The 54,217-nt window shown below is 40.5% G+C and overlaps 6 gene segments (V, D, J or C); all 6 read right to left on the reverse strand.

Moving 5' to 3' along the window:
• LOC128054730 (T cell receptor alpha variable 26-1-like) overlaps nucleotides 1-564 on the reverse strand; it is a 1,196-nt gene extending 632 nt beyond the window's left edge. Inside the window, 1 exon segment of the V gene segment in view lies at nucleotides 525-564. Coding sequence covers nucleotides 525-564 — 40 coding nt within the window.
• A 17,163-nt stretch (nucleotides 565-17,727) lies between these two features.
• On the reverse strand, nucleotides 17,728-18,276 carry LOC128054731 (T cell receptor delta variable 1-like). The segment is given in 2 exon segments: nucleotides 17,728-18,011; nucleotides 18,228-18,276. Coding segments are annotated over 2 exon segments (333 nt in total).
• Nucleotides 18,277-32,397: 14,121 nt separating this feature from the next.
• LOC128054732 (T cell receptor alpha variable 22-like) lies at nucleotides 32,398-33,049 on the reverse strand. The segment is given in 2 exon segments: nucleotides 32,398-32,786; nucleotides 32,998-33,049. Coding segments are annotated over 2 exon segments (441 nt in total).
• A 1,333-nt stretch (nucleotides 33,050-34,382) lies between these two features.
• On the reverse strand, nucleotides 34,383-38,305 carry LOC128054733 (T cell receptor delta variable 1-like). The segment is given in 4 exon segments: nucleotides 34,383-34,481; nucleotides 37,253-37,336; nucleotides 37,724-38,040; nucleotides 38,257-38,305. Coding segments are annotated over 4 exon segments (549 nt in total).
• A 5,410-nt stretch (nucleotides 38,306-43,715) lies between these two features.
• LOC128054734 (T cell receptor alpha variable 22-like) lies at nucleotides 43,716-44,315 on the reverse strand. The segment is given in 2 exon segments: nucleotides 43,716-44,071; nucleotides 44,264-44,315. Coding segments are annotated over 2 exon segments (408 nt in total).
• A 2,366-nt stretch (nucleotides 44,316-46,681) lies between these two features.
• Nucleotides 46,682-47,575, reverse strand: LOC128054736 (T cell receptor alpha variable 26-1-like). The segment is given in 2 exon segments: nucleotides 46,682-47,094; nucleotides 47,536-47,575. Coding segments are annotated over 2 exon segments (453 nt in total).
• Nucleotides 47,576-54,217: the final 6,642 nt, after the last annotated feature.

Here is a 54,217-nt window from a genome sequence, read left to right on the forward strand (position 1 = left end):
CTTGCTGAGAAGAGCTGACTCATTGGAAAATACCCTAATTCTGGGAAAGATTGAAGGCAAAAGGAGAAGGGGGCATCAGAGGATGAGATGGTTACACAGCATCACCGTCTCAATGGACATGAATTTGAGCATACTCCAGGAGATAGTAAAGAACAGAGGAGCCTGGCATACTGACATCCATTTGGTCATAAAAAGTTGGATACAACTTAGTAACTGGACAACAACAAAATTATAGAGACCAAAGATACGTGGCAAGAATCAGATTCCATAGGCTTTGTTCCATGGGTCCTTGCCTTAATAAGCCCAGAGAATTCGTACAACCTGCTTACTGCTAAGGACTCTTCTGGTATCGTGGCTGTGATTTAAACTGCAATGTAGAAGATGGGCCTCTTAGCAAAAGCGCAGATCAGTTCTCGGTTCCATCACGATAATGCTGAGTACAGCGCAGGGAGAGGAGCAGAGGGCAAGTGACTCTCTGTGGCCCTTTGGCCTCAAGTCACCCCTTGCAGACACGGAACACTTACCCAAGGTCAGAAACACCGTTACTCCAGTCACCAGCCTCATACTTCAAGGACAAGCTAGACCATGGGCCCAAAGCTCAGGCTTGTGTCTGATCCTTGGCTTGAGGGGGTTCCAGAGAACGGAGGCCACAGCTGTCAGTAAAAACTTGCAACCAGCGCAGATACTGCTGTGTTGTTGCCAGGACCTTCTCAGCCAATGATCAAGCAGTTCCTTATCTATGTCTTCCTCCCAGGTTTTAGTCATGTCCCCCAAAGATGGTGAAACATCCCCAGCTCACAGTGAAATCATCTATGAAGTTTAATGTCTCACTCAAAAAAGGAACACTGATCACAATGATGTGTCTATGCACAACCATTGCACTTTCATTTGTTTCTTAAGAAACAGCTGATGCTCCATGAAGCTTGAGGAATGCATGGTTTAGTCCCAGAAAAATGTACTGAGCTCTGTGTTGTAAAATGATGAAAAGTTCCATCCACATTCCAGAAAATTAAGGAGAGATTTAAAAGTAGGCAGTGATGTGCTCTGGGAGACAAGAAAAATTAATAACATTGAGACTAATAGCTACACATCCTAGAACTTGCAGCAGCTCTTGTAAGGGTTCTTGGAATCATGCATCTATTGCCAACTAGGTAGACATTTTCCAGCATTTGATCTTAATAAACTAACTGATTGACATAGATGGTGTTCACCTCCTCCTTGAACAGTGGTCCTTAATCCTCGTGTTCCCTATGCCAATGCTTGTGGATGTTGTGCAGCAAGGATGCTAAGGCAGAGGAATCGACAGAAATGAAGGCAACCAAAGTGGAGGTGGGGTGGACGTGGGTGTGAGTGGTAGAAAAAGTTGGAGGAGGGAAAAAAGGGTATCAGGAATAGAAAAGGGAAGGGATAATCAGAGCAGGGAAATGGGAGAGCGTGTTAGGAAGGTACTTGGAAAGGGCTTAGGCTATTGGGCTAACCTGAATCCCTGACCACACACATTCAACAAGGGATAATAAGGCATAAGTTGTCTAAAGAAGATGAAACTATGTCATTTTCCCTTTTGGGGGGCACATCAATAGAAAGTAAATTTCCATTCCCTTCGCCCAGAAAGAAACACTGTTTTCGGATGAATCAGCCCCCTCTTGTGACTGAAGAGAAGAACTGCAGGTCTAAATCCGGACCAAAAGTCAGCAAGGAACTTTCTGAAAAATCCCTCAAGTCTGCAGGTAAATGGGCTTCCCAGGTGGCACAAGTGGTAAAGAACTCACCTGCCAATGCAGGAAACTTAAGAGACCCAGATTCAATCCCTGGATCAGGAAGATCCCCTGGAGAAGAACCCATGGCAACCCAATATTCTGCCTGGAATATTCACTGGAAAGAGGAGCCTGGTGGGCTACAGTCCATGACTCGCAGAGTCAGACGCGACTGAAGCATCTTAGCACACAGCACACACATCTTCCTTGTAATACCTCTGTACTCATCTGTGTTTTCTTGATCCTAAACACTCCATAGCAGTGTTTTAATTATCTTTGATTGTTTTACTGCAGTCATATGATTCTCATTGGTTGATCTCTTTAAGTTTTCATTTGTCTCTAACCTTTCTATGTTTAAATTATACTTCAAAGGCCATGTAATTCAATGTTTATAAAAGAGCTTGGCACACAGTAGACACTTAAGAATTACTGTATCCCGAATGAGCCGATAAATCATTATTCATGATTTAATGAAAAAATTATGTTGAACAATTGTTTATTCTGAAAACAGTCTTCCAATTTTATGGAATGCATGCCAAACAACAGGATCCAATAGTATAAACAGAGGGTTATTATTGTGAACAAAATGAACAATAAATTGTGAACAAAATGGACAATAAACAATGAATCCAAGTCTAGAGTTGAGGAAAATTCTACTGAAGACATGGGAGTAAATGTTATGGTAATCATGCTTTGTTCATTTAACAAACATTCACAAATACTCAATGGAAGTCTTATTGTTGTTCAGTCACTCAGTCGTGTCTGACTCTATGTGACCCCATGGACTGCAGCACACCAGACTTCCCTGTCCTTCACTATCTCAAGAATTGCTCAAACCCATGTCCACTGTGTGGATGATGCCATCTAGTCATCTCGTCCTCTGTCACCCCCTTCTCCTCCTGCCCTCAATCTTTCCCAGCATCAGGGTCTTTTCAATGAGTCAGCTCTTCACATCAGGGGGTCAAAGTTTTGGAGCTTCAGCTTCAGCATCAGTCTTCTTGATAAATATTCAGGGTTGATTTCCTTTAGAATTGACTGGTTTGATATCCTTGTTATCAAAGAAACTCTCAAAGGTCTTCTGCAGCACCACAATTAGAAAGCCTCAATTCTTCGGCACTCAGCCTTCTTCAGCGTCTAACTCTCAAGTCCATACATGACTACTGACTCTACATAGCTTTGACTCTATGGACCTTTGTTGGCAAAGTGATGTCTCTGCTTTTTAATATGCTGTCTAGGTTTGTCATAGCTTTCCTTCCACGAAGCAAGTGTCTTTTAATATCATGGCTGCAGTCATCTTCTGCAGTGATTTTGGAGCCCAGGAAAATAAAATCTGTGACTGCTTACACTTTTTCCCCATCTATTTGCCATGAAGTGATGGGATCAGATCTTAGTTTTTTGAATGTTGAGTTTTAAGTCAATTTGTCACTGTCCTCCTTCACCCTCATCAAGAGGTTCTTTACTTACTTTTCTCTTTCTGCTATTAGAGTGGTATCATCTGCATATCTGAAGTTGGTGGTATTTCTCCTGGCAGTCTTGATTCCAGCTTGTGATTCATCCAACCCAGCATTTCCCATGATGTGTGATGTACTCCTCACACAATGTAAATAAGCAGAGTGACAGTATACGGCCTTGACATACTCCTTTCCCAATTTTGAACCAGTTTGTTGTTCCATGTCCAGTTTTAACTGTTGCTTCCTGACCTGCATGCAGGTTTCACATGAGGCAGGTAGGGTGTACTAGTATCCTATCTATTTAAGAATTTTCCGGTTTGTTGTGATCCACACATTCAAAGATTTTAGTGTAGTCAGTGAAGCAGAGGTAGATGCTTTTCTGGAATTCCCTTACTTTTTCTATGATCCAGTGAATGTTGGCAATTTGATTTCTGGTTCCTCTGCCTTTTCTAAATCCAGCTTATACATTTGGAATTTCTTGGTTCACATACTGCTTAAGCCTACTTGAAAGATTTTGCACATTACCTTGCTAATCTATGAAAAGAACACAACTGTATGATAGTTTGAACATTCTTTGGTATTGCCTTTCTTTGGTATTGAAATGAAAACTGACCTTTTCTGTCCCTGTGACCATTGCTGAGTTTTCAAAATCTGCTGGCAGAATGAGTACAGCACTTTAACAGTATCATCATTTCGGATTTTAAAAGGTCAGCTGGAATTCCATCATCTGCACTAGCTTTGTTTGTAATAATGCTTCCTAAGGCCACCAGACTTCACACTCCAGGATGCCTGGCTCTAGGTGAGTGACCATCGTGGTTATCTGGGTCATTGAGACCTTTTTTGTACAGTTTTTCTGTGTATTCTTGCCACCTCTTCTTCATCTCTTCTGCTTCTGTTAGATTCTTGCCATTTCTGTCCTTTATTGTGCCCATCTTTGCATGAAATGTTCCCTTGGTATCTCTAATTTTCTTGAAGAGGTCTATAGTCTTTCCCATTCTATTGTTCCTTGCTATTTCTTTGTATTGTTCACTTAAGAAAGATTTCTTGTCTCTCCTTGCTATTCTCTGGAATTCTGCATTCATTTGGATATATCTTTCCCCTTCTTCTTTGTCTCTTACTTCTTTTCTCAGCTATTTGTAATCCCTTCTTAGAGAAACATTTTGCCTTCTTTCATTTCTTTTTCTTTGGAATGGTTTTGGTCACTGCCTTCTGTACAACGTTATGAACCTCCAACCACAGTTCTTCAGGAACTCCTTCTATGAGATCTAATCCCTGAATCTATTTGTCACCTCCACTCTATAATCATGAAGTTCTTGATTTAAGTCATACCTAAATGGTCTAGTGGTTTTCCCTACTTTCTTCAGCTTAAGGCTGAATTTTGCAATAAGGAGCTTAGTCACAGTCAGCTCCAGATTTTCATTTGTGACTATATAGATTTCCTCATCTTCAGCTGCAAAGGATATAATCAGTCTGATTTCTGTATTGACCTTCTGGTGATATCCCTGTGTAGGGTGGGCTCTCGTGTTGTTGGAAGAGGGTGTTTGCTATGACCAGTGTGTTTTCTTGGTAAAACTCTGTTAGCCTTTGTTCTGCTTCATTTTGTACTCCAAGGCCAAATTTGCCTGTTACTCCAGGTATCTCTTGACTTCCTATGTTTGCATTCCAATCCCCTATGATGAAGAAGACATCTTTTCTTGGGTGTAGTTCTAGAAAGTGTGTAGATCTTGATAGAACCATTCTTCATAGATTTCTTTAGGTTCCAGTTTAAACTCATATTTTCATTGGCACTGAGACATACATTCCTCCTATTCTGGGTCAAGTCTTCCTCATATCCAAATCTTCTCCAAGGAGCCCTGTAAGTGGTACAATCTGGATGACAATAAAGGTTTGAGACTCTTTTCACAGCTATGAAAGTTGTGTCTCATTTCTCAAAGATAAAAATAATTGGAACAATAAAAACTATCCCATAGGGTTTTGATATTTAAATTAGATAATGAAGAGGAAATGCATCCTACAGTGCCTGACATATCGTAAGCTCAATAAATAGCAACTCTTTTATTCTACTAAAACCTTCCTTTCCTTCAATGGCCAGGCATGTGACCTGCTATTTCCCCCCACATCACTTCAGTAATGGAAGCTTCTAGGACATTTACTTAATCACTTACTTTCCTAGTTCAGTTCAGTCACTCAGTCGTGTCCGACTCTTTGCGATACCATGAATTGCAGCATGCCAGGCCTCCCTGTCCATCACCAACTCCCGGAGTTCAGTCAGACTCACGTCCATCGAGTCCGTGATGCCATCCAGCCATCTCATCCTCTGTCGTCCCCTTCTCCTCCTGCCCTCAATCCCTCCCAGCATCAGAGTCTTTTCCAATGAGTCAACTCTTCGCATGAGGTGGCCAAAGTACTGGAGTTTCAGCTTTAGCATCATTCCTTCCAAAGAAATTCCAGGGCTGATCTCCTTCAGAATGGACTGGTTGGATCTCCTTGCAGTCCAAGGGACTCTCAAGAGTCTTCTCCAACACCACAGTTGAAAAGCATCAATTCTTCGGTGCTCAGCCTTCTTCACAGTCCAACTCTCACATCCATACATGACCACAGGAAAAACCATAGCCTTGACTAGACAGACCTTCGTCAGCAAAGTAATGTCTCTGCTTTTGAATATACTATCTAGGTTGGTCATAACTTTTCTTCCAAGGAGTAAGCGTCTTTTAATTTCATGGCTGCAATCACCATCTGCAGTGATTTGGGAGCCCAAAACGATAAAGTCTGACACTGTTTCTACTGTATCCCCATCTGTTTCCCATGAACTGATGGGACCAGATGCCATGATGTTCATTTTCTGAATGTTGAGCTTTAAGCCAACTTTTTTGCTCTCCTCTTTCACTTTCATCAAGAGGCTTTTTACTTCCTCTTCACTTTCTGCCTTAAGGGTGGTGTCATCTGCATATCTGAGGTTATTGATATTTCTCCCGGCAATCTTGATTCCAGCTTGTGTTTTTTTCCTCATCCTTTTGGTGTGATAGCCAGCTAGTTACACTGATACACTTAGGGTGCTGAAAGGACACAGATGGATCAGGTGAGGCTTGATTTGGGTTTACCTAAAAATAGTAAAATCAAGGACATATTGCATGTTTACTAGCTACTATTGGATATAATATTTCTAAATTGGATCTCCAAGATTTTGCCATTATTATTAACTATTTTCACTTCATATTGGTTTATGAGCTTTTAATATATTCTGCATTTGATTCTCGTTTCAGTAATGTAGATAGCATATATAGCCTTCCAGTCACATTGACTTTCCACTCCGTTAGCAGTGATTTTTAACAAAAAAGACAATCTAAAAATATACTTTCATGCTCATAAGAAGCTTCCTTGACAGTTTTGTTTTCTTTAAAACCTTTGAGAATGTTTTCCTTTTGTGACTGCCATTGCTTGTGATGAGAACTCAAGCATCATTCTTAATGGTGTTTCCCAGAACACAGCATATTGATTTCTCCTATTAGGAAGATTTTCTCCCACTAAATTAGACCCTTGGATTTGTCTTCAATGCCTTGCAAACTTCTGCCAAAACCACAGTGGTGAACTTTCAGAATACTTTATTCACTTTTATGACTTTTCACATAGCATTGCTCCTGAATAAGGAGCTTGCTTTATAGGAAGTCAAGTACAACAGTGAGTGGGGGTTCTTGCTATGATGAAGACGTTATGGAATGGGTAATAGAAGAGGTAGTTATAAATATCCAATTACAATCATGTGGTCATTTGCAGTAACAAAAGCTATAATAGCTATAAAATTACCTTCATTTTACATGAATATATTTATGTTTACATTAACCATTTTTTAGCTTCTCTCTCTCCTCTTTGCCTGCCTGTGGTAAAAGGAAACATGCCACTATAATTTAATCTTACATCTCAGTGTATCTAAGTAGTTAATTTACAAAATTCAATGAGAGAGTGTGATTCAGCTAGATGAGGAAAGAACATCACCTGTAAACGGATAAATGAACTCGGTAGTTTCTTTGAAGGGGAGAGCCTGTTTTGCTTGAATGAAGAATTATTGCATCATATTAACAGGAAGCACGTTCAGACTTAAATTGAAGAAAGTGGAGAAGACCACTAGACCATTCAGGTATAACCTCAATCAAATCCCTTATGACTATACAGTGGAAGTGAGAAATAGATTTAAGGGACTAGATCTGATAGACAGAGTGCCTGATGAACTATAGACAAAGGATCATGACATTGTACAGGAGACAGGGATCAAGATCAGCCCCAAGAAAAAGAAATGCAAAAAACCAAAATGGCTGTCTGAGGAGGCCTTACAAATAGCTGTGAAAAGAAGAGAAATAAAAAACAAAGGAATAAAGGAAAGATATACCCATTTGAATGCAGAGTTCCAAAGAATAGCAAGGAGAGATAAGAAAGCCTTCTTCAGTGATCAATGCAAAGAAATAGAGGAAAACAATAAAATGGGAAAGACTAGAGATCTCTTCAAGAAAATTAGAGATACCAAGGGAACATTTCATGCAAAGATGGGCTCGATAAAGGACAGAAATCATATGGACCTAACAGAAGCACAAGATATTAAGAAGAGATGGCAAAAATACACAGAAGAACTGAACAAAAAAAATCTTCACGACCCAGATAATCATGATGGTGTGATCACTCACCTAGAGCCAGACATCTTGGAATATGAAGTCAAGTGGGCCTTAGAAAGCATCACGACGAACAAAGCTAGTGGAGATGATGGAATTCCAGTTGAGCCATTTCAAATCCTAAAAGATGATGCTGTGAATGTGCTGCATTCAATATGTCAGCAAATTTGGAAAACTCAGCAGTGGCCACAGGATGGGAAAATGTCAGTTTTCATTTCAATCCCAAAGAAAGGCAATGCCAAAGATTGCTCAAACTACCGCACAGTTGCACCCATCTTACAAGCTAGTAAAGTAATGCTTAAAATTCTCCAAGCCAGGCTTCAGCAATACGTGAACCATGAACTTCCAGATGTTGAAGCTGGACTTAGAAAAGGCAGAGGAACCAGAGATCAAATTGCCAACATCTGCTGGATCATCAAAAAAGCAAGAGAGTTCCAGAAAAACATCTATATCTGTTTTATTGACTATGCCAAAGCCTTTCACTGTGTGGCTCACAATAAACTGTGGAAAATTCTGAAAGAGATGGGAATACTAGACCACCTGACCTGCCTCTTGAGAAACCTTTATGCAGGTCGGGAAGCAACAGTTAGAACTGGACATGGTACAACAGACTGGTTGCAAATAGGAAAAGGAGTATGTCAAGGCTGTATATTGTCACCCTGCTTATTTAACTTATATGCAGAGTACATCATGAGAAACTCTAGGCTGGAAGAAGCACAAGCTGGAATCAAGATTACTGGGAGAAATATCAATAACCTCAGATATGCAGAAGACACCACCTTTTTGGCAGAAAGTGAATTAGAACTAAAGAGCCTCTGATGAAAGTGAAAGAGAGTGAAAAAGTTGGCTTAAAGCTCAACATTCAGAAAACGAAGATCACGGCATCTGGTCCCATCACTTCATGGCAAATAGATGGGGAAACAGTGGAAACAGTGGCTGACTTTATTTTGGGGGAGGCTCCAAAATCACTGCAAATGGTGATCACCCCATGGACTGCAGCACACCAGGCCTCCCTGTCCATCACCAACTCCCAGAGCTTGCTCACACTCAAGTCCATCGAGTCAGTGATACCATCCAACCATCTCATCCTCTGTCATCCCCTTCTCCTCCTGTCTTCAGTCTTTCTCAGTACCAGGGTGTTTTCCAATGAGTCAGTTCTTCACATCAGGTGGCCAAAGTATTGGAGTTTCAGCTTCAGCATCAGTCCTTCCAATGAATATTCAAGACTGATTTCCTTCAGGATTGACTGGTTTGATCTCCTTTCAGTCCAAGGGACTCTCCCCAGGTCTCCTGCATTGCAGGTGGATTCTTTACCAGCTGAGCCACAAGAGAAGCAGAATAATCCTTATAACTAACCCCTTACTCTACATCACTGGTGGTTCTCCTTCTCTGATTATGCCCTGAAATGATCTAAGAGGAAAGGGCTGTATAATAAGTCGCTTCAGTTATGTCCTACTCTTTGCGACCCTATGGACTGTAGCCCACTAAACTCCTCTGTCCAAGGGATTCTCCAGGAAAGAATACTGGAGTGGGTTGCCATGCCCTCCTCCAGTGGAACTTCCCAAACCAGGGATCAAATCTGTGCCTCTTATGTCTCCTGCATTGGCAGGCGAGTTTTTTACCCCTAGTGCCTGAGAAGACTTAAAAGGAAAGAACGGGGGCGGTCCAAAGATGGCAGAGGAATAGAATGGGGCGACCACTTTCTCCCTCACAAATGCATCAAAAGAACATTTCAACGCTGAGTAAATTCCACCAAACTACTTCTGAATGCTGGCAGAGGACATCAGGCACCCAGAAAAGCAGATCATTGTCTTCAAAAACAGGTAGGAAAGAAAATAATAAAAGATGAAAAAGGAGACAAAGGAGGTAGGGAGGGAGCTCCGTCCTGGGAGGGGAATCAAGAAAAGAGGTTTCCAAACACCAGGAAACACTCGCTGCTGAGTCTGTGGCGAGCCTTGGAAGCACAGAGGGCAACATAACAGGAAGGAAAAATAAATAATTAAAACCAACAGAGTATGAGCCCAACAGTAACTCCCCCAGTGGAGAAGCAGCACAGATGCCTGCATCCGCCACTAGCAAGTGGGGGCTGGGCAGGGAGGCGCAGGCTGCAGTGCTTTGTAAGATTCGGGCAGAACGCCCTGCGCATAACCAGAGCGAACTAACTTGGGCTAGCAAACCAGACCATGGGATAGCTATCACGCGAAAAGCTCGAACATAAGACACCGCCAGGACCACACAAAACAAAGGACGGAACAGAAATAGCCGGCTGCAGACCATCCCCTTCTGGGGACAGGCAGCCAGAGCCGTAAGGGTTGGAAGGGGGCAATCGCAGCCCAAGAGAGACATTACCTACCAAAATGCAAGCAGGCTTCTTTGCTAAGACTTCTAGGGGTTCTGGACAGTCATCAGCCACCAGAGAAGGGACGCCAGCGATACACCCAGATATCTGAGCAGCAGAGACGGGAAAGGCGATCAGTCGCAGCGACTGCGCTCACCAAACACCTGAGCTACTCAGACCTGGGAAGGGCACAAAACACAGGCCCAACCGAATCTGCGCCTCTGAAGGCTGCCTGAGCGCCAAGTCTGAGCAGCTTAGACTAGGGAGGTGCATGCAGCCTAGGGCCGGCCTCAGACGGTTCCCAGTGGAGCAACGTAGAGCCTGAGTGGTGTGCACCCCCAGCAGGGGCCAGCCCAGAGGAGCTGAGACACTGCAAGTACACACCAGTGTTACTTGTTTGCAGCATCCCTCCATCCCCACAGCGTGACTGAACAAGTGAGCCTAAAAAAAAAAAAAAAAAAGTGTCCACCACCGCCCCCCAGTGACAGGGCGAAAACAGACACTGAAGAGACCAGCAAACAGAAGTTAACCAGAGGGAACAGCCTTGGAAGTGACCCCACACTGCCCACAACACCAGAGAAAGGGCCAGATATATCTTTACTATTTTTACGATCATTCATTTTTTTGTTATTGTTGTTGATATTGTTGTGTGATTGTTTTTTCTTTTCTTTTTTGTCTTCTTTTTTTTAACCTTTTAAAATTTTTAAGTCCTCTATTTCTCCTTTAATTTTTATTTTTATAACCTACTACTACTTTTCAAAAAAAAAAAAAGACCCTATTTTTAAAGCAAATGCCATATATACTCTTTTTGTGGTTGTTGTTTAATAATTCTTGTGGCTTTTTTTTTCTTTCTTCTCCTTCTTCTTCTTCTTTTCTTTAATATTGTATTTTTGAAAATCCAAAACTACTCTAACTTTTTAATCTTTGCTTTTTGGTATTTGTTGTCAATTTTGTACATTTAAAAACCCAATCTTCAGTACCCAGTTTTACCTAAGAGCGAGATTACTGGCTTGACCACTCTCTTCTCCTTTGGACTCTCCTTTTTCTCCACCAGGTGGCCTCTCTTCTTCCCCCTTCTCTTCTCTACCCAACTCTGTGAATCTCTGTGTGTTCCAGACAGTGGAGAACACTTAGGGAACTGGTTACTGGCTGGATCTGTCTCTCTCCTTTTCATTTCCCTCTTTTATCCTCCTGGTCACCTGTGTCTACACCCTCCCTCTCCTCTTCCCTGTATAACTCCGTGAATACCTCTGAGTGGTCCAGACTGTGGAGTGCACATAAGGAAGTGACTACTGACTAGCTTGCTCTCTCCTCTTTTGATCCCACCTCATCTCATTCCAGTCACCTCTAACTACCCCCTCCCTCTTCTCTTCTCCATGAAACTCAATGAACCTCTCTGGGTGTCCCTCAATGTGGAGAAACTTTTCATCTTTAAACTAGATGTTTTATCATCGGTGCTGTATAGATGGAGAAGTCTTGAGGCTACTGTAAAAATAAAACTGAAAACCAGAAGCAGGAGGCTTAAGTCCAAATCCTGAGAACATCAGAGAATTCCTGAATACAGGGAACATTAATCAATAGGAGCTCATCAAACGTCTCCATACCTACACTGAAACCAAGCACCAACCAAGGGCCAACAAGTTCCAGAGCAAGACATACCACACAAATTCTCCAGCAACACAGGAACACACCCCTGAGCTTCAATACACATGCAGCTCAAAGTTACTCCCAAACCATTGACATCTCATAACCCTTTACTTGTCACTTCATTGCACTCCAGAGAGAAGAAATCCACTTCCACTCACCAGAACTCCAACACAAGCCTCCCTAACCAATAAACCTTGACAAGCCACTGATACAACCCCACCCACAGTGAAGAAACTCCATAATAAAAAGAACTCCACAAATTCCGAGAATATAGAAAGCCCACACCAAACACAGCAATATAACCAAGATGAAGAGACAGAGGAATACCCAGCAGGTAAAGGAACAGGAGAAATGTCCCCCAAAACAAACAAAGGAGGAAGAGATAGGGAATCTACCTGAGAAAGAATTCCGAATATTGATAGTGGAAATGATCCAAAATCTTGAAATCAAAATGGAATCACAGATAAATAGCCTGGAGACAAGGATTGAGAAGATGCAAGAAAGGTTTAACAAGGACCTAGAAGAAATAAAAAAAGAGTCAATATATAATGAATAATGCAATAAATGAGATCAGAAACACTCTGGAGGCAACAAATAGTAGAATAAAGGAGGCAGAAGATAGGATTAGTGAAATAGAAGATAGAATGGTAGAAATAAATGAATCAGAGATGAAAAAAGAAAAACGAATTAAAAGAAATGAGAACAATCTCAGAGACCTCCAGGACAATATGAAACACTCCAGCATTCGAATTATAGGAGTCCAAGAAGAAGAAGACAAAAAGAAAGACCATGAAAAAATACTTGAGGAGATAATAGTTGAAAACTTCCCTAAAATGGGGAAGGAAATAATCACCCAAGTCCAAGAAACACAGAGAGTTCCAAATAAGATAAACCCAAGGCAAAACACCCCAAGACACATATTAATCAAGTTAACAAAGATCAAACACAAAGAACAAATATTAAAAGCACCCAGGGAAAAACAACAGATAACACACAAGGGGATTCCCATAAGGATAACTGCAGATCTTTCAATAGAAACTCTTCAGGCCAGGAGGGAATGGCAAGACATACTTAAAGTGATGAAAGAAAATAACCTACAGCCCAGATTACTGTACCCAGCAAGGATCTCATTCAAATATGAAGGAGAAATCAAAAGCTTTACAGACAAGCAAAAGCTGAGAGAATTTAGCACCACCAAACCAGCTCTCCAACAAATGCTAAAAGATATTCTCTAGACAGGAAACACAAAAAGGGCATATAAACCCGAACCCAAAACAGTAAAGTAAATAGCAACGGGATCATACTTCTCAATAACTACCTTAAAAGTAAATGGGTTGAATGCCCCAACCAAAAGGCAAAGACTGGCTGAATGGATACAAAAACAAGATCCCTATATATGCAGCCTACAAGAGACCCACCTCAAAACAACAGACACATACAGACTGAAAGTGAAGGGCTGGAAAAAGATATTCCACGCAAATAGAGACCAAAAGAAAGCAGGAGTAGCAATACTCATATCCGATAAAATAGACTTTAAAACAAAGGCTGTGAAAAGAGACAAAGAAGGCCACTACATAATGATCAAAGGATCAATCCAAGAAGAAGATATAACAATTATAAATATATATGCACCCAACATAGGAGCACAGCCATTGGTAAGACAAATGCTAACAAGTATGAAAGGGGAAATTAACAAAAACACAATAATAGTGGGAGACTTTAATACCCCACTCACACCTATGGACAGATCAACTAAACAGAAAATTAACAAAGAAACACAAGCTTTAAATGATACAATAGACCAGTTAGACCTAATTGATATCTATAGGACATTTCACCCCAAAACAATGAATTTCACCTTTTTCTCAAGTGCACATGGAACCTTCTCCAGGGTAGATCACATCCTGGGCCATAAATCTAACTTTGATAAATTCAAAAAAATTCAAAATCATTCCAAACATCTTTTCTGACCATAATGCATTAAGATTAGATGTCAATTACAGGAGAAAAACTATTAAAAATGCCAACATATGGAGGCTGAACAACATGCTTCTGAATAACCAACAAATCACAGAAGAAATCAAAATATGCATAGAAACTAATGAAAATGAAAACACAACAACCCAAAACCTGTGGGACACTATAAAAGCAGTGCCAAGAGGAAAGTTCATAGCAATACAGGCATACCTCAAGAAACAAGAAAAAAGTCAAATAAATAACCTAACTCTACACCTAAAGCAACTAGAAAAGGAAGAAATGGAGAACCCCAGAGTTAGTAGAAGGAAAGAAATCTTAAAAATTAGGGCAGAAATAAGTGCAAAAGAAACAAAAGAGACCATAGCACAAATCAACAAAGCCAAAAGCTGGTTCTTTGAAAGGATAAATAAAATTGACAAACCTTTAGCCAGACTCATCAAGAAACAAAGAGAGAAAAATCAAATCAATAAAATTAGAAATGAAAATGGAGAGATCACAACAGACAACACAGAAATACAAAGGATCATAAGAGACTACTATCAGCAATTATATGCCAAAAATAAGGACAACGTGGAAGAAATGGACAAATTCTTAGAAAAGTACAACTTTCCAAAACTGAACAAGAAATAGAAAATCTTAATAGACCCATCACAAGCACGGAAATTGAAACTGTAATCAGAAATCTTCCAGCAAACAAAAGCCCAGGTCCAGACGGCTTCACAGCTGAATTCTACCAAAAATTTCGAGAAGAGCTAACACCTATCCTACTCAAACTCTTCCAGAAAATTGCAGAGGAAGGTCAACTTCCAAACTCATTCTATGAGGCCACCATCACCCTAATACCAAAACTTGACAAAGAGGCCACAAAAAAAGAAAACTACAGGCCAATATCACTGATGAACATAGATGCAAAAATCCTCAACAAAATTCTAGCAATCAGAATCCAACAACACATTAAAAAGATCATACACCATGACCAAGTGGGCTTTATCCCAGGGATGCAAGGATTCTTCAATATCCGCAAATCAATCAATGTAATTCACCACATTCACAAATTGAAAAATAAAAGCCATATAATTATCTCAATAGATGCAGAGAAAGCCTTTGACAAAATCAACATCCATTTATGATAAAAAACTCTCCAGAAAGCAGGAATAGAAGGAACATACCTCAACATAATAAAAGCTATATATGACAAACCCACAGCAAACATTGTCCTCAATGGTGAAAAATTGAAAGCATTTCCCCAAAAGTCAGGAACAAGACAAGTGTGCCCACTTTCACCACTACTATTCAACATAGTTCTGGAAGTTTGGGCCACAGCAATCAGAGCAGAAAAAGAAATAAAAGGAATCCAAATTGGAAAAGAAGAAGTAAAACTCTCACTGTTTGCAGATGACATGATCCTCTACATAGAAAACCCTAAAGACTCCACCAGAAAATTACTAGAGCTAATCAATGAATATAGTAAAGTTGCAGGATATAAAATCAACACTCAGAAATCCCTTGCATTTCTATACACTAACAATGAGAAAGTAGGAAAAAAAAAATTAAGGAAACAATTCCATTCACCATTGCAACAAAAAGAATAAAATACTTAGGAATATATCTACCTAAAGAAACTAAAGACCTATATATAGAAAACTATAAAACACTGATGAAAGAAATCAAAGAGGACACTAATAGATGGAGAAATATACCATGTTCATGGATCGGAAGAATCAATATAGTGAAAATGAGTACACAACCCAAAGCAATCTACAGATTCAATGCAATCCCTATCAAGCTACCAGCGGTATTTTTCACAGAACTAGAACAAATAATTTCACAATTTGTATGGAAATACAAAAGACCTTGAATAGCCAAACAATCTTGAAGAAGAATGGAACTGGAGGAATCAACTTGCCTGACTTCAGGCTCTACTACAAAGCCACAGTCATCGAGACAGTATGGTACTGGAACAAAGACAGAAATATAGATCAATGGAACAGAATAGAAAGCCCAGAAATAAATCCACACACATATGGACACCTTATCTTCGACAAAGGAGGCAAGAATATACAATGGAGTAAAGACAATCTCTTTAACAAGTGGTGCTGGGAAAACTGGTCAACCACTTGTAAAAGAATGAAACTAGATCACTTTCTAACACCGCACACAAAAATAAACTCAAAATGGATTAAAGATCTAAATGTAAGACCAGAAACTATGAAACTCCTAGAGGAGAACATAGGGAAAACACTCTCAGACATAAACCACAGCAGGATCCTCTATGATCCACCTCCCAGAATACTGGAAATAAAAGCAAAAATAAACAAATGGGATCTAATTAAAATTAAAAGCTTCTGCACAACAAAGGAAACTATAAGTAAGGTGAAAAGACAGCCTTTGAATGGGAGAAAATAATAGCAAATGAAGCAACTGACAAACAACTAATCTCAAAAATATACAAGCAACTCCTGCAGCTCAATTCCAGAAAAATAAATGACCCAATCAAAAAATGGGCCAAAGAACTAAACAGACATTTCTCCAAAGAAGACAACAGATGGCTAACAAACACATGAAAAGATGCTCAACATCACTCATTATCAGAGAAATGCAAATCAAAACCACAATGATGTACCATTTCACACCAGTCAGAATGGCTGCGATCCAAAAGTCTGCAAGCAATAAATGCTGGAGAGGGTGTGGAGAAAAGGGAACCCTCTTACACTGTTGGTGGAATGCAAACTAGTACAGCCACTATGGAGAACAGTGTGGAGATCCCTTAAAAAACTGGAACTAGAACTGCCTTATGACCCAGCAATCTCACTGCTGGGCATACGCACCAAGGAAACCAGAATTGAAAGAGACACATGTACCCCAATGTTCATCGCAGCACTGTTTATAATAGCCAGGACATGGAAACAACCTAGATGTCCATCAGCAGATGAATGGATAAGAAAGCTGTGATACATATACACAATGGAGTATTACTCAGCCATTAAAAAGAATACATTTGAATCAGTTCTAATGAGATGGATGAAACTGGAGTCGATTATACAGAGTGCAGTAAGCCAGAAAAGAAAAAAAAAAAAACACCAATACAGTATACTAACACATATATATCAATACAGTATACTAACACATATATATGGAATTTAGAAAGATGGTAATGATAACCCTGTATGTGAGACAGCAAAAGAGACACAGATGTATAGAACGGACTTTTGGACTCTGAGGGAGAGGGTGGGATGATTTGGGAAATTGGCACTGAAACATGTATACTATCATGTAAGAAACAAATCGCCAGTCTATGTTCGATGCAGAATACAGGATGCTTGGGGCTGGTGCACGGGGATGATCCAGAGAGATGATATGGGGTGGGAGGGGGGGAAGGGGGTTCAGGATTGGGAACTCATGTACACCCGTGGCAGATTCATGTCAATGTATGGCCAAACCAACACAGTATTGTAAAGTAAAATAAAGTAAAAATTAAAAAAATAAATAAGGCAAAAAAAAAAAAGGAAAGAACTAAGGAAATGATTTTCACAACAATTTCAGATACTATATCAAGATTTGTGATGTGAGGATTTTTAGGTGAAAGTGTCATTTTATATTATTACGGGGCAAGTTTTCAAATTTAGACAACTTTACACATGTTCTGTATGGTTGATTTAAAGTCAAAAATTCAAGAGGAGAATGTACCAGTAGAAAGTTACTCTGAACACCTGCTTCCATATGACACGAAAGGAACTTTTATTTAGAATTAAATCTTCTAATCCAGACCACAGATCAAGCAACCACAGGACTACCATTTATTGTCTGGGATCTGCAGGTGTGTATTTCAGCTAGGGTCCTACAGCAGAGAGGCTTTCTCTTATTAAGCTTGGGGGTTTTTGTTCAGCTTTTCCTATTACTTAAAGCACTGTGAGTTCCCAGAGAGCACAGAAGTACTTTGCAGAATCTTCCAGTTGTAAGGTTGAAATGGTGAGGCTGGAGGATTTACGTGATCTGTCAGAATTTATAGAGTGGCGGCCATCCCTTTTAAGAAAACTCATCTCTCCACTGGGAAGGTGCTTGTACCAAAAAATGCTGTACCTGCTCTGACTTGTTTCATACCGACAGTTTAGGGTAACTGATTCCCCAATTCGACTGGGTATGTCTGGCGGGTCTTGAATAACTTTCTGGGCTACACCGGATCCTGTGGGGAAAATCAGAAAACAGAGATGAAACAGTGAATAAAATAATGTAGGAATTAGGCTCATTTAGGACCACCAACCCCAAAACAAACTGAAATCATGAGGCGCTTGCTTTTCTCCAGTCCTCCTTCCCTCCCCAAGTCCCCGTGAAGCACCATGTGCCTGTGTGCAGGCCTTTCACCCTGAACATGCGCACCCATGCTTGGGATCATCCCTACCAGAGAAGATGAAGGCCAGGAACACCCAGAGCAGACTGGAGAGCAGCATGAGGCATGGATTCCCCTGCACAAATGTGCTCAGTTTTGGCTCAAGCTGAGAGTGTCTTTGAGTGCCTGGCAGCACATATACATATAACCTCAGGTCCTGTGTGACTCCTTCAAACAGGAAGTGGGGTTTGTCATTTCCATATGTCATGTGGTCTGTGCACAGGTGGGAAAAAAAGTCTGGCTCACCACAAACTTTTACTTTGTCAATTTTTCTTTCACTGGTAATTAAGTTAGGCTGATTCTGAAAGGGGGCTTCACAAAAGCAATTAGTAATAAAGGTTTGAGCTGAGGAGAATTGAGGAACAAACTAGGTGACATTCACTGATAATTATTCAAGACAATAATTTTGCCATCCCATTTAAAACAGCACTTGTTTTTTGTTTTTAAACATTTTATTAGAGTGTAGTTGATTTACAGTGTTGTGTTAGCTTCTGCTGTACAGCAAAATGAAATCTCCATCAACAGAGGAGTGGATAAAGATGTGGAACATATGTACAATGAAATTGTTGCCATTGTTGTTTAGTTGCTAAGTCATGTCCCACTGTTGTTCAACCCCATGGACTGTAGCCCTCCAGACTGCTCTGTCCATGGAACTTTCCAGCAAGAATACTGGAGTGGGGTACCATTTCCTTCTCCAGAGGTTCTTCCTGACCCAGGGGTCAAACCCGTGTCTCCTGCTTGGCAAATGCATTCTTTACCACTGGGCCACCAGGGAAACTCATGATGAAACCATTCAGCTATAAAAAAAGAATAAAATAATACCATTTGCTGCAACATGAACAGATCTAAAATAAAATTTAGTAGAAGCTATGAACCCTTCTTGTAATCTATTTACTAGTCTTTTATTTAGCTTATGGTTATATTGCTCCATCCAGAATCTAAGTACTTTATTTAAAAACTCACAGATCTTTGGTCTTCTATGTGAAATGTTGTCTTATCCAAAATTTTTAATGTATTCTTTTTTCCTGGGTTTTAGGGATCTACTTAGTTTTTTCAATATGTAAAATTACTTTGACATCAAATGATAAAAAAAAAAATCAGTCCTTCTGACTTCAAGAGTCTATTCTATTGATTGTGTTTATATGAATTTATGACAGGAATAAAATAATTATACTTTTGAAACCTGATATTGAGTATTATTTATTAGATTTTGAGACGGATCAGAATATTCAGTCTCATTGCCTCCACAAGTAGAATTGTACTTATTAGATCATGTGTCTTGGAATTGTCCTCATGTCACATTTTCCATCCCACTGGCCCAAATTGTTCAGTCTCACTAGTTAGTTGCTTATTATTTTTTCTTCTTGCAAAATACACTTCAGATAAGCATGCTGGATCTTCCTGTGCCATAGTATTACAATGCACTCCAACAAAACTTAGTATCTATATTTTGTCCCTTTGAGAATGCTGTAAAAGTAAACTCATACATTATGTATGCAACTGTAATAATATAGTGTGTAAGCATGTACCATGTAGTCTTCCGAGATACTTTTTTCACTCACCATTGAGATCCAGCTAGGCTATTGCATGTATCAATAGCATATTTCTTTTAATCACTACAGACTCTCCCCAGCTTATGATGGACCAACTTAGGATTCTTGACTTTATGGTTATGAGAAAGGCATATATACATTCACTAGAAACCATACTTTGTATTGTCAATTTTTACCTTTCCCCATGCTGGTAACATGCTGTATGACAGTCTCTAATGATGCTGAACAGCAACAGCAAGCTGAGCTCTCAGTCAGCCCTGGGATCATGCGGGTAAACAACTGATACACTACAACCATTCTGCACTCATACAATCATTCTGTTTTTCACTTTCAGTACAACACCTTAAGGTTAGGCTAGGCTAAACTCTGATTCACAATGTCTGTTATATTCATGTTCTACTTATGATATTTTTAACTTAAATTGGTTTATTGAGACTTAACCCTATTTCAAGTGGAGATAGATCTATAAGTAATATTTTATTGCATGGGTGTACACAGCATATTTATCTATTCACACAATGAAGAACATTTGGCTGGTTTCCAGCTTTGGGCCACCACAAACACAGCTGCCATGAATATTCATGTACAGATTTTTGTGTGAACACGGTTTTCATTTCTCAAGTATAAATGCTCGTAAAGGAGTATGACTGCTGAGCTGTAAGGTGAGTGAATATTTTAGTTTATGTGGAACTGCTAAACCGTCTTCCAAAATGACTGTACCATTTTTCCAACAGCAGTGTATGAGCGATCCAGTTTCTCTACATCATTGCCAGGACTTGTTATCATCAATATTTTTCATTTTAGCCATTAAGCAAGATGTGGACTGGTATCTCATTGTGGCTTTAATTTACATTTCCCTGATGGTTAATGATGTTGAACATCTGTTTACATGCTTATTTACATGCTTATTTCCCTAATACAAAGTTCTTGCATGATGTGTCTGGGTGAACCTTTTGTTCGTTTTTTGGTTAGATTGCTTGTTTTCTTCCTGCTGAGTTTAGAGAGCACATTGTATTCTGAATACCATCCTTTGATGAAAATACATTGTGAAAATATTTCCTGCCATTCTATGCTTTGTCTTTTTCATTCTCTTAATAGTATCTTTCACAGAGCAAGCATTTTTAATTTTGGTGAAATAGTTTATTTTTTATGGATTGTGATTTAAGTGCCATGACAAAAATCATTTTGTCTAACACTTGGTCCTGAAAATTTTCTTTTTTTCAAAAAGATTCATAGTTTTATATTTCACACATGGGGGTATGGTCCATTTTGAGATTCTCCTTAAATTTTTGTATAAGGTGTGAGATTTAGGCCAAGTTTCAGTTACTTGGCTGTGAATATATCCAGTTGTCCCCAAATCATTTGCTTGTATCATTCCTCCATTGAATTGTCACTGCACTTTTGCCAAAGAGTCAGATTTCCCAACTTTCTCTACATCCCCACTTGTGATAACCCAGTAGCATATACTTGTTAATGAATTTTATTATCCTTTTTGTATTTTTATTATACTTTTAATTTTATATTGGAGTATAACCAGTTAATTTCACTTTCATGCACTGGAGAAGGAAATGGCAACCCACTCCAGTGTTCTTGCCTGGAGAATCCCAGGGACGGGGAGCCTGGTGGGCTGCCATCTATGGGGTTGCACAGAGTCGGACACGACTGATGCGACTTAGCAGCAGCAGCCAATTAATGCTGTAATAGTTTCAGGTGGACACCAGAGGGGGTCTATCTGATTAACACTGTAGCATCTGTATTATAGCTTACTTTTCATTCCTTGTAGTTATAATTTGTGCTTTCTCTTTTTCACCATGATAATTTTACCTAGGAATGTATATTTTATTAATCATTTTAGCAGAATTAACTTGGTATCTCACAGTTATTTCTATCATTTTCTATTTTACCAATTTGACATTTTTTATTATGTTCTTATTTCAGTTTGCATTAGTTGTAATTTTTCTTCTTTTTTTGTTGAAAGCTTACATATTTGTTTTCTCAGCCTTTTTCTTTAGCAGTATAAGCATTTAAAAGGATAAATCTCTCCTATGTAAAATACTAAATAGTTGTATGTATGTGTTCTCACTGTATTTTCTTTCAAAATATTTTCTTATAGCCCACTAATTATTTATTTAGTGGGGTTTTTAAGTTTAATGCCTAAATTCCAAATATTTGGGAGTTTCTAGAGAGATATTTTTACTATTGATTTTCTAAGTCAATTCTAATTTGATCAAAGAATAAATTCTACATAATTTCAGATTTCTTACATGTATTAAGAATTTTTATGCATTAACCAATGTGTGTGTGTATTTATCTACATGGCAGTGTGTGTTTGGAGCCTCGGCTGCAGATCTGGGTACAGGTGCAGGTGTCTGAGGAGCACCACGCACTTGCCGCACAGAAGTAGGTGGCTGAGTCTCCAGGCTGGGAAGCTGTGATGTGCAATGAGAGCTGTTTGGCACTCGTACTGAGGAAAACTCTGAGTCTTCCATCTTTCTTTTTATTCATAACTGAAACTACGGCTATCAAGAATACAAGGCCTTTACCAGGGTATTGACTGTACCATGAGAAGTAGTCAAATGTACTCCTCTCCTACAGTTCAGAATGGAAATCTCTCCTTCCTGGACTATCAAAGATTGAGGGCTCTGTTTCACCTGCTGTTGGTCACTTTTTTCCTTTTCTTGTCCACCCACCCTTGTTTACAGAGATAAAAAGTCATTAGGTCCACAAATTAATATTTCCTTCTTAAAGTTCTTATATGCATGAATTTGTCCATTCCCCAATTTTCTCATTTCCCTTACTTAATGAGATATCTTAGTTTTTGTCCAACACAACCCACAGTCTAATTGAAACCACAGAAGTAAAAATGATGCTCCCAGAATCTTGTCCATTGTTCTTGGCACCAAAGGTCAGTGACAACTCCCATTCCTCTTCTGGTCTTCTCAACCAGCTAGAACTCTGACTTTAAGTTCACATCTGCTTTAACACTTTCAACAGACCCCATCCTCTTACAAGTGCTTTCATTTAAACCTATCTCTCTCAAAGAAAGTATTCCCCATATAGAGGCTAGAATTGCTGTAAATTAATTTCATTGGGAATCAGAAATACTCTGCTTACACATGGGTAAAGAGCAGGTTAGAATTTCTCTCCCGCTCTCCACCTCTTCCTTTTCTTAACACCTCCTGGAAAAACTCATATATCAGGACAGCATGATATGTTAATGGAGATTACATTATTTTACAAGGGGAAAGAGAGAGGTGCCCATGAAGTTACAAATTAGTGTGCAGGGGGATATTTCTTTTTTTATTATAAATACTAATTAAAGTCTATTGAAGATACATAAAAGCATAATATAGATCATTACAAGATAAAGTCATGGATCCAAACAGAAAATATATAGCCCTTTTGCCATGACGGAACTTTAATTTTGCCAGTCTTTCAGATGTGTCCACATTTTACATGACCCTAAAAAATGATAGAAAACCAATCAAGTTCAATTTATACTTTTCCTAAAATATAAATTAGGCAAATGGAATATTTCCAAGGTGATCATGGATCCTAAGCTGACATTTGGGTTGCTCAGAATACTTTTGATAAAGGTTGAAGTATAAAAAGTGAGTTTTAAATTATGAATCTGTACAGATTTAAGACATCCGCATACTCTGTCTCTTCCTTCACACACATCGGTATCACAGATGTCCCTCAACTTCTGATGTCATGGATCACATGACCATTTCTGCTGATATTTTATCAGAGAGAAAATAAAACAGTCCACCACCTCTGGATGGTGAAGATGATTCTGGAAAATAGAATGAATAAGAGAAGCAATATCAAGGGTCAAAGAGTAAGAGGTTTGAAGGAAAGGTTGGGGAAGAAATACCCAGGGTCAGGAGAGAAACATGGGTTTGTGACTAAAACATGTCCTTCATCACTTAGGGAGCAGGGCAGTGTGAAGATTAAAGTGGATAGTGCTGGGGAAGACGTGTAGAAGTGGCTAGAAAGAGACGAGGGTTGGATGGATAGGCAAAGAAAATTCAAAGACAAATGTGAACATTGGAGAATTTGACTTCAGTAATAGCAAAAGCAGTGAAACCTGCCAGACTGTTCCAAGGAGTAAATGTCACAGTGGCTATATTAGACATTGTTGGCACCTTGCTCAACTTTTCTCAGGAGCTTCATCTGTGCTCAGTCCCCAAGTTCTTTGTGTTTTGCTGCCAGCAGCTTAGATAATAAGTGATTTCTGTGACTATCCAATTCTTTTGTCTAAGTGGTACAGTATAGTCTGATATGTACAAAATCAGGCAGACAGAACATCAGGAACCTCTGAAATCTTCCTCTTGTTTGGCCTTTTCCCTTTCTCTAGTCAGTGGGCTTCCCAGGTGGTGCTAGTGGTAACGAAGCCGCCTGCCAAGGCAGGAGACCCAAGAGACTCAAGTTCGATCCCTGGGTCAGGAAGATACCCTGGAGGAGGAAACGGCAACCCAGTCCAGTATTCTTGCCTGGAAAATCCCACGGGCAACCCAGTCCAGTATTCTTGCCTGGAAAATCCCACGGGCAGAGGAACCTGGCGGATCTTTCTCTAGAGGTCTGAGTCAGAGGAAGAGGACCTAATGCAGAGAGTATTTAAATAGTTTGTCCATTATTTTCATTAGTGAAAATTTATACTACTTCTCATAATTATGCTATCTTTGATATGCTAATATTAGATATTATAAAAACCAACACTAATGATGCTTTCTATTGAAGAGTCAAAACTTAGAAGATATGACTATTAATCTTTATACTATGGATGATAGCTCTAAGTACAACTAGTGTTTCAGAAAAGATAAGATATTCCTGTTTTCAATATTGATATTCTCAGAAAACATGATTGTGTTAATATGGAGATCCATGGCAGAATTATGTTTGTGGCAGGTTTAGGCTAAAGACAAGAAGACAGCTTTCTTTGTCAGTGGTGAAAGCCAATGAATCTCAAAGAAAAGCTCAACTTTTGATTATATTCTGCCTAATCCTATTCTAAGCGCAGGCGGCGGCGGCGGAGAGCTACCCCACGTCCGAAGTCAGGGACAGTGGCCCAGAGTGCCAGGCTGCGACGGTGCAGGAATGGCCAGGAGGAGCCACCCCGTGTCTGAGGTCAGGGGCGGCAGCCGAGAGGATCTACCCTGCGTCCAAGGTCACTGGCGGACGGGAGGAGACACCCCATGTCCGAGGTCAGGGGCAGCTGGGAGAAGCCACCTTGCGCCCTAGGCCAGGGGCGGTGACCCTGAGGAGCCACCCTGAGCCCGAGGCCAGGGGCAGCAGCTGGGAGGAGCCACCCACGCCTGAGGCCAGGGCCAGCGGCTGGGAGGAGCAACCCGAGGAGCAGTGGCTGAGCAGGCACAGGAGGGCCTAGAGGAGCTATCCCAAGTTGAAGGTCAGAAATGGAGGTGGTAATGAAATACCCCTCCTCCAAGGTAAGGAGCAGTGGCTGTGCTTTGCTGGAGCAGCCGTGAAGAGATACCCCACGCCCAAGCTAAGAGAAACCCAAGTAAGATGGTAGGTGTTGCAAGAGGGCATCAGAGGGCAGACACACTGAAACCATATGCACAGAAAACTAGTCAATCTAATCACACTAGGACCACAGCCTTGTCTAACTCAATGAAACCAAGCCATGCCTGCGGGGCAACCCAAGACCAATGGGTCGTGGTGCAGAGGTCTGACAGAATGTGGTCCACTGGAGAAGGGAATGGCAAGCCACTTCAGTATTCTTGCCTTGAGAACCCCATGAACAATATGAAAAGGCAAAATGATAGGATACCGAAAGAGGAACTCCCCAGGTCATTAGGTGCGCAATATGCTACTAGAGATCAGTGGAGAAATAACTCCAGAAAGAATGAAGGGATGGAGCCAAAGCAAAAACAATACCCAGTTCTGGATGTGACTGGTGATAGAAGCAAGATCCGATGCTGTAAAGAGCAATATTGCATAGGAACCTGGAATGTCAGGTCTATGAATCAAGGCAAATTGGAAGTGGTCAAACAAGAGATGGCAAGTGTGAACGTCGACATTCTAGGAATCAGCAAACTAAAATGGACTGGAATGGGTGAATTTAACTCAGATGACCATTATATCTACTACTGTGGGCAGGAATCCCTCAGAAGAAATGGAGTAGCCATCATGGTCAACAAAAGAGTCCAAAATGCAGTACTTGGATGCAATCTCAAAAACGACAGAATGATCTCTGTTTGTCTCCAAGGCAAACCATTCAATATCACAGTTATCCAAGTCTATGCCCCAACCAGTAACGCTGAAGAAACTGAAGCTGAATGGTTTTATGAAGACCTACAAGACCTTTTAGAACTAACACCCAAAAAAGATGTCCTTTTCATTCTAGGGGACTGGAATACAAAAGTAGGAAGTCAAGAAACACCTGGAGTAACAGGCAAATTTGGCCTTGGAATGCAGAATGAAGCAGGGCAAAGACTAATAGAGTTTTGCCAAGAAAATGCACTGGTCATAGCAAACACCCTCTTCCAACAACACAAGAGAAGACTCTACACATGGACATCACCAGATGGTCAACACCGAAATCAGATTCATTATATTCTTTGCAGCCAAAGATGGAGAAGGTCTATCCAGTCAACAAAAACAAGACCAGGAGCTGACTGTGGCTCAGATCATGAACTCATTGCCAAATTCAGACTCAAATTGAAGAAAGTAGACAAAAACTGCTAGACCATTCAGGTATGACCTCAATCAAATCCCTTATGACTATACAGTGGAAGTGAGAAATAGATTTAAGGGCCTAGATCTGATAGATAGAGTGCCTGAGGAACTATGGAATGAGGTTCATGACATTGTACAGGAGACAGGGATCAAGACCATAACCATGGAAAAGAAATGCAAAAAAGCAAAATGTCTGTCTGGGGAGGCCTTACAAATAGCTGTGGAAAGAAGACAGGCGAAAAGCAAAGGAGAAAAGGAAAGATATAAGCATCTGAATGCAGAGTTCCAAAGAATAGCAAGAAGAGATAAGAAAGCCTTCTTCAGCGATGAATGCAAAGAAATCGAGGAAAACAACAGAATGGGAAAGACTAGAGATCTCTTCAAGAAAATTAGAGATACCAAGGGAACATTTCATGCAAAGATGGGCTCGATAAAAGACAGAAATCATATGGACCTAACAGAAGCAGAAGACATTAAGAAGAGGTGGCAAGAATACATGAAAGAACTGTACAAAAAAGATCTTCACAACCCAGATAATCATGATGATGTGATCACTAATCTAGAGCCAGACATCCTGGAATGTGAAGTCAAGTGGGCCTTAGAAAGCATCACTACGGACAAAGCTAGTGGAGGTGATGGAATTCCAGTTGAGCTGTTTCAAATCCTGAAAGATGATGCTGTCAAAGTGCTGCACTCAATATGCCAGCAAATGTGGAAAACTCAGCTGTTGCCACAGGACTGGAAAAGGTCAGTTTTCATTCCAATTCCAAACAAAGGCAATGCCAAAGAATGCTCAAACTACCGCACAACTGCACTCATCTCACATGCTAGTAAAGTAATGCTCAAAATTCTCCAAGCCAGGCTTCAGCAATATGTGAACCGTGAATTCTCTGATGTTCAAGCTGGTTTTAGAAAAGGCGGCGGAACCAGAGATCAAATTGCCAACATCCGCTGGATCATGGAAAAAGCAAGAGAGTTCCAGAAAAACATCTATTTCTGCTTTATTGACTATGCCAAAGCCTTTGACTGTGTGGATCACAATAAACTGTGGAAAATTCAGAAAGAGATGGGAATACCATAACATGTAACATGCCTCTTGAGAAATCTGCATGCAAGTCAGGAAGCAACGGTTAGAACTGGACATGGAACAACTGACTGGTTCCAAATAGGAAAAGGAGTATGTCAAGGCTGTATATTGTCACCCTGCTTATTTAACTTCTATGCAGAGTACATCATGAGAAACGCTGGACTGGAAGAAGCACAAGCTGGAATCAAGATTGCCGGGAGAAATATAAATCACCTCAGATATGCAGACAACACCACCCTTATGGCAGAAAGTGAAGAGGAGCTAAAAAGCCTCTTGATAAAATTGAAAGAGGAGAGCAAAAATGTTGGCTTAAAGCTCAATATTCAGAAAACAAAGATCATGGCATCTGGTCCCATCCCTTCATGGGAAACAGATGGGGAAACAGTAGAAACAGTGTCAGACTTTATCTTTTTGGGCTCCCAAATCACTGCAGGTGGTGACTGCAGCCATGAAATTAAGAGACGCTTACTCCTTGAAAGAAAAGTTATGACCAACCTAGATAGCGTATTCAAAAGCAGAGACATTACTTTGCCAACAAAGGTCTGTCTAGTCAAGGCTATGGTTTTTCCAGTGGTCATGTATGGATGTGAGAGTTGGACTGTGAAGAAGGCTGAGCACCAAAGAATTGATGCTTTTGAACTGTGGTGTTGGAGAAGACTCTTGAGAGTCCCTTGGACTGCAAGGAGATCCAACCAGTCCATTCTGAAGGAGATCAGCCCTGGAATTTCTTTGGAAGGAATGATGCTAAAGCTGAAGCTCCAGTACATTGGCGACCTCATGAGAAGAGTTGACTCATTCGAAAAGACTCTGATGCTGGGAGTGGGTGGGGGCAGGAGGAGAAGGGGACGACAGAGGATGAGATGGCTGGATGGTATCATGGACTCAATGGACGTGAGTCTGAGTGAACTCCGGGGGATGGTGATGGACAGGGAGGCCTGGCGTGCTGCGATTCATGGGGTCGCAAAGAGTCGGACACAACTGAGCGACTGAACTGAACTGAACTGAACTGATTCCTATTCTATTTATGCTAATAATGTAAATAAAAGACTGTACCTTCCAGAATGACTTTTTGATTTGCTTTATGGATACTCTCCCCAACAAAACAGTTAAAAGAGATGAAAATTATTTTTAAGAAATTAAAACCTTTGAATATAATCTTTAGGTTATACAGCATATAAAAATGGTAATTAGAGACACATTTGTTCATAAAATCTACTAAATCTCCATGATAGCAGAAAGAATCTGTGGCAGTTGTACCATGACCCACTCCCCGTCCCCAGCTCAAGATGATGGAAGTTCTACTCAAGGTGGATACAATCAAGAACACAAGGCTCCTTCTCTCTCCAGCTCACAGTATAGGGTTATCATATCTCCTACAGAGGGGCTGGCTGCTGTCCTTTCTTACCTCCCCAGGTCTGTATTACAGAAACTGTGGTACAAACAAGAAAAGCTGACAGGTCTATGGCCACTTCTCACCTCACATATAGCACAGGGGTTCTACATCAGGCATGGTAGACTGAGAACACTGGGTCCTCTTGCCCTCATCCCAGCTCATAGAGTGATGATTTCATGCTGGCAAAGGCAAGCCAAGAAGACAAGAGGCTACTGCTCCCTTCCATCACGCTTCTCATAACACAGGGATGTCACTCTGAGACAAGCAGCCAACTGTCCCTTATTACAGGTCCAGAGCCGTGGCTCAGGTGTTATGCCCACGGAGAGAAGCAGCTGTAAAACCAGAGGTCTCCCTTTGAGAAGACTTTATTTGAAATCATCATTGGGAAGCCCAAGTTTAAGGGTGCTGTTGAAAACAATGGAGATGCTTATGGTAAACAATTAACAGAAGGCTGCAACTCAATGGGAGCAACAAGTTAATTCATAGACAACAACTTAAAATCTTAACAGAAAGTACAGGGAAAGGGGATAACTAGGAAAATCCTCTCTGGTCTGGAGATCTCAAACAAAAGTTTCAAAGGCTGGCTCTGCAAACAGGCTTGATTTGATTAGATGAGACCTGGGAACAATTTATGGCTTCATAGCATTGTTGAATGGAGAAGGCACTGGTAAACCACTCCAGTACTCTTGCCTGGAAAATCCCATGGACTGAGCAACCTGGTAGGCTGCAGCCCATGGGTTCACTAAGAGTCGGACATGACTGAACGGCTTCACTTTCACTTTTCACTTTCATGCATTGGAGAAGGAAATGGCAACCCACTCCAGTGTTCTTGCCTGGAGAATCCCAGGGACGGGGGAGCCTGGTGGGCTGCCGTCTATGGGGTCGCACAGAGTTGGACATGACTGAAGTGACTTAGCAGCAGCAACAGCAGCACTGTTGAAAAACATCAGCCAGCAATTAGTGGAGTCTATTGCCTAGGTGTAATACAAACAGAAGTAAATAGTCTAGCATAGAAATTAGAGAAGAAGACTATTAAAGAGCCTTGCTAAACCACTACTGCATCAGGATGTCTGAGAATGTACCCAAGACTATATCCTTTGAGGAACAACATCATGGACTGTAAACTGTGGGAAAAATTAACTTACCTGAAATAGTCAAGTCACTAGGCAAATAAGCAGATAACAGCAAGTGCCAGAGGGGTGGAAAATGGATAGCCAGAAGTGCTGTAATAAATGTGGTAGCCTGAAAAAGGGCTCCCAAAGTTATTCAAGTCCTAGTGCCTGGAACCCAAAAATATGACTGTAAAAACAGTACATTCCTGGACACACATAGCCTTCCAAGACAGAATGTGAAAAAAAAAAGAAAATTTGAACAGACCAATTACTAGTAATTAAATTGAACCAGTAATCAAAAATTTCCCGAGAAACAGAAATCCAGGATCATATGCTTCAAGAAGAAACTCAACTAAATATTTAAAGAAAAATTAGTATCCACCCTTTGCAAATTATTCCTAAAAATCAAAGATTAGGAAATGCTCTCACTCTCATTCTCTGAGGCCTACAATATCCTGATACCAAAATCAGACAAAGATTCTACAAACAAGAAAATTCAGGCCAATATTTCTGATGAATATAGATGCAAAAATTCTTTTTTTGTTTGTTTTTTCTTTTTTAATATAAATTTATTTTTTTAATTGGAGGTTAATTACTTTATAATATTGTATTGGTTTTGCCATACATCAACATGAATCCGCCATGGGTATACATGTGTTCCCCATCCTGAACCCCCCTCCCACCTCCCTCCCTGTACCATCCCTCTGGGTCATCCCAGTGCACTAGCCCCAAGCTAGATGCAAAAATTCTTAACAAAATAGTAGCAAACTGAATTCAACAAAACTTGAAAGAATCATGCATCATGATCAAGAGATTTATTTCAGATGTGCAACGATGGTTCACTATCCACAAATCAAGCAAGGTGATATACCATGTTAACAGAATAAAGGATAAAAATTACATGACTATGTCAATAGATGCAGAAAAAGATTTTGACAAGATTTAATATTCATGATAAAAACTGTCAACATATTTGGTATAAAGAGAGCATGCCTTGAAATAATAGACTATTTGTTACAAATCTACAGCTGACATCATACTAAATGGTAAAAAACTTAATCTTTTTCTCTAAGATCAGTACCAAGACAAGGATGCAACTCTCACCATTTCTATTTAACATAGTACTAGAAGTCCTAGTCTAAGTAATCAGATGGGAAAAAGAAATCATTGGCATCCAAGTTGAAAAGAAAGAGGTTAACTGTCTCTGATTACAGACAGCATGATACTCTATATAGAAAATTGTAAAGACACCACCAACAAAACATAGAAACAATCAATAAAGTTGATTACAAGAGAAAGTTACAGGACACAAGATTAATATACAGAAATCTGTTGCATTTCTATACATTAATAATAACTATCAGAAAGGGAATTTAAGAAAGCAATCCAATTTCTAGTTGAATCAAAAAGAATCAAAAGTACCTAGGAATAAGTTTAACCAATGAGGTGAAAGACCTGTTCTCTGAAAACTGTAAGACATTGTTGAAAAGAATTTAAGACAATGTAAATTGAAAAAGGAAGCTGAGAGGGCTACAGTAAACAAGAGTCCACGGCTTTTCATTGGCCGAGTCCTTGCCAGGAAATAAGAGGCATCTCTCATCTTCCCTTTGCTCTCCACTATGTCCACAGGTCATGAGAGTTCCCCCCATCTCCCAACTCTGTTTAACTGAGATATCTGTTTAATATTTTTTTATACCTTATAGGACAGAGACAGAAAGATATTTGATTCCCAAAGAGGAAGGTGAGGGAAGCAAGAAGATCTAGTGATTCAAGAAGGAGTCATGAACCAAATAATTTAGTTGGCCTTCAAAAGCTAAAAAAGGCAAGGAAACGGATTATCCCTTAGATCTCAAGAAGGAATCAACTCTTCCAAGACCTTGACTATAGACAGTTAAATGGGTTTAAGAGTTCTTGCACCCAGAATAAATTTCCTCTAAGTTACCAAGCTCATAGTGAACATTGAGTAAGCTTTGTTGTCCTTGTTCACTTTGCTGCACTTGTAGGGTGGGATGATGCAAGTGTCTGTTGGGGACACATTCTGGTGAGGCAGATCTGAATATTCCTGAGACATCTAACTAATCAGGATAACAACTTTATTGGAGTTATTTTTTTCTCTGAATTCTTCTCACTTTTTACCACCTTTGAGTTCAGCATACTGTGGTTGAATATTTATTTTATTTTTGTCCTCTTATCAGCTATTCTGCTAGCTCCAAGTTAGAAGTCTCTAGTGCAGAAGGAAATACAGATTGAGAAAGGAAGATAAAGACCAAGTTCATAATCTGTAGGGCGGAAAAGTGTCTGTGATTAAAACTGTACCAGTGTAGGTAAGAAATAATCAACACTGCAAATGCCCTGTGGTGGCCTCTCGGTGTGACTGTGGCTGAAGGAGGGGCTGAGGCCCGCGGAGGGTTTGTGTAGAGGCTGCAGGAGCCTGGGGAGCACTGTGCTGCGCAGCACAGAAGTAAGTGCCTGAGTCTGTGGTCTGCGAAGAGGAAATGTGCAGTGAGCTGCGGCGCTCTGTAGGGATTGTCGTGGCCTTTAATCTTCCATCCTGTTTTGTTCCTGAAGGAACGTTAAACAGGTGGATAAGGCGGCCGCTGGGGTTCTGAAGATACCACTGTACATTGGTCACGGAGGCAGAAAAATTGCACCTCAGCATGTGGCTGGCTCCCTCCTGGAGACTCAGGGCTGGGGGACTCTGCTCCACATCCAGCCCTCGCACACCTGACGAGAAACAGAAACGATCACAGGAGAGGGTCATTGTAATTCTGACAAAATCTTGAAAGTGACCCCCCCACACACACACACACACACACCTCCCATAGATGATGATAAGGATAGAAAGTCTGCAGGACTTGTCAGTTCCTCTCTCTCCCTCAACAATACAGCAGCTACTCAATCCTTCCGATGCCCCTCTGGGGCAGCGCCAACTCACAGCAAACCTGGGCAAACAAAAGCCCCAGCACAGTGCCTGCTAGCCTCTTCATGCTGCTTCCTCTTCTTACTGTAAGATACTTCACTAAACCCTGTCGGAGGGAGTGTCATAAGCTGTTGCGGAAATGTTCCTGCTCCTGCAGCCAGTCAGCGCACCCAACAAGTCCTGCTCAGGCCCTCACTTTGTGACAGGAAGCCCCGCCCTCCCACCTCAACCAGTTCAGAATGGGCTGGCGAGGGGTGGAAGAGAGTGGGAAATAGAAAGGTCATTATTTTAGGACCTGAGGGGCATTTTCTAAGAACATTGCAGTGAAGGCAGACTCTGATTTTGAATTTGTGGAGGATTTTAGGAAAGAGAAAACAAAAATTAATTATCTAGCCATAGTTTTAGTCTCAGATGGCATGGATGCAGAAGATTCTTGCATAATGAAATATTTTCTGAGGAGTTCTCAGGATCTTTTTTTTTTTTTTTTTTTTTTTGGCATCTCCTGTGTACAAACCTGTGATTCTGAAGGGTGCTCGCAAATCAGCACAGTATTCATAACAATCTTGGCTGGAACACTTTACAGTATTAAACAGTTTCATTTTTAAATTATATGTATATATATTTATTCTAGATTGAACCTACAAAAAGAGTTATATTATTTTTAATCTCTAGATGGGCACTGAAATTAGAATTTTAAATTTTTTAATTTTTATTAAAACATATAATTTTAAAATAAAAATAAATTTTAAATAAAATTTCAGGTTTAAATACATCATATTTTATTTATTTTGTTATTTTTTAAATTAGAGGATAACTGCTTACATTGTTGTGTTAATTTCTTCCATACAACAATGAGAATCAGTCATGGTTTTATATACAAATATATACCATCCCTCTTGAGCCTCCCTCCTCTTTTCCATCCCAACCCTCTAGTTCCTCACAGAGCACCAGTATGGGCTCCATCTGATATATTGCACCTTCCCACTAGTTATCTATTTTACACCAAATACATTTTAACTGTTGATTATTGTTATTTGTATTCTGCTTTTTTCCTCTAGCAGGTTTTTTTTTAAAGAATAATAAGTATTTTTTAAAGCATATGAAAATCATTTCTGCTTTTTCTCAGAGTCTATGATTAATAATGTTTCCCTGTATGTGGATTTAGAGGTAAACGGGATAGAAAATGAGGACTTGTATATTTTCACTGAAGTAAAACTGAAGTGATCTGCAGACTCTCAGGATCAGATGGACAGTTCAAGGCTGTTGCAAATGTTGACTAAAGGAACTGTGAGAGACAGTGTAGAAAAATAAAAGTAATAATAATTATTATTGGCCACACAGTGGTTATTAGAGAAATAGAATTAGAAGAGAGAAAAGAGGAGAGGGGCAACCAGAGTGGGTCACTTGGAACTTTGCCACAAAAATGTACTTAATCTAGAATGCCCGTTATAGGCGACCACTGGATAAACAAAGCCTTTTTCTTCTTCATATTCTATTGTCTGGACATACAAGAAGAGATAAGGAAGTTTACTAGAGGTAGGAATAGTTGCACTTTCACTTCAGGGGGCCCCTTTAGAGCCAGTGATGTGATTGTCAGGCAGGGCACTGACTGGCCTCCAGTTCTTCCTGCAACATTAGTGCTAAATCAATGAAACCAGGACAAATCTGCCTATACTAAGACAGTGTCTCTATTCAGATTTCAGCCAGAACTGGTTTGTTCTATAGAGGCAGGAGCATGGAATATAATGTTACTATTTCCCTGTGAAGAGCATTCCCAATAGGAGAAGGGTGGTGGAGAACAAGACTGTGCAGAAAGGAAGCTGAGAGCCATATTGTGGAAGATTTTCCCTAGGGAGCCTGAAGGAATGTGCCAGAGTGTGCTGAGTCCTATTACAGGGAAATCTAAGAATGAAAAGATCCCTATTTAAGTAAACTATAGTGACTGTCAGGAAGAAATGCTTCCTTGACAATGACTGCTCCTGGTGTTGAGCCTGTTCAAATGTATACGTCAGCGAGCTGAGAGATACAGAAGCTCATAGGAGTGAAATGGAACTTATGTTGGAGGTGACATTTCCGGTTTATGCAACATCACCCCCTGGAGGACAGCAATTGGAACAAATCCCATCTTGAGGCTTTTATGCCATATTTCCTCCCCTTTCTTACCAGGGTTGAATTTCTTCCCATTCTAATTTGATGAGTGTTTTCAGGGGTTCACATATTAAGTTGTTGTTGTTCAGTCACTAAGCTGTGTCCAACACTTTGAGGTGCCATGGACTGCAGCATGCCAGGCCTCCCTGTCCTTCACTATCTCCCAGAGTTTGTTCAAATTCATGTTCATTGAGTCAGTGAAGCCATCCCACTATCTCATCCTCTGTCACCATCTTCTCCTCCTGCCCTCAATCTATCCCAGCATCAGGATCTTTTCCAATAAGCTGGCTCTTCGCATCACATGGCCAAAGTATTGGAGCTTCAGCAGCAGTCTTCCCAAAGAACATATCAGGGTTGATATCCTTTAGGATTGATGGTTTTGATCTCCATGCTGTCCAAGGACTCTCAAGAGTCTTCTCCAGTACCACAACTCAAAAGCATCAATTTTTCATTGCTCAGACTTTATGGTCAAACTCTCACATCCATACATGACTACTGGGAAAATGATAGTTTTGACTATATGGATCTTTGTCAGCAAAGTGATATCTCTGCTTTTTAATAGACTGTTAGAAAAGACTCTTGAGAGTCCCTTGGACTGCAAGGAGATCCAACCAGTCCATTCTGAAGGAGATCAGCCCTGGAATTTCTTTGGAAGGAATGATGCTAAAGCTGAAGCTCCAGTACTTTGGCCACCTCGTGAGAAGAGTTGACTCATTGGAAAAGACTGTGATGCTGGGAGGGATTGGGGGCAGGAGGAGAAGGGGACAACAGAGGATGAGATGGCTGGATGGCATCACGGACTCAATGGACGTGAGTTTGAGTAAACTCCGGGAGATGGTGATGGACAGGGAGGCCTGGCGTGTTGTGATTCATGGGGTCGCAAAGAGTGGGACACGACTGAGCGACTGAACTGAACCGAACTGAACTATATCTTATTATATCTTAGTAGTGAAGATAAATGATTCAATGGGAGAATGTGGCTTAGCTAGAAAAGAAAATAACTTCACCCCCAAATGGATAAATGAACTTGCTATAATCTTTGCAAGATGAGGTTAGAATCTTTTGGGTTGAATGAGGAATTACAGCGTTATATTAGCAAGAACTGTGTTGTTCGAAAAGACTCTTGAGAGTCCCTTGGACTGCAAGGAGATCAAGCCAGTCAATCCTAAAGGAAATCAACCCTGAACAATCACTGGAAGGACTGATGCTAAAGCTGAAACTCCAGTAATTTGGCCACTTGATGAGAAGAGCCACTCATTGGGAAAGACCCTGGTGCTTGGAAAGATTGAACACAAAAGGAGAAGGGGGCAGCAGAGGATGAGATGGTTAGATAGCATTACCAAATCAAGGGACGTGAATGTGAGCAAACTCTGGAAGACGGTGGAGGATAGAGGAGCCTGGCATGCTGCAGTCCATGGGGTCACAAAAAGTCAGACACGACTTAGTGACTGAACAGCAACAACAACATTAGCAAGAAGCATAGTTTTACTTTCTTTATTCAAAAGTTGTTCAGAGAGTACAGATGGATGCCAGCTTAACACAGAGGGTGCTGTAGGAGCCTTGTACTATCTAAACTAACTGGAAGTATCTTTCCCAGAAAGTGCTCCCCGTATTGCTCTTGGTTAGGGCTGGCCACCGAAGAAATTTGTGTAACATTTGCAAGGTGACTGTGATGAAGCAGCCACAGGTTTCATGTTTGGGGGTTGGTGCAGGGCTCCAGGGACTGTGGTTGCTCACTCATGTTGCTGCTGATCTGATAGCTCAACTTATTGTTGACTCACAGCTCCTTCACTTCCCACCAAACCTCGTCCTCATCTTCTCTTTGTTTTGGGCCAAGTATTCAGATAGCATGGTGCCAAATGACACCCACTTCTCCTAAGGTCACCCACTTCTATGAGACTGAAGGAGGTGAGACAGAGACAAATTTTAGTGTGCCTTTGTAGTTTCCATTTACCTCGTGGCTCTAGTTTGTCCTTATGAGTCATAGTTTGTCCCTGCTTTGGTCTATATCCAACTTTCTTCTTCAAATATTATTCTAGCTAACAAACAATGAGTTCAGTCTCAACATCAGATACCAAGATAACAGTTTCGTATACACTCTTCCACCAGATCTAGCAATTACCTGAGTTCTAATCTTTATAACTAATTTCTTATTCCACACCACTGCTGGTTCTGCTTCTTTGATTGCACCTTCAGCGACACAAGACTAAGAACAAAGGACTAAGGAAATTATTTTCATGCCAGTTCCAAATAACTATACCCAGATTTGTGATGTGAGTGTATTTTAGTGAAACTGTCACTTTTAATTATTTATGGAGCAAGTTTAGACAACTTTATACATGCTCAGTATGATTGATTTAAAGTCAAAAATTCAAGAGGAGAATGTTAACAGTAGAAAATTACTCTGGACATCAAATAACAAGGAAGAAGCTTTTATTTAGAATTAAATTCTATGATCCAGACCACAGATGAAGCAACCACATGGTTACCATTTCTTGCTGGGATCTGCAGGTGTGCATTTCAGCTGGAGTCCTGCAGCAGGGAGGCTCTCTCTTATTAAGCTCTGGGGTTTTTGTTCAGCTTTTCCCATTACTTCAACCACTGTGAGTTCACAGAGAGCACAGAAGTACTTCGCAGTATCTTCCAGCTGTAAGGCTGAAATGGTGAGGCTGATGGACTTATCTGCTTTCTGGAAGTTTACAGAGTAGCGGCCGTCCCTTGCATTCCCATCTTCTGAATACTGACGAATGAGGTAAGTCATCTGTCCCCTGGGAAGCTGCTTGTACCAAAAAATGGAGTAGTAGTCCATGTACCAACTTACTTCATACTGACAGTTCAGAGTGACTGACTGCTCCACTTGACGGGTTAAGTCTGGCTGGTCTTGAGTAACTTTCTGGGCCACACCAGATCCTGTGGAAAAAATCAGAAAAGAGAGATGAAGCAGTGAATAAAATAGTGTAGGAATTAGACTCATTTAGGTCTCAAAAATAAAAGCTAAACTGAAATCCTAAGATGCTTGCTTTTCCCCAGTCCTCCTTTCCTCCCCAAGTCCCGGTGAATCACCACATGTCTGTGTGCAGTCCTTTCACCCTGAACACGTGCACCCATGTTTGAGAGCATCCCTACCAGAGAAGATGCAGGCCAGGAGCACCCAGAGCAGACTGGAGAGTGGCATGAGGCATGGATTCCCCTGCACAAATCTGTTTAATTCTGCCTCAAGCTGAGAGTTCAGTGTCTCTAAGTGCCTAAGAGCACATGTATATAGTACCTGGGTTCCTTGTGACTCTCCCCCAAGACAGGAAGTGGGGTTTGTCATGTAGATCAACCACATGGTCTGTGCACAGATGGAAAAAGTCTAGTTCAGTTCAGTCGCTTAGTCCTTTCCGACTCTTTGCGACCCCATGGACTGCAGCATGCCAGGCTTCCCTGTTCATCACCAGCTTGAAGAGTTTACTCAAAGTCATGTCCATTGAGTCAGTGATGCCATCCAACCGTCTCATCCTCTGTCATCCTGTTCTCTTCCTGCCTTCAATCTTCCCCAGCATCAGGGTTTTTTCAGATGAGTCAGTTTTTCGCATCAGGTGGTCAAAGTATTCAAGTTTCAGCTTCAGTATCAGGCCTTTCAATGAATATTCAGGACTGATTTCCTTTAGGAGGGACTAGTTTGATCTCCTTGCAGCCCAAGAGGCTCTCAAGAGTTTTCTCCAATGCTACAGTTCAAAAGCATCAGTCCTTTGGTACAGCTTTCTTTATGGTCCAACTCTCACATCCATACATGACTACTGGAAAAACCATAGCTTTAAGTATGACTACTGTCTGGCTCACCACAAATCTTTGCTTTGTCTACCTATTTTTCCCTGGTCATTAGGTTTGGCAGATCCTGAAAAGGGGCATGAAGAAAGCAATTAATATTAAAGGTTTGAACTGAGGGAAACTGAAGATTAAACAAGTTGACATACACCTGTAATTATTTCATAAAATGAATTTTCCATTGTGTTAAAGATATAATTTTGTATAGCCTATGAAACATTCTTGTAATCTACTGATTAGTCATTCATTAGCCTTTACTTACTTGTCTCCATCCAGAATCTAGTGACTGTTTTAAAACATTCACAGATCTTAGGCCTTCTGGGTGAAAAGCAATCTTATCCAATAATTAATGTATCTCTCTATTTTTTTTTTACTGAGTTCCAGGGCTCTACTCAGATTTTTCAATAAATAAAATTACTTCAACATAAAATGATTTTTTAAAAAATCAGACTATCTGAATTTCAGAGCCTATTCAGTGGTTTGTGTTTAAATGAAATTATTACAGGAATAAAATATTCTTTTGAAATCTGATATTGATTCTTATGTATTAGATTTTGAGGGGAATCAGGGTGTTCAATCCTGTTACCTCTAAATGTAGAATTGTACTTATTAGATCATGTGTCCTAGAATTATCATGTCATATTTTCTGTCTCATTGGTCCAGAGTATCCAGTCTCACTTGTTAGTCACTCATTATTATTTCTCTTTGTAAAATAAGGTTAACGTAGACATGCTGGAGTTTTCTCTGATGTAATGCTATAATGCACTCCTATGAAACTTAATATCTACATTGCAAACACTTAGTACCTGTCAACCCCACAGAAGTTGGTGACTGAAGTTTTGTACACTGTTTCATGTTCATGTGGAATGTAGCTGTCAACCTTCCATTTGGTTTCATTGCTGTAATAGATGAATTAATATAAAAGAACCAAAAGCAAATAGACAAGTAGGAAAGAAAATACAGACAAGTTCTGAAACAGTGCCAGTTCACGTAATTTAAGATCAAAGTAATTCATGAATGAGTGAAGCAGAAAGGAAAGGTTGTATTTATCTGAGGTAAATACCTTCTGTCCCATTTCAGTTCTGAGTGCTGATAGGCAATGAATGCCTGGGCTTGAAATTATTTGTAACTAAGCAGAGGAGATCAGCCCTGGGATTTCTTTGGAAGGAATGATGCTAAAGCTGAAACTCCAGTACTTTGGCCACCTCATGCAAAGTGTTGACTCATCGGAAAAGACTGATGCTGGGAGGGATTGGGGGCAGGAGGAGAAGGGGACGACCTAGGATGAGATGGCTGGATGACATCACAGACCCAATGGACGTGAGTTTGAGTGAACTCCCGGAGTTGGTGATGGACAGGGAGGCCTGGCATGCTGCGATTCATGGGGTTGCAAAGAGTTGGACACGACTGAGCGACTGAACTCAACAGAAGCAGAGGAGATCATGAATGACCACAGCAGCCTGTGCAGCAGCATGATATTATAAAATATAGATATATATTGATATAATCATTACATATATTATAGGAAACTGATACTGATAAAAATTTTTATCAAAATACAGACCATAATATTACACATCAGTTTTTATATGTGCTCTTTGGTTTTGATATGAAGCTCTATGAAGTTTTATCATATATATAGGTTCTTATACCACCATTAAAATCATGACACAGAATTGTTCCATTTCTCTAAAGAAACCCTCTTTACATACCCTCCTTATCCCTGCCATTCTTTATAACCCCAGTAACTACTGATCCCCTTTTCATCTCTGTATTTTGTCCTTTTGAGAATGTTGTATAAGTAGAATCATATTAGGTATATAATCATAATAATCCAATAAGTGTGATCATACACCATGTTCCCTCTGAGATTGACTTTTTTTTCATCCAGCATGGCATCCTGAGATCCATCTAGGCTATATTTGTTTAGTGGTTAAGTCCTGTCTGACTCATTTATGACCCCATATACTGTAGCCCACCAGGCTCCTTTGTCCATGGAATTTCCCAGGCAAAAATACTGGTCTGAGTTGCCATTTCCTTCTCCAGGGAATCTTCCCAACCCAGGGATAAAACCCAGTTCTTCTGCATTTCAGGCAGATTATTTACCACTGATCCACCTAGGAAGGTCCATCTAGGCTACTAAATGTATCAGTAGTCTGTTTCTTTTAATAGCTATAAAACTGTCACCAACTTATGATATTGATTTTGGTTTTTTGACTTTCCAGTGCTAAGAAAGCAATACACATTCAGTAGAAACCATACTTGGAATTTTTTAATTTGATCTTTTCCCATCCTAGCAACTGCTACTGCTGCTAAGTCGCTTCAGTCGTGTCCGACTCTGTGTGACCCCATAGATGGCAGCACACCAGGCTCCGCCATCCCTGGGATTCTCCAGGCAAGAACACTGGAGTGGGTTGCCATTTCCTTCTCCAATGCATTAAAGTGAAAAGTGAAAGTGAAGTCGCTCAGTTGTGTCCGACCCTCAGCGACCCTATGGACTGCAGCCTTCCAGGCTCCTCCACCCATAGGATTTTCCAGGCAAGAGTACTGGAGTGGAGTGCCATTGCCTTCTCCAATCCTAGCAACATGTGGCATAATATTCCCTGGTGATTCTGGGCAGCAGCAGTGAGTTGAGCTCCTGGCCAGCCCTGAAATCATGAGGGTAAACAACCGACACACTTACATTCATTCTGTACTCATACAACCATTCTGGTTTTCACTTTCAGTGTGTGTGTGCTAAGTCGCTGCTGTCGTGTCCGACTCTTTATGACACTCTGGACTGTAGCCCACCGGGCTCCTCTGTCCCTGGAATTCTCTAGGCAAGAATACTGGAGTGGGCTGCCGTGTCCTCCTCCAGGGACTCTTCCCCATCCAGGGACTGAACCTGTGTCTTATATGTCTCCCTCACTGGCAGGCAGGTTCTTTACCACTAGCATCACCTGGGAAGCCCCACTTGCAGGACAGTACTCAATAAATTACATGAGATTTTCAACACTTTTGAATAAAATATACTTAGTGTTAGATGATTTCTCCCATCTGTAGGCTAATGTAAATGTTGAGCACCTTTAAGGGAGGCTGGATTAGGTATATTAAATGCATTTGCCATCTATGATACTCTCAACTGAAAATGGTTTATTGAGACACAGCTCTATTGAAAGTTGAGAAAAATCTGTAAATAAGATGTCATTGTACAGATGTATTACACTTGCATTTACCCAGTGAAAGATACCTGGCTGATTTCCAGTTTTGGGTGACCACAGATATAGTTGCCAAGAATATTCAGGTACAGATTTTTGTGTGAATGTACATTTTTCAAGCATAAATACCCAGGAGTGTGCTTTGCTGAGTTGTAAGGTAAGTAAGTATTTAAGCTTATGCAAACTTGGACTTGGACTGTTTTCCAGAATGACTGGACCATTTATCCACCAGCAATGTATGAGTGATCCAATTTCTCTGCATCTTTGCCAGAATTTGGTATTGTCAGTATTTTTAATTTTAGCCTTAAGGATAGATGTAAAGTGGTATTTCTTTGTGGCTTAATTTGCACTTCCCTAACTACTAATAACACTGACCATGTCTCTATATGCTTATTTCCTCACTACATAGCTCTTTAGTAAAGTGTCTGAATCTTTTGCCTAGGTTTCAGCCGGATTGTTTGTTTCTTCCTGCTGAGTTTAGAACAGTTCACTGTATTCTAAATAGTTTTTTGATGAAAATGTATTTTGCAAATATTTCCTGCCATTCTGTGGTTTATCTTTTTCCTTCTCTTAATAGTGTCTTTCACAGAGCAAACATTTCTAATTTTGATGAAATCTAAGTTATTTATGTTGTAGGGATTGTGTTTTTGGTGTCATGCCAAAAATCTTTTTGTCTAACCCTAGATCATGAAGATATTCTCATATTTTTCCTAAAAGATTTAATATTACATGTTATAGTTGGATGTATAGTTCATTTTGAGACTGTACACAATTTTTTGTACAAGATATGATATTAAGTTCAATTTTCAATTATTTCCCAAGAATATGCAATCATCCCAACCTCATTTGCTCATAAGACTATGTTGTTACCTCTATTGAACTGTCTTTGCATTTGTCAAAAAATAAGTTTTCCTGTGCGGATCTACTTCTGCACATGTACTCAGGGACATAAACTTGTGGATGATATTCTTTCATTGCATTAATAACATTATAGAGCTTGTAGAATGGTTCTCTTTTTTATTAATTATATTTATATTAATAATTTGTCTTTTTTCTTTTTTCCTTGATAATTATACAGGAATATATCAATTTTATAAATCATTAAACAAAATTAAATTTGTATTTCATGGTTATTGCTATAGTTTTATTTATATTTCACCAATTAAACATTTCATTATTACATCTTTCATTTTAATTTGCTCTTCTATCATTTCTTGCTGAGTCTTCATAACAGTTTTCAACATCTTTTTTTAGTAATATAAGTACTTAAAAAGATAAATTTCCTTCCATGTATTATTTGAGCTCCATCTCATGCATATTTATATAATGTGCTCTCACAATATTTACTTTCAAAATATTTTCTACTAACCATTGTAATTGTTTCTTTAACCTAGAGTTATTTTAAAGTTAGTGCATGTAACCCAAATATTTTGGAGTTTCTAGAGACATCTCTTTGCACTTGATTTTCTATATCATTTCCATCTTGGTCAAAGAATAAATTCTGTATATTTCAGTTTTATTAAATATATTAAGATTGTTATGCACACGCTGATGCATGTGTGTTCATATGTATGTGTTTCATCTACACAGCAGGGTGTGGCTGGAGCCTTGGCTGCAGGTTTGAGTACAGGCTGCAGGTGCCTGGGGAGCACTGTGCTGCACAGCACAGAAGTAAGTGCCCGAGTCTGTGGTCTGTGAAGAGGAAATGTGCAGTGAGCTGCGGCGTTCTGCAGGGACTGTCGTGGCATTTAATCTTCCATCTCGCTTTGTCCCTGAAGTAATGTAAAACAGCTGTATGAGGTGGCCCCCAGAGTTCTGAAGATACCAATTCACACTCTGTGGGGAAGTGGAAAAATTACACTGAAGCGTGTAGCTGGCTCCCTCCTGGAGACTCAGGGCTGGGGGACTCTGCTCCACATCCATCCCTCGCACACCTGATGAGGAAAGAGAAACAGTCACTGATGAGGGTCACTGTAACACCTACTAAACCCTGAAAGTGCCCTCCCCATCCCCATAGATGATGAGAAGGATAAAAAGTCTGCACGACTTGTCAGCTCCTCTCCCTCCCTCAACAATAGAGCAGCGTCTCATTCCTTCAGATCCCCTGTGCGGCAGCCCCAACTCACAGCAAACCTGGGCAAACAAAAGCCCCAGCACAGCGCCTGCTAGCCTCTTCATGATGCTTCCTCTTCTTGGGACATTTTCACTGTAAGACACTTAACAAAACCCTGAGGGAGTGAGTGTCGTAAGTCGTTCCTGCTCCCGCAGCCAATCAGCTCACCCAGCAAATCCTGCTCAGGTGACACTGACAGGACGCCCCCCTTCCTGCCCCCCCCCCCCCCGCCCCCCGCAACCAACTCAGAATGTGCTGGCCAGGGGTAGAGTGGGAAATAGAAAATCGTTATTTTATGACTTAAGGGATACTTTCTGAGAACATTTAGGAGAAGGCAGACTCTGATTTGGAATTGGGGGGAATTTTAGGGAAAAGAAAGCAAGAATTAACTGCATAGGCCCGTCTTCCTCTCACATGGGATGGATGCGGTAGATTCTTCCATAATGAAATGCTTTTTCCCAGAAGTGCTGAGGATGCAGCTTTTGCTTCTCTTATGCTCTCTCTTGTGGTTGTGAAGGGTGCTCATGAATGAGCACAGTATCAGAAGTTTCTCCTATTGGCTGGAATACTTTGCTGTATTAAATGATATTTTTAAATTTATTTTGTAATTGGAGGATAATTGCTTTGCAATGTTGTGTTGGCTTCTGCCCTACAATGATGTGAATCAGCCAGAAGTATACATACGTCCCCTCCCTTTGAAACTTCCCCCCAACCCTCTAGGTTGTCACAGAGCAGCGTTTTGAGCTCCCTGCATCCTGCAGCAACTTCCCACTAGCTATCTCTTTTGCATATGGTAATATATGTTCCAATGCTATTCTCAGTTCATCCCACCCTCTCCTTCCCCTACTGTGGCCAAAGTCTGTTCTCCATGTCTGCATCTCTATTTTTGTCCTGCGAATAGGGTCCATCAGCAGACGAACGGATAGAGAAGTTGTAGTACGTATATACAATGGAACATTACTCAGCCATAAAAAAAACACATTTGAGACAGTTCTAGTGAGGTGGATGAAACTAGAGCTTGTTAAACAAAGTGAAGTAAGTCATAAAGAGAAAAACAAATATCGCATATTAATGCATTTATATGGATTCTGTAAAAATGGTACTGATTACTTTAAAAGTTATACATATTTATTTTAGACTAGGGCTGCATAAAGAGCAATATTAGTTATCTTAACCACTAGCTGGACATTGAAAATTGAATTGTAATAGTTTTATTTTTATTAAAACATCTATAATTTTAATTTTTAAATAAATTATTTTAAATAAAATTCCTATTGTAAATACATTTTTTAAACTGTTGCTTACTAGTTTTTTATTCTACTTGTTAATTTTAGTAAGTGATTTTAGAGAAAAATAAATATTTTTGAAACCATATGAAGATAATTTTAGTTTGTGCCCTCATCTCAAACTCCATAAATAATATCGATTCTCTGTCAGTAGATTTGGGGGTAAAACGGATGGAAGATGAGGACCTGTATATTTTCACTGCAGTGAAAGTGAAGTGATCTGCAGGCACTAACATTCAGATGGACAGTTCAAGGATGCTTCAGTAGTAGCAACACGTAAGCCTAATTGCTCCAAGGCATGTGGGATCTTAGTTCTCCAGCCAGGGATTGAATCTGTGTCCCCTGCATTGGCAGGCAGATTCTTTACCACTGAGCCACCAGGGTAAGCCCCACATGCTGCTTGCATGCCTACATTGTAAGTCTCTTCAGTCATGTCCAACTCTTTGCAACTCTAGGGTCTGTAGTCTGCCAGGCTCTTGTGTCCATGGGATTCCCCAGGCAAGAACACTGGAGTGGGTTGCTGTGCCCTCCTCCAGGGGAACTTCCAAACCCTGGGATCAAACCCTTGTCTCTCTCCTGCAGCTTCTACAACAGGCATATTGTTTACTGCTGAGCCAAAGGGCTGCTTAGAGAATATCAAAAATGATGAAAACTCTTTATAGAAGCAGAGTTTCCAGACTTGCCTAGAAAGTGAAAAATTATTAATCACTTAATTTTTGTTTCTTTCAAAAAACTTCTTCATGGGAAATATGAATGTCCTAGACTAGCAACAATAACATTTTGGATTTTTCTCAGAGAAAGAGTAGTTTGTTTCTGGTAAGCGGAACAACTGTAACACATCCGAGTCCAGACTTGGCCCTGGATCCGAATGAAAGAAGCCTTTGGTACAAGGAGAATTATTTGTATGTTTCCCACTTCTTATGTTGGGACTAGCACACTGAAACCAACATTTTATTGACATGAGGAGGAGCCACAACAAATTATTAACACCTCTTTACTTTATTGCTATGCTAAAATTATGATTCTGACATTCCTCAAAATTCTTCTCACCTACATCAGTAATTAGGTGCTTCTTCCTTGTCCTCTTTCTCTTCTTTTCTTTAGCCATCTTCCTCCCTTCTCCTTCCCTTCATTTTCCTCATCTCTTACTGCTCTCTGACTCTCCTTCTAGATGACTCTAGATTTGCTCTCGTGACTGCTCTCCCTGCTGTGTTCCCCCTTCTTCCCACCAGAGATGCTGCACAGGTGCAGCCCCGTCTGTCCCAGTGTGCCTCTCTCAGGATGCAGTAGTACACAGCGGCATCTCTCAAGGTGACCTGGGGCAGGACCAGGGTGCTGGACTTTCTGTCTGGAGCTATGGTCAGAGAGGCCATGCTGCTGTTCACTGTGCCTCGTAAGCCATGAATGACATACTGTGGACTCTGATTGGGATTTTGCTGATACCAATGTACATATTCATTTCCACCAATGGTAGAGTGGTTACAAGGCAGGTTTACATTTTCTCCTTCAGCACAATCCATGGAGTTGGGCTGTGTGGTCTTAGCATCAATCACAGTCCCTAGAAGGGTCAAGAAAATAAAATTAGCCCCTGACCACAAATCAGTGTAATTCTGTGGATTAAGCATACAACATTCCCATAACTGTCTGGACCTACCCCCTATTCCAGTGTTTTTATCTATGTCCTGCAAAATATCACTGGTGTTTATATAGAGACTAAAGACACATGGCAAGAATCTGAGACTCTCTAGCCTTTATCTCATGGGTCCTTTGCTCAGTAAACCCAGGGATTTCTTACAAACTGGTTACTGCTAAGTGCTCTTCTGGGATCGTGGCTACGATTTAACCTGTCATGTAGGAGTTTGTGCTCCCTAGCAAATGCACAGATCAGTTCTCAATTCCATCGTTATAATGCTAGATAGAGCTCAGGGAGAGTGGAGAGCAAATAACACTTCATGGCCCTTTGACCTCAAGTCATCCCTTGCAGACACAGAACACTTACCCAAGGTCAGAAACACGGTCACTACAGTCACCAGCCTCATACTTCAAGGACAAACCAGGGTCATGGGCTCAGAGCTCAGACTTGTGTCTGCTCCTAGGTTTGTTTCCACAGAACAGAAAGAACTGCTGCTGGTGGAGACTTGGAACCAGAGCAGGCATCAGTGTGTTGTTGCCAGGATCTGCCAGCCAATGATCAAGCAGCTCCTTGTCTAGGTCTTCCTCCCCTGTTTTAGTCGTGTCCTCCAAAGAAGGAGAGTCATCCCCAACCCACACGGTGTCTGCTGCCACCCTCTGTGACGTTTAAAGTCTGGCCCTGTGAAAAGAACACCAATCACAATGATATGTCTATCCAGAGCCATCGTTTTATCATTTGGTTCCTTGAAGAAATTGGCTGGTGTTCTATGAAGCTTATGGAAAACATTAATTAATACCAGAAAACTGTACTAAGCTCTGTATTATAAGGAGATGAAAATTTCCATCCACATTCCAGAAAATGTATGTGAAACTCCAGAGCAGGCAGTGATGTTCTCTGGAGGATAGAAAATATTAATAACGTTGAGACTAAAGCTACACAACCTGGAGTTCTGGGCTCCTGTAAATGTCCTTAGAATCATGTGTCTACCACCATCTAGGTAAACATTTCTCAATGCATCTGTTCTTGATATAGTAACTGATGACTCAGATGGTGTTCACCTCATTCTTCTTGAAGAGTGATCTTTAATCCTCATGTTCTCTATGCCGTTGCTTGTAGGTGCTGTGCACCAAGGATGCTGAAGCAGAGAGAAAAGACAGGAAGGAATGCAAACAAAGTCGGGGTGGTGTGTAGGGTGGATGTAAGTGGTAGAAAAAGTCAGGGGAAGGGATAAAAGCATAAGTAATAGGGAAGGGAAAAGATAATCAGAGGAGGGAAACAGAGAAAGTAGTGTTCAGGAAGGTACATGGAAAGGGCTTAGGTTGTTGGGTTAAGATGCCCAGAGTCCTTGACCACAGACACTCAGCCAGGGATTATAAAGTACAAGTTGTCAAAAGAGAAGAACATCTTCCCAATGTTGGGATGTTGGGACCACGGTAAACTCTCTGCCAGGGAAGATCACTCATTCCAACTCCACTGACCACAGAGGGTGGTTCCATCTGAATCCTTCCTTCATCACCTTTCTACTCTCATCAACTCAAAAACAGCTGCAGTTCTCCATTCTAGTCTCTGCAAATGGCAAGATAGGTGCTCTATAAACCCAACAACCATCTCCTCCCTCAAAACTGTATTATGTGTAATATATCGTGTGTCACGTGTTATGTAAAGGAACAGTATGGGTGGTGGAAAAGTTATGCTCAAATATGGGTAGCAGATATTTTTTGTATCTAATATAGGCAATATACTAAAACACAAAGGTGTGTTGGAATAAATACTTTTTCAAATAAAAGCATGCAAAGCCGTAGCTTTTAAATGTAGAGATAGCCTGCTCAGAAATGTCTAAATTGATGGTGGGAAACATCAGAACCTAATATCATGAAACGCACTGAATTAAAGATGCAGCCTTTAGAGGGAATGGCTTCTGTTGGGACTTGGATGGAATCTACCAGAACATTTTGATCTTACTCTACCTTACTTTTTCTTTCTTTTTTTTTTTTCTGGAACTCTTTCAGAAATAAAAGTGATTTTGTAGTTCAGCGTAAAGGTATTCTAACCACAGGGTAACTTGTTCTTCTTAACATGAAAACGAATATTTAAACATTCAAAGAAGAGAGAGAGAGAATGGAAGTATGTCATTTTTCCTTTTTCTTTGCCACATCAATGGAAAACACGTTTCCCTTTCCTTCTCCCAGAAAAGACAGCTGTTTTCAGTTGAAGCAGCCCCCTCCAGTGACTGAGTCAATGAACTGCGGAAGTAAACCCAGGCCAAAAGTCCAGGGGTATGGCTCAGTGGTCAGAGAAGGCAATGGCACCCCACTCCAGTGTTCTTGCCTGGAGAATCCCAGGGACAGAGGAGCCTGGTGGGCTGCCGTCTATGGGGTCGCACAGAGTTGGACACAACTGAAGCGACTTAGCAGCAGCAGCAGCAGCAGCAGCAGCATGGCTCAGTGGTAGAGTCTGCCTGCCAATGGAGAAGATGCAGGAGATGCAGGTTTAGCCTCTGAGTCGGGAAGATCCCCTGGAGGAGGAAATGGCAATGCACTCCAGTATTCTTGCCTGAGCAATGCCATGGACAGAGCAGCCTGGCAGTCTACAGCGGTTCATGGGGTCTCAGAAAGTTAACACAACTGAGCACTAGAGCACTATAGTATCATCTTTTATTGTCTTCTCCGATACAGTCACTAAACACAAATATAAATTTCATTTCTGGATACTAATGAAATCATTATAAAGTGAAATTTAAATTTCATTTATTAAATACATGGGAATTAATTTAACACAAGGTATACCGTCTGGCACCCCACTCCACTACTCTTGCCTGGAAAATACCGTGGACGGAGGAGCCTGGTGGGCTACAGTCCATGGGGTCGCTGAGGGTCAGACACGACTGAGCAACTTCACTTTCACTTTTCACTTTCATGCATTGGAGAAGGAAATGGCAACCCACTCCAGTGTTCTTGCCTGGAGAATCCCAGGGACGGCGGAGCCTGGTGGGCTGCCATCTATGGGGTCGCACAGAGTCGGACACGACTGAAGCGACTTAGCAGCAGCAGCATACAGTCCTCTACCAAAAAAAAAGAAAAGAAAAAAGACAGTATCTACATAAAAGGGAATAACATAAGACTCCATATGTCAAGATGTAAATTGTCCCAAATGAATCCATAAATTCAACACAAGCTCATTCTAACTACTAGCAATGTTTTTTGGTAGACGTTGAGAAGCTAATTCTATAAGTTTGGTGGAAATTCAAAGACCTAAAATAAACCTTGCAAAAGAAGAAAGTTTGAATTGCATTTCCAGATATCAAAATGTATATGAAGCCCCAGTAATTAGGACAGAATGTTCTGTTGGAAAGAGAATAAAATAAAGATGAGTAAGCAGGATCAAATCAAAAAATAGGTCCATATGTATATATCACCAATTGATTTTCTCCAAAGGGGTCTATGCAGTTCCATGGGGAAAAAGATGGTCTTTCTGGGATAGCAGGTAGTCATGTCTGATGCTATGAACTGTAGCTCGTCAGCCTCCTCTGTCCATGTGATTTTCCAGGCAAGAATACTGGAGTGGGTTTCCATCCCCTTCTCCAAGGGATCTTCCTGACCCAGGGATTGAACCCAGGGCTCCCACACTGCAGGCGGACTCTTTACCGTCTCAGCCACCTGGGAAGCCCCCACTTGTGCTGCTACCAGACAAACACTGGCATGTGCTCTTAGTGATATCTTATTGTGGTTTTAATTGCATTTCTGGCAACTGACCATTTGCATCTTTTGAAAGTACTTTGACTCCTTCCTCATAACATAAAAAAATTAACTCTAGGTGGATACAAGATCTAAATGTGATCAATGAAACTATAAAACTTCTTAAAAATACAAGAGAATTTCTTTATAAGTTTGACAGCTTAGATTCCCTCAAAAGCACACATACAAACCCAATCAGAAAAGGAAAAATATTAAATTTCACTCTTTCCAAATTAAATATATCTGTTCCCCAAACACACCACCTAGAGAATGAAAACACAAGTTATAGACTGGGTTAAAATATCTGTGTTATGTATATCTGAAAAGGGCTTCCCAGGTGGCTCAGTGGGTAAAGAATCTGCCTGAAATGGAGGAGATGCAGGAGACATGGGTTCAACCCCTGTCTTGGGAAGATACCCTGGAGAAGGGCATGGCAACCCACTCCAGTATTCTTGCCTGGAGAATCCCCCTGGACACAGAAGCCTGGCAGGCTATAGTCCATAGCGTGGCAAAGAGTAGGATACGACTGAAATGGACTGAGCGCATATGCATGCATGTATCTGATAAACAACTTGAATACAGAATAACAAACATGCCTATACATTTTAAAATGTTAAAAAAATAATCTACAACCTCAAAATACATAAGCAAAGTGATATTTCTCAAAGAAATCACCCAAATGGCGATTAAGCTTAGGAAAATGTGTTCAACACCATTCAGTTCAGTTCAGTTCAGTTGCTCAGTCGTGTTTGACTCTTTGCGACCCCATGAATCGCAGCACGCCAGGCCTCCCTGTCCATCACCAACTCCCAGAGTTCACTCAAACTCATGTCCATCGAGTCGGTGATGCCATCCAGCCATCTCATCCTCTGTCGTCCCCTTCTCCTCCTGCCCTCAATCCCTCCCAGCATCACGGTCTTTTCCAATGAGTCAACTCTTTGCATGAGGTGGCCAAAATATTGGAGTTTCAGCTTTAGCATGAGTCCTTCCAAGGACACCCAGGACTGATCTCCTTTAGGATGGACTGGTTGGACCTCCTTGCAGTCCAAGGGACTCTCAAGAGTCTTCTCCAACATCAAAGTTCAAAAGCATCAATTCTTCTGCACTCAGTTTTCTTCACAGTCCAAACTCACATCCATACATGACAACTGGAAAAACCATAGCCTTGACTAGATGGACCTTTGTTGGCAAAGTAATGTCTCTGCTTTTGAATGTGCTATCTAGGTTAGTCATGATTTTCCTTCCAAGGAGTAAGCGTCTTTTAATTTCATGGCTGCAATCACCATCTGCAGGGATTTTGGAGCCCAGAAAAATAAAGTCTGACACTGTTTCCACTGTTTCCCCATCCATTTCCCATGAAGTGATGGGACCTGATGCCATGATCTTCGTTTTCTGAATGTTGAGCTTTAAGCCAACTTTTTCACGCTCCTCTTTCACTTTCATCAAGAGGCTTTTTAGTTCCTCTTCACTTTTTGCCATAAGGGTGGTGTCATCTGCATATCTGAGGTTATTGATGTTTCTGCCGGCAATCTTGATTCCAGTTGGGCTTCCTCCAGCCCAGCGTTTCTCATGATGTACTCTGCAGATAAGTTAAATAAGCAGGGCGACAATATACAGCCTTGATGTACTCCTTTTCCTATTTGGAACCAATCTGTTGTTCCATGTCCAGTTCTAACTGTTTCTTCCTGACCTGCATATAGGTTTCTCAAGAGGCAGGTTAGGTGGTCTGGTATTCCCATCTCTTGAAGAATTTTCCACAGTTTATTAAAATGGCAATCCACTCCTGTACTATTGCCTGGAAAATCTCATGAACAGAGGAGTCTGTTAGGCTACAGTCCATGAGGTCGCAAAGAGTCGGACACGACTGAGCGACTTCACATCACACAGTCAAAGGCTTTGGCATAGTCAATAAAGCAGAAATAGATGTTTTTCTGAAAAACTCTCTTGCTGATTGAGGGGATGTAAACACCATTACTCATCAACAAATGTAAATTAAATCCACCTTGTGCTCCTTCCCTCCTCCCTGAGTCACTCAGTTTTGTCCAACTCTTTGCAACCTCATGGACTCTAGTTTGCCAGGCTCCTCTGTTCATGGAATTCTCCAGGTAAGAATACTGGAGTGGGTTGTCATTCCCTTCTCCAGAGGATCTTCCAGACCCAGGATCTAACTCAAGTCTCCCACACTGCAGGCAGAACCGTCTCAGCTACCTGGGAAGCCCCTACCTCGTGCTGCTACCACACAAACTCTAGACTGTGCTCTCAGTGATATCTTCTTGTGGTTTTAATCGTATTTCTCCAATGATTTATGATGTTGAATATATTTTATATGCTCATTTGCTATCTGTATACTTCTTTCATGAAATAGCTCTTTGCCCATGGTCTAAGTGAAATGTTTGACTTATTTAAATACTGTTTAGCTTTCAGAGTTATTTATATATTCTAGATACTACTTCTTTGTGGAATATATGGTTTCCAAATAGTAGATTTTCACAGTTGGGAGCTTATCTTTTCATGCTCTTACAGTTGCTTTGCAGGGCAAAAGATCTTAATTTTGAAGTCTAGTTTGTCATTTAAAAAATTTTTTATAGACTGTTGTTTTCTTGTCAAGTACAAAGGCTCTTGGCCCATACACATATCAAACTTTTGTCCTGTATTTTTTCCTACAATTTTTTATAATTTAACATTTTACATTTAAGTCTGTGATCCATTTTAAAGAATGTATGTATGAACTGTGAGACCTGAATCAAGGTAAATTTTTTCTGCCAATGGATTTCAACTTTCTCCAACGCTATCTGTTGAAAGGGTTATCCTTTTTCTATTGAATTTATTTGGCACTTTGCCAGGAAAGGTCAGTTGGGTATATTTGTGTGGATCTATTTATGGGTTCTCTGTTCATTTCCACTGAACTGTGTGTTTATCCCTGCACCAGTACCAAATAACCTCGATGACTGTAGCCTGAAATCAGATTGACCGATTGTTTTGACTTATTTCTTCAAGATTTTAAAAAGTATTCCAGAGTTGCTCCCTGTTCATATAAATTTTAGAATAATCTTACCTGTATTTGTTTTTCAAAATCCTGATGGATTTTAACAGCAGTTTTATAACATGTGTATATAAATCTGGATAGACGTGTCATGTTTACTGCTTTGAAACTTCCAGTTTGCAAACTCATGATGTCTCATCATCCATCTTCTTTAATTTCTTTCTTCAGCGTTTTGTAGTTTTCAGCTTAAAATTTCTGTACATGTTTTCTGTACAAAAAAGACCACTCAGGGTCTTTTCTTGAGTCATTGTAAATGGTACTATACTTTTAA

Source organism: Budorcas taxicolor, chromosome 10, assembly GCF_023091745.1.
Source record: "Budorcas taxicolor isolate Tak-1 chromosome 10, Takin1.1, whole genome shotgun sequence".
Lineage (NCBI taxonomy): Eukaryota > Metazoa > Chordata > Mammalia > Artiodactyla > Bovidae > Budorcas > Budorcas taxicolor.